The 72,089-nt window shown below is 36.6% G+C and overlaps 1 protein-coding gene and 2 pseudogenes across 3 annotated transcripts; 2 read left to right on the top strand and 1 right to left on the bottom strand.

The window, feature by feature from the left end:
- Positions 1-17,254: 17,254 nt before the first annotated feature.
- Positions 17,255-19,859, bottom strand: LOC129059177 (transcription factor NF-E4-like; annotated as a pseudogene).
- Positions 19,860-20,981: 1,122 nt separating this feature from the next.
- UGT2B15 (UDP glucuronosyltransferase family 2 member B15) lies at positions 20,982-45,042 on the top strand. Of its 3 annotated transcripts, XM_024246069.2 has the most exons (7): positions 21,016-21,310; positions 21,665-21,739; positions 23,430-23,578; positions 28,490-28,621; positions 36,454-36,541; positions 37,376-37,595; positions 44,247-44,526. In XM_024246069.2, the coding sequence occupies exons 1-7, from the start codon at positions 21,016-21,018 to the stop codon at positions 44,524-44,526; spliced, it is 1,239 nt and encodes a 412-aa protein (XP_024101837.2). The 3 variants fall into 3 exon arrangements, with proteins under 3 accessions (XP_024101835.2, XP_024101837.2, XP_054409584.1); XM_024246067.2 differs by having other exon boundaries at positions 20,982-21,739; positions 44,247-45,042; XM_054553609.1 differs by lacking the exon at positions 21,665-21,739 and having other exon boundaries at positions 21,016-21,487.
- Positions 45,043-67,044: 22,002 nt separating this feature from the next.
- On the top strand, positions 67,045-70,301 carry LOC112132996 (UDP-glucuronosyltransferase 2B15-like; annotated as a pseudogene).
- Positions 70,302-72,089: the final 1,788 nt, after the last annotated feature.

Genomic DNA, 72,089 nt, shown 5'->3' with positions numbered 1-72,089 from the left:
CAATAGCAAAGACTTGGAACCAACCCAGACGTCCAACAATGATAGACTGGATTAAGAAAATGTGGCACATATACACCATGGAATGCAGCTATAAAAAATGATGAGTTCATGTCCTTTGTAGGGACATGGATGAAATTGGAAATCATCATTCTCAGTAAACTATCATAAGGACACAAAACCAAACACCGCATTTTCTCACTCATAGATGGGAATTGAACAATGAGAACACATGGACACAGGAAGGGGAACATCACACTCTGGGGACTGTTGTGGGGTGGGGGAAGGGGGGAGGGATAGCTTTAGGAGATACAGGGAAGCAATTGGAAATAAGCATATTATGGAGAATGGAGTATCTATCCCCTCAAGCATTTTTGTTTTGTGTTATGCACAACATAATTACGCTATTTTAGTTATTTAAAATTGTACAATGAAGTTATTATTGACTATAGTCACCCTGTTGTGTGATCAAATATGTCTTATTCATTCCTTTTTATGTACCTGTTAAAAATCCCTGCTTACCCCCATACCCCCAGTAACCTTCCCAGACTCAGGTAATCAGCCTTCTATTGTCTATGTTCATTAGTTTAATTAAATTTTAGATCCCACAAATAAGTGATAACATACCGTGTTTGTCTTTCTGTGCCTGGCTTATTTCACTTAGCACAATGAGCTCTAGTTTCATTCATGTTGTTGAAAATGAATGGATCTCATTATTTTTCATGGCTGAATGGTACTCCACTGTGTCTATGCAACACATGTTCTTTATTCATTCATTTGTTGATGGACATTCAGGCTAATTCCAAATCTTAGCTATTGTAAATAGTGCAACAAACATAGGAGTGCAGGTATCTCTTTGACATACTGATTTATTTCTTTTGGGTATATATCTAGCAATGAGATTGCTGGATCATATGGAAGCTCTATTTTTCATTTTTTTGAGGAACCATCAACTGTTCTCCATAGTGGTCATACTAATTTTCACTCCCACCAAAAGTGTATATGGTTCCTTTTTCTCCACATCCCCATCAGCATTTATTTTTGTCTGTCTTTTGGTTATAAACTATTTTAAATGGGGTGAGAAGATGTCTCATTGTAGTTGTGATTTGACTTTCTCTGATGATCAGTGATATGGAGCATCTTTTCACATGTCTGTTTGACATTTTTCTGTTTACTTTTGAGAAACAACTCTATTCAAATTCTTTATCCATTTTTATATCTTTTCCTATAGAGGGTTTGAGCCCCTTATATATTCTGGTTATTAATTCCTTGTCAGACGGATAGTTTGTAAATATTTTTCCCATTCTGTGGACTGTCTCTTCACTTGTTGATTGTTTCGTTGGCTGTACAGAAGCTGTTTAACTTGATGTGATCTAATTTGTCCATTTTTACTTTGATTGCTTGTGATTATGGAGTATAACCCAAGAAATTTTGGCCCAGAAAAACATCCTGGAGATTCTCCTTAATGTTTTCTTGTAGTAGTTCATAATTTGAGGTCTCAGATATAAGTCTTTAAACCTTTTAAAGATTTTTGTATATGGCTAGAGCTAGGGATCTAGTTTCATTCTTTTGCATATAGATATTCTGTTTTCCCAACACCATTTATTAAAGAGACTGTCTTTTTTCTGTATATGTTAATGGCAACTTTGATGAAAATGAGTTCACTGCAGGTGTGTACATTGTTTTCTGGGTTCTCTATTCTGTTTCATTGATCTCTGTGTCTACTTTTATGCCAGTACCATGCTGGTTTGGTTACTATAGCTGCATAGTGTAATATGAAGTCAGGTAATGTGACTCCTCCAAGTTGGTTTTTTTGCTTAGGATACCTTTGACTATTCTGGGTCTTTTCTGGTTTCATATACATTTTGAGATTTTTTTTTCTATTTCTGTGAAGAATGTAATTGGTATTTTCATGATTTTATTGCATCAGTAGATTGTTTTGCTTAATATAGAAATGTTAACAATATGTATTCATCTAATCGATGAACATGGAATATTTTTTCATTTCTTGGTATCCTCTTTAATTTCTTACATCAGTGTTTTGTAGTTTTCATTATAGAGATCTTTCAGTTCTTTGATTAATTCATAGATGTTCAATTTTATTTGTGACTATTGTAAATGGGAATACTTTTTTGATTTCTTTTTCGGCTGCTTATTGTAGGCAAATAGAAATGTTATTGATTTTGTGTGTTAATTTTATATTCTGCAACTTTATTGAATTTGTTAGTTGTAAAAATTTTTCACTAGAACATGCTTGGATCAAAATACTTCATGTACCCCATAAATGTATACACCAACTATGTACCCACAAAAATATAAAATACTTTAATGCAATGAACAATTTTTTAAAAAAATATACCATTGAGAGCTTCAAGAACATAAGAGAGAAAGCAGAGGAAATAATTTCCAACTATTACCATGTTTTTGAAATGACTCACACAGAAAAGAAAGAAGAAAAATAATAAAATAATCCTACAGAATTTATGCAACATCACTAAGTAAAAAAGAAAAAATTAACATTATGAGAATTCTAGAATGAGAAGATAAACAGCATAGAAATTATATTCAATGAAATAATGGCAGAAAACTTCTTAAGTTATTGACAAAAGATGAACATCTAGATCCAAGAAGCTGAAAATTCCACCAAGTTACTTCAATCCAAGAAGGTCATCACTGATGCACATATAGTCAAATTATCAAGTCAAATGCAAAGCAGGTATTCTAAAAATGGCAGAAGAAAGTTGACACGTCATCTATAAGGGAATCTCCATTCAGTTAATAGTGGATTTCTCAGCATTAACTTATAGGCCAGGAAAGAATAGGACGATATATGCTAAGTGATAAAATTTGTTTCATAATCATGTCAATGAAGAATATTATATAAAGCAAACTTTGATCCTACAAAAAAGACAGAGACAGAGGAATAAAGTATTTCTCAAACAAGCAAAAACTTAAACAATTTATTATCATTAAACCAGCTTTAAAAGGAATATTTGAGGAAGTCTAACATCTGAAGGTGAAAAGATGATAATCCACTTCATAAAAACACACAAAATTATATAACTCACTCATAGAGCCAATAGACAAAGGAGAAAGAAAAAATAATCAAACTTTATCAGTATAGAAAACTATCAAACTGTCAAAGTAAGTAATAAGAGAGAAATTAAGGAATAAGGGATATACAAAATAAACAGAAAAAAATAAAAGCATAAACCTTTACCTATAAATAAATACCTTGAAAATAAGTGGATGAAATTACACAACTGAAAACATAGACTAATGAATTAAAAAACAGGACTCAACTATATTCAACCTAAAAGATACTCATCTCACCTATAAAGTTATACATAGACTGCAACTGAAAAGATGAAATAGACATGCTATGCAAACAGAAACCCAAATCAAGCAGAAATAGCTACACTTACATCAGCAAAACACAAACTTTAAGCCAAAACTTTAAGGAGAGGAAAAGAGAAACTTAATATGATAATAAATGAATCAAATGTTCAAAAAGACAAAAATGTAAATATATATGCAAACAACCATGAACAATTGAGATATATGAAGCAAATATTATTAAACATGAAAGGAGAGATAGACCTAGGTCCAATAATAGTTGAGGATGTCATCACCAACTTTTCAGCATTGTACAGATATTTAGACAAAAAATCAACATGAGATTTAAACTGTACCATAGACCAAATTCAAGTAGTTGACATTTACAGAACATTTTAACCAACAGCTGCAGAATGTAAGATTCTTTTTATAGCACATATAACATCCCCAGAATTAACCATACATGAGGATATTAAGCAAGTCTCAACAAATTTTAAAAAATAAAAATTTTACTAATTATTTTACCTGAACACAATGAAATAAATTATAAAGTCAATGACAAGACAAAACTAGAAAAATTCATGAAAATTTAACAACATATTCCTTATAACCAATAGGTGAAAAAGAAACAATTGTGAAATTGCTTAAAACAAAGAAAAATCACATCATGTAATAGTAAAATCTATGAGATTCAACAGAAGCACTATTAAGAGAAAAGTTTAGAGCAAGAAATGCCTACACAAAAAAAGGAGAAAGGTTTCAAATAAAAAATGTAATGATCTATCTCAAAGAACTAGAAAAACAAGAACAAACCAAAACCAAAATTAGTATAAGAAAAGAAATATTAATAATTAGATGGGAGGTGGATCCCAGATGGCTGAATAGGAACAGCTCCAGGCTACAGCTCCCAGCATGAGTGATACAGAAGACGGGTGATTTCTGCATTTCCAGCTGAGGTACTGGGTTCATCTCATTAGGGAGTGTTGGACAGTGGGTGCAGGACAGTGGGTGCAGTGCACTGAGCATGAGCCAAAGCAGGGCGAGGCATCACCTCACCCAAGAAGTGCAAGGGGTCAGGGAATTCCCTTTCCTAATCAAAGAAAGGGGTGACAGATGGCACCTGGAAAATCAGGTCACTCTCACCATAATACAGCACTTTTCCAACAGTCTTAGCAAACGGCACACCAGGAGATTATATCCCGAGCCTGGCTCGGAGGGTCCTAGGCCACAGAGCCTCGCTTATACCTAGCACAGCAGTCTAAGATCAAACTGCAGGGTGGCAGCAAGGCTGGGAGAAGGGTGCCCGCCATTCCTGAGGCTTGAGTAGGTAAACAAAGCAGCTGGGAAGATCGAACTTGGTGGAGCCCACCACAGCTCAAGGATGCCTGCTTGCCTCTGTAGACTCCACCTCTGGGAACAGAACATAGCCAAACAAAAGGAAGCAGAAACCTCTGCAGACTTAAATGTCTCTGTCTGACAGCCTTGAAGAGAGTAGAGGTACTCCCAGCAAGCAGCTGCAGATGTGAGAAAGGACAGACTGCCTCCTCAAGCAGGCCTCTGACAACTGATTAGCCTAAGTGGGAGGCACCCCCTAGTAGGGGCAGACTGACACCTCACATGGCCGGGTACTCCTCTGAGACAAAACTTCCAGAGAAACAATCAGACAGCAACATTTGCTGTTCACCAATATCTGCTGTTCTGCAGCATCCACTGCGGATACCCAGGCAAACAGGATCTGGAGTGGACCTCCAGCAAACTCCAACATACATGAAGCTGAGGGTCCTGATTGTTAAAAGGAAAACTAACAAACAAAAAGGACATCCACACCAAAAACCCATCTGTTCATCACCATCATCAAAGACCAAAGGTAGATAAAACCACAAAGATGGGGGAAAAAAAGAGCAGAAAAACTGGAAATTCTAAAAATTAGAGCACCTCTCCTCCTCCAAAGGAACACAGTTCCTTACCAGAAATGAAACAAAGCTGGATGGAGAATGACTTTCATGAGTGGAGAGAAGAAGGCTTCAGATGATCAAACTACTCCAAGCTAAAGGAGGAAATTCAAACCCATGGCAAAGAAGTTAAAAACATTGAAAACAAATTAGACAAATGGCTAACTAGAGCAATCAGTCAAGAGAAGTCCTTAAAGGACCTGATGGAGCTGAAAACCACAACATGAGACTACGCGATGAATGCACAAGCCTCAGTAGCCAATTCAATCAACTGGAAGAAAGGGTATCAGTGATGGAAGATCAAATGAATAAAATGAAGTGAGAAGAGAAGTTTAGAGAAAAAAGAATAAAAAGAAATGAACAAAGCCTTCATGAAATATGGGACTCTGTGAAAAGACCAAATCTACATCTGATTGGTGAACCTGAAAGTGATGGGGACAATGGAACTAACTTGGAAAACACTCTGCAGGATATCCAGGAGAACTTCCCCAATGTAGCAAGGTAAGCCAATATTCAAATTCAGGAAACACAGAGAACGCCACAAAGATATTCCTTGAGAAGAGCAACTCGAAGACACATAATTGTCAGATTCACCAAAGTTGAAATGAAGGAAAAAATGTTAAAGGCAGCCAGAGAGAAAGGTCGGGTTACCCACAAAGGGAAGCCCGTCAGACTAACAGCAGATCTATCAGCAGAAACTCTACAAGCCAGAAGAGTGGGGGCCAATATTCAACATTCTTAAAGAAAAGAATTTTCAACCCAGAATTTCATATCCAGCCAAACTAAGCTTCATAAGTGAAGGAGAAATAAAATACTTCACAGACAAGCAAATGCTGAGAGATTTCATCACCACCAGGCCTGCCCTAAAAGAGCTCCTGAAGGAAGCATTAAACATGGAAAGGAAAAACAAGTACCAGTCACTGCAAAAGCATGACAAATTGTAAAGACCATCATGGCTAGGAAGAAACTGCAACAACTAATGAGCAAAATAACCAGCTGACATCATAATGACAGGATCAAATTCACACATAACAATATTAACTTTAAATGTAAATGGGCTAAATGCTCCAATTAAAACACATAGACTGGCAAATTGGATAAAAAGTCAAGACCCATCAGTGTGCTGTATTCAGGAAATCCATCTCACGTGCAGGGAAGCACATAGGCTCAAAATAAAGAGATGGAGGAAGATCTACCAAGCAAATGGAAAACAAAAAAAGGCAGGGATTGCAATCCTAGTCTCTGATAAAACAGACTTTAAACCAACAAAGATCAAAAGAGACAAAGAAGGGTGTTACATAATGGTAAACGGATCAATTAAACAAGAAGAGCTAACTATCCTAAATATATATGCACCCAATACAGGAGCACCCAGATTCATAAAGCAAGTACTTAGAGACCTACAAAGAGACTTAGACTCCCACACAATAATAATGGGAGACCTTAACACCCTACTGTCAACATTAGACAGATCAGCGAGACAGAAAGTTAACAAAGACATCCAGGAACTGAACTCAGCTCTGCACCAAGGTGACCTGATAGACATCTACAGAACTCTCCACCCCAAATCAACAGAATACACATTCTTTTCAGCACCACACCACACCTATTCCAAAATTGACCACATATTTGGAAGTAAAGCACTCCTCAGCAAATGTAAAAGAACAGAAATTATAACAAACTATCTCTCAGATCACAGTGCAATCAAGCTAGAACTCAGGATTAAGAATCTCACTCAAAACTGTTCAACTACATGGAAACTGAACAACCTGCTCCTGAATGAGTACTGGGTATATACCGAAATGAAGGTAGAAATAAAGATGTTCTTTGAAACCAATGAGAACAAAGACAAAACATACCAGAATCTCTGGGACACATTCAAAACAGTGTGTAGAGCGAAATTTGTAGTACTAAATGCCCACAAAAGGAAGCAGGAAAGATCTAAAATTGACACCCTAACATTACAATTAAAAGAGCTAGAGAAGCAAGAGCAAACACATTCAAAAGCTAGCAGATGACAAGAAATAACTAAAATCAGAGCAGAACTGAAGGAAATAGAGACACAAAAAAACCCTTCAAAAAATCAATAAATCCAGGAACTGCTTTTTTGAAAAGATCAACAAAATTGATAGACTGCTAGCAAGACTAATAAAGAAGAAAAGAGAGAAGAATCAAATAGATGAAATAAAAAATGATAGCGGGGATATCACCACCAATTCCACAGAAATACAAACTACCATCAGATAATACTATAAACATCTCTATGCAAATAAACTAGAAAATCTGGAAGAAATGGATAAATTCCTTGACACATACACCCTCACACGTCTAAATCAGCAAGAAGTTGAATCTCTGAATAGACCGATAACAGGCTCTGAAACTGAAGCAATAATTAATAGCTTACCCACCAAAGAAAGTCCAGGACAAGATGGATTCACAGCCGAATTCTACCAGAGGCACAAGGAGGAGCTGGTACCATTCTTTCTGAAACTATTCCAATCAATAGAAAAAGAGGAAATCCTCCCTAGCTCATTTCAAGAGGCCAGCATCATCCTGATACAAAAGCCTGGCACAGACACAACAAAAAAGGAGAATTTAGACCAATATCCCTGATGAACATCAATGCAAATATCCTCAATAAAATACTGGCAAACCAAATCCAGCAGCACATTAAAAAGCTTTTCCATCATGATCAAGTGGGCTTCATCCCTGGGATGCAAGGATGGTTCTACATATGCAAATCAATAAACTTAATCCAGCATATAAACAGAACCAATGACAAAAACCACATGATTATCTAAATAGATGCAGAAAAGTCCTCTGATAAAATTCAACAACACGATAGGGAGCCAAGATGGCCGAATAGGAACAGCTCCAGTCTACAGCTCCCAGCGTGAGCGACGCAGAAGACAGGTGATTTCTGCATTTCCATCTGAGGTACCGTGTTCATCTCACTAGGGAGTGCCAGAGAGTGGGTGCAGGTCAGTGGGTGAGCGCACCATGCACCAGCTGAAGCAGGGGCAAGGCATTGCCTCACTCAGGAAGCGCAAGGGGTCAGGGAGTTCCCTTTCCAGGGGTGACAGACGGCACCTGGAAAATTGGGCCACTCCCACCCAAATACTGTGCTTTTCCGACAGGCTTAGGAAACGGTGCACCAGGAGATTATAGCCTGCAACTGGCTCAGAGGGTCCTACACCCATGGAGTCTCGCTGATTGCTAGCACAGCAGTCTGAGATCAAACAGCAAGGTGGCAGCAAGGCTGGGGGAGGGGCGCCTACAATTGCCCAGGCTCGCTTAGGTAAACAAAGCAGCCAGGAAGCTTGAACTGGGTGGAGCCCACCACAGCTCAAGGAGGCCTGCCTGCCTCTGTAGGCTCCACCTCTGGGGGCAGGGCACAGACAAACAAAAAGACAGCAGTAACCTCTACAGACTTAAATGTCCCTGTCTGACAGCTTTGAGGAGAGCAGTGGTTCTCCCAGCACGCAGCTGGAGATCTGAGAAAGAGCAGACAGCCTCCACAAGTGGGTCCCTGACCCCTGACCCCAAGCAGCCTAACTGTGAGGCACCCCCCAGCAGGGGCAGACTGACACTTCACATGGCAAGCCGGGTACTCCAACAGACCTGCAGCTGAGGGTCCTGTTTGTTAGAAGGAAAACTAACAGAAAGGACATCCACACCAAAAACCCATCTGTACATCACCATCATCAAAGACCAAAAGTAGATAAAACCACAAAGAGGGGAAAAAACAGAGCAGAAAAACTGGAAACTCTAAAAAGCAGAGTGCCTCTCCTCCTCCAAAGGAAGGCAGTTCCTCACCAGCAACGGAACAAAGCTGGACGGAGAATGACTTTGACGAGCTGAGACAAGAAGGCTTCAGACGATCAAATTACTCTGAGCTACGGGAGGATATTCAAACCAAAGGCAAAGAAGTTGAAAACTTTGAAAAAAATTTAGAAGAATGTATAACTAGAATAAACAATAAAGAGAAGTGCTTAAAGGAGCTGATGGAGATGAAAACCAAGGCTCAAGAACTACGTGAAGAATGCAGAAGCCTCAGGAGCTGATGCGATCAAATGGAAGAAAGGGTATCATCCATGGAAGATGAAAAGAATGAAATGAAGCGAGAAGGGAGGCTTAGAGAAAAAAGAATAAAAAGAAATGAGCAAAGCCTCCAAGAAATGTGGGACTATGTGAAAAGACCAAATCTACGTCTGATTGGTGTACCTGAAAGTGAGAGGGAGAATGGAACCAAGTTGGAAAACACTCTGCAGGATATTATCCAGGAGAACTTCCCCAATCTAGCAAGGTAGGCCAACATTCAGATTCAGGAAATACAGAGAATCCCACAAAGATACTCCTCGAGAAGAGCAACTCCAAGGCACATAAATGTCAGATTCTCCAAAGTTGAAATGAAGGAAAAAATGTAAAGGGCAGCCAGAGAGAAAGATCTGGTTACCCTCAAAGGGAAGCCCATCAGACTAACAGCGATCTCTCGGCAGAAACCCTACAAGCCAGAAGAGAGTGGGGGCCAATATTCAACATTCTTCAAAAAAATAATTTTCAACCCAGAATTTCATATCCAGCCAAACTAAGCTTCATAAGTGAAGGAGAAATAAAATACTTTACAGACAAGCAAATTCTGAGAGATTTTGTCACCACCAAGCCTGCTCTAAAAGAGCTCCTGAAGGAAGTACTAAACATGGAAAGGCACAACCGGTACCAGCCACTGAAAATCATGCCAAAATGTAAAGACCATCTAGACTAGGAGTAGACTGCATCAACTAACGAGCAAAATAACCAGCTAACATCATAATGACAGGATCAAATTCACACATAACAATATTAACTTTAAATGCAAATGGACTAAATGCTCCAATTAAAAGACACAGACTGGCAAATTGGATAAAGACTCAAGACCCATCAGTGTGCTGTATTCAGGAAACCCATCTCACGTGCAGAGACACACATAGGCTCAAAATAAAAGGATGGAGGAAGATCTACCAAGCAAATGGAAAACAAAAAAAGGCACGGGTTGCAATCCCAGTCTCTGATAAAACAGACTTTAAAACAACAAAGATCAAAAGAGACAAAGAAGACCATTACATAATGGTAAAGGGATTAATTCAACAAGAAGAGCTAACTATCCTAAATATATATGCACCCAATACAGGAGCACCCAGATTCATAAAGCAAGTCCTGAGTGACCTACAAACAGACTTAGAATCCCACACAATAATAATGGGAGAATTTAACACCCCACTGTCAACATTAGACAGATCAACAAGACAGAAAGTCAACAAGGATATCCAGGATTGAACTCAGCTCTGCACCAAGTGGACCTAATAGACATCTACAGAACTCTCCACCCCAAATCAAGAGAATATACATTTTTTTTCAGCACCACACCACACCTATTCCAAAATTGACCATATAGTTGGAAGTAAAGCTCTCCTCAGTAAATGTAAAAGAACAGAAATTATAACAAACTATCTCTCAGATCACAGTGCAATCAAGCTAGAACTCAGGATTAAGAATCTCACTCAAAACTGTTCAACTACATGGAAACTGAACAACCTGCTCCTGAATGACTACTGGGTACATAACGAAATGAAGGCAGAAATAAAGATGTTCTTTGAGACCAACGAGAACCAAGACACAACATACCAGAATCTCTGGGATGCATTCAAAGCAGTGTGTAGAGCGAAATTTATAGCACTAAATGCCCATAAGAGAAAGCAGGAAAGATCCAAAATTGACAACCTAACATCACAATTAAAAGAACTAGAAAAGCAAGAGCAATCCCTTTCAAAAGCCAGCAGAAGGCAAGAAATAACTAAACTCAGAGCAGAACTGAAGGAAATAGAGACACAAAAAACTCTTCAAAAAATTAATGAATCCAGGAGCTGGTTTTTTGAAAGGATCAACAAAATTGATAGACTGCTAGCAAGATTAATAAAGAAAATAAGAGAGAAGAATCAAATAGATGCAATAAAAAATGATAAAGGGGATATCACCACCGATCCCACAGAAATACAAACTACCATCAGAGAATACTACAAACACCTCTATGCAAATAAACTAGAAAATTTAGAAGAAATGGATAAATTCCTAAACACATACACCTTCCCAAGACTAAACCAGGAAGAAGTTGAATCTCTGAATAGACCAACAACAGGAGCTGAAATTGTGGCAATAATCAATAGCTTACCAACCAAAAAGAGTCCAGGACCAGATGGATTCACAGCCAAATTCTACCAGAGGTACAAGGAGGAACTGGTATCATTCCTTCTGAAACTATTCCAATCAACAGAAAAAGAGGGAATCCACCCTAACTCATTTTATGAGGCCAGCATCATCCCGATACCAAAGCTGGGCAGAGACACAACCAAAAAAGAGAATTTTAGACCAATATCCTTGATGAATATTGATGCAAAAATCCTCAATAAAATACTGGCAAATAGAATCCAGCAGCACATCAAAAAGCTTATCCACCATGATCAAGTGGGCTTCATCCCTCAGATGCAAGGCTGGTTCAATATATGCAAATCAATAAATGTAATCCAGCATATAAACAGAACCAAAGACAAAAACCACATGATTATCTCAATAGATGCAGAAAAGGCCTTTGACAAAATTCAACAACTCTTCATGCTAAAAACTCTCAATAAATTAGGTATTGATGGGACGTATCTCAAAATAATAAGAGCTATCTATGACAAACCCAGAGTCAATATCATACACAATGGACAAAAACTGGAAGCATTCCCTTTGAAAACTGGCACAAGACAGGGATGCCCTCTCTCATCACTTCTATTCAACATAGTGTTGGAACTTCTGGCCAGGGCAATAAGGCAGGAGAAAGAAATAAAGGGTATTCAATTAGGAAAAGAGGAAGTCAAATTGTCCCTGTTTGCAGATGACATGATTGTATATCTAGAAAACCCCATTGTCTCAGCCCAAAATCTCCTTAAGCTGATAAGCAACTTCAGCAAAGTCTCAGGATACAAAATCAATGTACAAAAATCACAAGCATTCTTATACACTGATAACAGACAAACAGAGAGCCAAATCATGAGTGAACTCCCATTCACAATTGCTTCAAAGAGAATCAAATACCTAGGAATCCAACTTACAAGGGATGTGAAGGACCTCTTCAAGGAGAACTACAAATGACTGCTCAATGAAATAAAAGAGGATACAAACAAAAGGAAGAACATTCCATGCTCATGGGTAGGAAGAATCAATATCGTGAAAATGGCCATACTGCCCAAGGTAATTTATAGATTCAATGCCATCCCCATCAAGCTACCAATGACTTTCTTCACAGAATCGGAAAGAACTACTTTAAAATTCATATGGAACCAAAAAAGAGCCCGCATCACCAAGTCAATCCTAAGCCAAAAGTACAAAGCTGGAGGCATCACACTACCTGACTTCAAACTATACTACAAGGCTACAGTAACCAAAACATCATGGTACTGGTACCAAAACAGAGATATAGATCAATGGAACAGAACAGAGCCCTCAGAAATAATGCTGCATATCTACAACTACCTGATCTTTGACAAACCTGAGAAAAACAAGAAATGGGGAAAGGATTCCCTATTTAATAAATGGTGCTGGGAAAACTGGCTAGCCATATGTAGAAAGCTGTAACTGGATCCCTTCCTTACCCCTTATACAAAAATCAATTCAAGATGGATGAAAGACTTAAATGTTAGACCTAAAACCATAAAAACCCTAGAAGAAAACCTAGGCATTACCATTCAGGACATAGGCATGGGCAAGGACTTTATGTCTAAAACACCAAAAGCAATGGCAACAAAAGCCAAAATTGACAAATGGGATCTCATTAAACTAAAGAGATTCTGCACAGCAAAAGAAACTGCCATCAGAGTCAACACGCAACCTACAAAATGGGAGAAAATTTTTGCAACCTACTCATCTGACAAAGGGCTAATATCCAGAATCTACAATGAACTCCAACAAATTTAGAAGAAAAAAACAAACAACCCCATCAAAAAGTGGGTGAAGGACATGAACAGACACTTCTCAAAAGAAGACATTTATGCAGCCAAAAAACACATGAGAAAATGCTCATCATCACTGGCCATTAGAGAAATGCAAATCAAAACCACAATGAGATACCATCTCACACCAGTTAGAACGGCAATCATTAAAAAGTCAGGAAACAGCAGGGGCTGGAGAGGATGTGGAGAAATAGGAACACTTTTACACTGTTGGTGGGACTGTAAACTAACTAGTTCAACCCCTGTGGAAGTCAGTGTAGTGATTCCTCAGGGATCTAGAACTAGAAATACCATTTGACCCAGCCATCCCATTACTGGGTATATACCCAAAGGATTATAAATCATGTTGCTATAAAGACACATGCACACGTATGTTTATTGCTGCACTATTCACAATAGCAAAGACTTGGAGCCAACCCAAATGTCCAACAATGATAGACTGGATTAAGAAAATGTGGCACATATACACCATGGAATACTATGCAGCCATAAAAAATGATGAGTTCATGTCCTTTGTAGGGACATGGATGAAGCTGGAAACCATCATTCTCAGCAAACTATTGCAAGGACAAAAAACCAAACACCACATGTTCTCACTCATAGGTGGATAGGTGGGAATTGAACAATGAGAACACATGGATACAGGAAGGGGAACATCATACAATGGGGCCTGTTGTGGGGTGGGTGGTGGGGGAGGAATAGCATTGGGAGATATACCTAATGTTAAATGATGAGTTAATGGGTGCAGCACACCATGGCTTATGTATACATATGTAAGTAACCTGCACGTTGTGCACATGTACCCTAAAACTTAAAGTATAATAAAAACAAAACAAAACAAAACAAAAACAAAACAAGAAAAAGAGACTTTTGCTGTGCAAAGTCTCATTAGGGCAAAAAGGAGATTTTTTTGTCCATGACTTGCGGGTTTCTAGAGCTGTCTTACTGAGTTAGGCTTTAAGGACAGAGTTAATTTTTTCAACTTTGTCTTAAGACTGAGGCCTGTAGGGTGTGTGAAGAACTTACTTTATTCTTAAGGATGTAGAGATGTCTTGGATAATTTGGCTGATGAAGGCAGGACTGTTATCGGACTGGATGGATGTTGGGAGTCTGAAACGGGGAATTGTATGCATGATGAGTTTGTGTGATGATATTTGCACCTTCTGAAGTTGTTGGGAACACTTCTACCTACCAGAGAAAATACAGACAAGGACTAGAAGATAGCAGAGCCATTTATCATGCGGCATATGAGTGAATTCTACTTGCCAATCTTCCCCAGGTACCTGGCCCTGGGCTTGGTGGGTAGGAAAAGGCAGAGGCTGGAGGGAGCCCTGGGGTTACACTGAGTGGCAGACAGAGCAGGACTGGATAATTTCTTGAACATGGCTGGAAAGGTGACGACAAGTGAGAATACGGTGGAGAAGTTTCAAGAGGTTGGTAACCAACATGGAAAGAGTTGTGGAGGCTTTGGAGGTGAGGAATGCTTTGAGAGTGAGGAAGAACTAAGCACCCTTCCTTGACTTAACATCGTCCTTGCTTTTGAAGGTTTTGGGCTTGGAAGTCTTTTTCTTCTTAGAAGTAAAGAGGAGAGAACAAGGACAAGGACAGCAACTGGACTTGAAAGGGTAGTAGGGCTACTTGTTTGGCTACCTGATCTGCTAGCGCATTTCCAGCCAATTTAGGATTGTGTGGGGTTTGGTGGCCACTGCAATGAATGATGTCAACTTTCTGTGGGAGCCTGGCAGCTTGAAGGAGCTTGCTGATGAGACAGTCACTTATGACAGGAGTATTGTTTGCAGTTAGGAAACCCCATTCTTTCCAAATGGATGAGTGTGAGTGCACTACGTGGAACGCATAATGAGAATTTTAATATATTGATCTGTTTTCCGGATGTGAGAGTGAGAGCTTGAGTGAGGGCAATGAGTTCAGCCTTTTGGGAGGTGGTGCCTAGGAGGAGCAGATTGGCTTCAATAGTGTTGGGGGGTGACACTATAGCATAGGCAGCATGTCAGTGTCCTTGATGTAGGAAGGAGCTGCCATCTAAAAACCAAGTAAAGGACGCATCTGGAAGGGATTTTTCTGTTAGGTTTGGAAAAGTATAAGAAAGGTTTGAACAGTATTCACACAGAAGAGTGTGAAGAAGAGTCTTGGGCAGTTGTAGCTTCAGGTAAGAGCATGGCTGGGTTTAGATGGGAGCTGGTTAGCGTGGTGATGTGGGGAGTTTCTATGAATAGAGCATACAGTTGGAGGAGCAATGGGGCAGAGAAAAGACTTAGTACACTGTGGTGAGCTAACATGTTTTTGAAGTTATGGGTTGAATAAACTGTTAGGTTGGCATGAAGAGATAGTTTTAGGCTTTTAAGAGTGAGGACAGCAGCTGCCACCAATGCTCAGAGGCAGGCAGGCCATCCGAGAACTGTGGCTTCAAGCTGTTTAGGGAGGTAGACAGCAACCTGTGGGGGATGGGTCCCTTAGACTGGTTTAGAACACCTATTGCAACTCCACGCCGTTCATCGGTATAGAGGGAGAAAGGTTTGGAGAAGTCTGGGAGAATGAGGACGGGGGCTGAGGTGAGAGACTTTTGGAGTAGATGGAAATGTTGGGTAATAGGCTGTGCATGTTTTAAATGCTTATGGAGAGGGCCTTTAACAGCTTGGTACAATGGTTTGGTAAGTAGAGTGAAGGAGGAAACCCAGAGCCTAAAACATCCCGCTAATCCTGGAAAAGAGAGAATTTCTTGCTTAGTTTGCGGAGGCGGGAGGGACTGGAGGAGGGAATATGTGGTCTGTTGTAAGCCCTTGGGTTCAGGGGGTAAGAGCTAGGCCTAGATAGGCGATTGGCTGGTGCATATTTGTGCTTTCTTAGGAGATACCTCATACCCCTGTTCTGCCAATAAGTTTAAAAGAGAGATAGTATGTATGGGTGTTGCAGTCTCTTTGAGAGGGGCTACACAGGAGCAGATTATTAATGTATTAAAGAAGAGAGGATGATTTTAGGGATAGAGTACAGAAGTTACTAGCAAGGGCCTGTCCAAAAAGGTGGGGGCTGTCTCTAAAACCTCGAAGTAGTACGCACCAGGTGAGCTGGCGTGAAAGGTGGGTGTCAGGGTTTTCCCACGTAAAGGCAAAGAGGTTTTGGGAATCAGGGTGTAAAGGAATTGTGAAAAATCATCATTTAGGTTTAGAACAGAAAAATGGGTGGTATTGGAGGAAAGTGAGGAAAGTAAAGTATATGGGTTAGAAACTACTGGACATACTGGGAGTCCAGCTTGGTTAATGAGCCTGAGGTCCTGGACTAAGTGATAAGTTCCATCTGGCTTTTTAACAGGTAGAACTGATGTGTTAAAAGGAGAGTTTGTTGGGCAGAGTAGATGACTGGTGAGGAGGAGAGAAATGATAGGCTTTAGGCCTGTGAGAGCTGCTTGTGGGATGGGATACTGCTTCTGTGATAGGAACTGGGTGGGCTCTTTAAAGGTGATGTGGATGGGGGTGTGGTGCTCTGTGACTGAGGTGTGGAAGTGTTCCAAACAGTGGGGTTAACTACAGATGGGGGATAAGGAAAAGTTGCATGTTTTTGAGTGGGAGGTCGGAGGAGCAGAAGAAAGTTAGAAGCCTGTTAGAAGCCTTGGAGGGGTCTGGGTGGATGTGTTGGGTACTATGGGGAATGTGGAAGTGGAGAGTAGTGTGGAGTTTTGAAGGGTATCTCTGCCTAGGAGCAGAGTTGGGCATGAAGGCAGGACTAAGAAAGAGTGACTGAAGGAAAAGGTGTGCAGGGAGCAGAAAAGTGAAGGGTGGTCTTGGGGTTTGGAGACTTGTCCATTGATTCCCACAACAGAGGTTTGGGAGGACTGGGTGGGTCCTGTAAAATTAGATAAAGCAGAGTAGGTTGTTCCAATATTAATTTTTAAAAAACATGCATGCCTACCTGCCACCATCAGGGTTACCCTTGGCTCAGATGAAGCAATGGTAGTTGCTGGGACAACTGTTCCAGGGCACTGTCAGTCTTCAGTGTCAAAGCCAATGAGATCCGAGTAGGAGGTTTTGGCCAGCTCGGAAAGGGATGCAGGCGGTCCTTGCTGGAGCCACTCACAGTCTCACTTTCACTAGGTCCTCCACAGAGAGGGCACAGCCTGGTGGGCACAGCTGGGTTTGGGCATTGCCTGGACCAGTGGCCTTCATTGCCACACTTGAAACAGGCGCCAGGTGGAGGTGTTTTGCTAGGAGGCTTCTGTATGGAGCTGCAGCCCCGTGAGCCTGCTGGGTAAAGGCAAGCATTTGAAACTGTTTTATCTTTTACTTTCCTCATCACAACAGTTAAAGACTTTGAAGGCTAAATTAAGAAGGTCCCACTGTGGGGTTTGAGGGCCATCATCAACCTTCTGAAGCTTGTGTCAAATATCATGGTAGATTGGGTGAGGAACTGAAGGTTTGAAATAGTGGTTCCTTCTGGGCTGGCTGGGTCCAGGTTGGTAATTTTCTCATGGCTTCAGTTAAACAAGAGAGAAAAAGGGCTGGGTTTTTGTCAGGACCTTCGGTGATTTCTGAAAGTTTTTCATAGTTTACCACTTTATGGGCAGCCTTTTTGAGTCCTGCAAGGAGACACATAATCATGTGGTCTTGATGGCTGTGTCCAGAGGCCCTGTCTTGATAATCCCAGGGTGGGTACTGGTTGGGAACTGCCTTTGTGCCAGTAGGCTAGGCAGGAGCTTGGTGATGAATTGTATTAGCATGCACATGAGCTAGGGTCCAAGTACAGTCCTGGTCTTCTGGGGTGAGGGTGGAAGAGAAGATAAGTAGAGATCATGCCAGGTTAGTTCATAAGACTGGGTAAGGTACTGAATCTCCCTAATATAAGAGGTAGGGTCTTCTGGAAATGAGCTGAGTCTTTTGTTAGTTTGAGAGAGATCAGTAAGGGAGAAGGGAACATGAACTCTAACAATACCTTCAGTTCCTGCTACTTCCCGAAGGGGGCATTCTAGCACTGGCGCTGAAGTATGGGTGGGGCATGGGCCAAAGATGGTGCCCGAGCTAGTATGGGCAGGAGAGATGGAAGAAACCAGAAGGGGTTCCTGCTGAGGGTTTGAAGAGGGAACGGGGGTTGAGTTGATAGGCAGTGGAGGATAGATATGGGTGTAAGGTGGCGGGATGGGGTAACAGGCTCCATGAAAGGGCTGTAAGGAAGGAGAATGAGTACAGGCAATGCTAGAGTTTTCCTGAGGAGAGGATGGTGTAGGAAAAGAAGTGGGTACTTTTGGAGGTGATGCTGGCTGGGAAGATGGTGGCTAAGAAGACAATGAGGAAGCTTGGGGAGTTAATGAAGTTGGTTGAGATGGAGGGGTAGGGTCTGGGAGGGGTGGACAGCAGTCTGCTCGATCCAATGAGGAAAAAGGTAGGGTTGGGAGGAGAAAGGCAATGAGGGTGGCAAGAATGAAGAAGGATTTGAACAGGTAAGCAAGAATTGCAGAGTTCGGGTTGTGATCTGATTGCAAAAAGACCTGGACACAAGGAATTTCTCCCCATTTTCCCAGTCATCTGCAATAATTGCTTAAGTCAGTTAAAACTGTAAAGCTGAGTGTTCCATTTGTGGGCCATTTGGACCCGTTATCTAATTCATACTGTGGCCGGGCTTTATTGTATAAAAAAGACAAGGCACTTACAGCAGATATCTTGCGTGAGGCCTAAGGTTTGCAGATTTTTTATGAGGCAGCCTGGAGGGCTGTTTTTTGGAATTGAGGACTGGGAGTTTCCTATAATGAAGGGTAGCTCAAGAGAACAGGGAAAAAGGAGACCATCCTGGACAGCTGGAGGGAGACGATAAAAGGAGTTATGGTCTCTGCTGCCTTTTTGGTTCCTGGAACGGGATGAAATGGCTTAGAGGCATCCCCCTAAGACCAGATGATCAGTGAGTGCCTGGCGCATGCTGGAACCTTCTTGGATCAGTGTTGGATTTTTGGACTGGAGAAACCAAGAAAGGCCATGTAGATTTTGCCCTGTTAACTGGGCTCCCAGGGAAACTTACCAGTAGGCGAGATCAGTGGCTGATGCGCATGCACAGAGAGGCGACTGGAGGCTGAGGAGCTTCCTTTGTCTAGTTGCTGTGGCCTGCTCTCTGGGGTGGAGGGGTAGGTCCACAAGCGACACAGACCTGAGCCCCTCCTAGGATTTGGCACCAGATGTAAGGTTCTTGAATCAGTTTGAACCCCAAGAGCATGCCAACAGACAACACGAGGTGGTGTGGAGCAACATGCTGTTTTAATGAGCACCTGATTGCAGGAGGGCTGAGGCCTAAAATGGCATCAGCCCCAAGTGAGGATGGGACAGGGGTTTTGTAGTGTAGTGTAAACACTAAGTGTCCCAGTCTGATGTGACTGCTATGTAGTACCTGGACGGCCTCTTTCTTGATCTTTAGGAGTACTTGTCTTCCAGCCAGGGTAGGTGTCTTCTAGCCGGCTCTCTTCCTACTTCTACTATCTTGCTGACACACGCTGCTGATGCAAGTGGCCTTGCATCTTGGGACTGGGCCTGAGAAGGGAGGAGTTACTCATCCTTTCAAGCTTTCAGGCCCTGAGGAGAATCTTTGAACCCCCTGCATCACTGGCCACCCTCCTGATAAATCCCTGTGATACCAGGCAGGAATGAGCTGCTTGGGTATCCAGAGAGCTCCCAGTGCCTTTCTGCTACTTCATCTACCCCTGTATTTTGCTTGGCTTGGTTCTCTAGTTTGACTCAGCTCCACGTAAAGTCAGGAACTTCTCCTGCAAACAGACCTTCAGCTTCTCCGGTGGGGATATGTATTCGGGAGAGGGGGATCTCCCTTTGCCACTTCCATTGTTGGGGCACTCACAGTATTTGGGATGTCTCCCAGGTCCTGCAGGAGCAGTACACTTCCTGCAGAGGGTCTGTGGGTCCTCTCAGAATTGCTGGTCTGTTCTTGCAGTTGATCTGCAGCTAAAATTCACAATGCAGGCCTCCGCATGCTGCTCTGTCTGGAGCTGAAATCTAGTCCTGCATCCCATCTGCCATGATCACTGGAAAGTCCTCATTTATTTTTTAAAGAGTCCAGAAAATGCTAATCTATAGAGATAGAAATTAGATTAGTGGTTGCCTAGGGCAGGATGGATGCAAAATTTCAGATTAGGGGGTTAAAGGCTATTGTATAGAATTTTTTGGAGATAATACTGATTGTTGTAGTGGATATAAAATTCTATGAATACACTAGGAAACATTGAACTGTACACACTAATTGGTGAATCATATGATATATGAATTATGTGTCAACAAAGTTTTAGAAGACATTCCTTGCACCATGATATTAAAAAATGCTGTTTGAGTTGTATAATTACTTCTTCTCTCTATGTCAAGGGCACTGAACAGGCAGGAGCCTCTCCGTTGCCACTATTCTTAACAGTATTAAAAAATAATTACATAAGACAGGTTACTTACATATTCTAGGTCATAAAAATTATTGCTTGACTAGAGTAATTGTAAACATAAAAGAACACCAAACACACAAAAATAAATATGAGGTCATCAATCTTTTGTTTGTCTCCTTGGCATGCACCTATTCAGACTGTTAGTATTATGTATTTACTTCGAATTTTAGCAGTTATATTTTAACTTGATTGATTTTTCCTCAGATATAAGTATGAGAAATGACAGAAAGAAACAACAACTGGAAAAGAAGCATTGCATAAGACCAGGATGTCTCTGAAATGGACGTCAGTCTTTCTGCTGATACAGCTCAGTTTTTACTTTAGCTCTGGAAGCTGTGGAAAGGTGCTGGTGTGGCCCACAGAATACAGCCATTGGATAAATATGAAGACAATCCTGGAAGAGACTGTTCAGAGGGGTCATGAGGTGACTGTGTTGACATCTTCGGCTTCTATTCTTGTCAATGCCAGTAAATCATCTGCTATTAAATTTGAAGTTTATCCTACGTCTTTAACTAAAAATGATTTGGAAGATTCTCTTCTGAAAATGCTCGATAGATGGATATATGGTATTTCAAAAACTACATTTTGGTCATATTTTTCACAATTACAAGAATTGTGTTGGGAATATTATGACTATAGTTACAAGCTCTGTAAAGATGCAGTTTTGAATAAGGAACTTATGACAAAACTACAAAAGTCAAAGTTTGATGTCGTTCTGGCAGATGCCCTTAATCCCTGTGGTGAGCTACTGGCTGAACTATTTAACATACCCTTTCTGTACAGTCTCCGATTCTCTGTTGGCTACACATTTGAGAAGAATGGTGGAGGATTTCTGTTCCCTCCTTCCTATGTACCTGTTGTTATGTCAGAATTAAGTGATCAAATGATTTTCACGGAGAGGATAAAAAATATGATACATATGCTTTATTTTGACTTTTGGTTTCAAATTTATGATCTGAAGAAGTGGGACCAGTTTTATAGTGAAGTTCTAGGTAAGTCATGTGTCTAATTGGTGCTTATTAAGTTCTAACTTTTCTGTGCCTTTGAAGGTGAGCTTATATAAATATAATCTCAGAAGATAGTGTTTTTAAGGGAAATTATGAACTGCAAATGTAAGATGATCTATCAATCTCAAAAATATTATAGAATGTTGAACTTATAGAATCAGTTAGAACTCTGGAGCCATCACTACTACAGGACACCCAGAGAGTCATAAACCTTCAATGTAAAGCACTAATGATTTCTTTAAACCATCACATATCATTTTGCTATACATTTTTTCATCTTTAAAAAAAGTCAATAGATACTTCAAGAAACATCTTCATGAAGGCAGACACATAAATTTAGTATTTACACATATTTCTAGAAAAATTATCAATACAGGATTGAGTAATTTGTTTCTCTTTGAGTACCTCAGATTCCTCATTTAGAAATTAAATTTTGTTTTTCAGATAAGAAGAAGGATTCCTTCAAAGTTGAGAAATATAGTGGCTCTACTCCAGAAACAGAAGCCTAAAACTTGAGATTTCTAATGTTTATACATTCCTTCAATAACAGCTTGACAATTATTTCTTTCAAAAACTGAAATCTTGTTGAAAGTGAACATCTAAGTTTTAATCTATATTTTATTAAACTGCATCTCTCCATCAAAGAAAATAGGGGCCAAATTAAAGGAGAGCACATATCTCTATGTCAATAAATTCTGAAAATTTTTTAATTCTCATTTGTAAATATATTTATTTTAAAAATCTAATTATATTAAGATTTTAAGATGAACCAAGACAGTAGTAGGTATAAAGATTTCAGTGTTAAGCTCAAAAAATTCATGGTTTACTTTGAAAACTAAGGATCAAGGGACTAGCTTAATAAATTGTAGACACTAGAGTACTTCCTGGAAAGCTGTTTTCATGGGTAAGGTAAGATGAATTAATTGTGGAACTGAAAGAGTTGTTTAAGGTATATTTGTTACTATTGCAGCTTCAGAGAGAAGACAAATGTGTATTTAAGTTCATAGTGGCTACATTAGTCCATTCTCACACTGCTGTAAAGAAATACCTGAGACTGGGTAATTTATAAAGAAAAGAAGTTTAATAGACTCATGGTTCCACATGGCTGGGATGCCTCAAGAAACTTAGAATCATGGTGAAAGGCTAAGGGGAAGCAAGCTTGGATCTTCTCACTTAGCAGCAGGAGAGAGAAGTGCAAGCAGGAGAAATGCCAAACACTTATAAAACTATCAGATCTCATGAGAACAGCATGGAGGAATCCACACCATGATCCAATCACCTGCCACTGGATCCCTGCCTTGACACATGGGGATTATGGGAATTATAATTCAAGATGAGAGGAGATTTGGGTGGGAACAGTCAAACCATATTGGTGACTTATTTTAATAATTATTTATGATTGTGAATATACTGATGTTACATTAAAGACGTAATTTCTTCTTACAGATCTCTGAATACTTTGCCTTCCATATATATACATATGAGCAACTTATGCAATACATAAAATTTAAATTATGACTATATATAAATGTATTTATATATATTTTATCAATGCAAAGACATTTTATATATCTTTGGATATGTTATTCCAAGTCGTTTCAGGAAAATAACTGCATATTCAAATAACAATTCTCATGTTAGCTACCTTTTGTTTTGTTTTGGTTTTTTCCATCAGGAAGACCCACTACATTATTTGAGACAATGAGGAAAGCTGAAATGTGGCTCATTCGAACCTATTGGGATTTTGAATTTCCTCGCCCATTCTTACCAAATGTTGATTTTGTTGGAGGACTTCACTGTAAACCAGCCAAACCCCTGCCTAAGGTAAATGTATTCTTGTTTGATTTGTTTGCTTGACATTTTCAGAAGGAATGGCTGGATATGTTTCTTTCAGAGTGTTTAACTCAGAGTGAGGGAAATATGGGAGGTCAAAAAAAAGGACTTGCCATTGGAAAATCATATATTTCTATACTATCACAAGTAGGTGAATGTTATTATCATTAAAGACCAAAGAGGATTACTAGGGAGATTTTGAAAACAGGGTTGGTTAAAGTAAGACCTTCATTGTGCAACCTAAAAGATAGTATGATTCATTTCTTCAAACAATATTTGTAGAGTGATTAATGCAAACCACAGGTAAGTGCTGGATTTCCAGAGAATAAAGGTAGCACAGTTTCTGCTCCCTCATGCCTTACATTGTACTTTGAAAGATAGAATAAAAACAAGTGAAAAAGAAAAGTCTAAAAATGTTATAAGGAAAGACCACAATGATAAAGAAATATGCAGAAGAGATCCCAAACTCATTGACAATTAAACTGAATACTCAATAATGTGCAGAGATAGGTGAAGCGATGAGGGGGTGAGAAAGACACAAAAAGAAAAATAGAGGCCAAGCAAGGTGACTCACACCTATAATCCCTGCACTTTGGGAGGCAGAGAAGGGATGATTTCTTGGGCTCAGGAGTTTGAGACCAGCCTGGGAAACATGATAAAACCTCATCTCTAACAAAAATAAAAAATAAAATAATAGCCAGGCATGGTGGTGTGAGCCTGTAGTCTCATAGTCCCAGCTACTTAAGAGGCTGAGGCAGGAGGCTTGCTTGAGTCTGGGGGCAGAGGCTGCAATGAGCTGAGACCACACCATTGAACTCTAGCCTGTGCAATGGAGTGAGACTCTGTTTCAAAAACAAACAAATAAACAAACAAAAAAGTAAAGGCTTGCATTAAGGCAGAAAAGTAGAAAAGCAGTAAGGGCAGTTCCCAGGAGTCCAAATATAGTTTACAGGAAAAGGTTGAGTAAAAGTCAATGATGGGCCAGGCACGGGGGCCTCTGCCTGTAATCCCAGCACTTTGGGAGGCAGAGGCAGGCAGATCACCTGAGGTCAGGAGTTGGAGACCAGACTGGCCAGCATGGTGAAACCCCGGCTCTACTAAAAATACAAAAGTTAGCCAGGCATGTTGGCAGGTGACTGTAATAGCAGCTACTTGGGAAGCTGAGGCAGGAGAATCACTTGAACCCGGGAGGTGGAGGTTGCAGTGAGCTGAGATCATGCTATTACACTCCAGCCTGGGCAACACAGTGAGACTCTTTCTCAAAAAACAAACAAACAACAACAACAACAACAACAAAATATATGTATATATGAAATTTGATATACCCATTAAGGACAATGGAGAGCTACTGAAAAGAGTTAAGAAATGAAGAGATATGATCAGATTTCCTTTAAAAAAATCCCAATATTCCCAATGTATAATATTACAAAAAGGCAAGTTTGTAAAATATAAAGATCATTTAGGAACTTTTACATGAGTTTAGGCAATCATGACTACTTTTACAATAATAATCACAACTTCATATTGTGCTGTGTGGAAAAAAAGTAGTTACCACAGATAAAACACTTAAGTTGTCTCTGACACATAGCCAGTGATCCAAAAATATTGTTGATATTATGATTATTTCAGTCATTATTTCTAATACTTTAAATTAGCTAACATGTGCCAGCCATTTAAGATATCAGTCTTCATTTAATACTGATTGATTTTCCAACACATCAAGATTATATTCTCTAGCAAAGTCCTAGAGAACAGATACTCTGTGTACTTGTTTAAATGTAAATGTTTAAGTTTGGGCAGTCAGTTGAACAAGCTGGAAAGCCAAATTTGTATTGTAAAGGTGGAGGCTCTTCATTAATATTCTAGCTTAAAAGGTAATTCTGTGTATTCTTATCTTATTCTCAAAAAAAAATTCCTCACTCACATTAAAACAAAGTGATAGTGCCAGTAGCAGGGGGAAGAGAGTAGGAGAATAAGGAGGACAAGGGATAAATGACTAGTAGTACAATAGTGATTATTACTGATACTAGCATGATCTCGGCTCATTGAAACCTCCACCCCCCAGGTTCAAGTGATCTGATTCTCCTGCCTCAGCCTCCCAAGTAGCTGGGATTACAGGCACCTGCCAACACACTTGACTAATTTTTGTATTTTTAGTAGAAACAGAGTTTCGCCATGTTGGCCAGGCTGGTCTCGAACTCCTGACCTCAGGTGATCCACTTGCCTCAACCTCCCAAAGTGCTGGGATTACAAGTGTGAGCCTCCGTTGTTGTTAACTTGCAGAAGGTAAACTTGAATCCAAGTAAATAATTGTGAAAGTGATGCTGTAATTCTTTTGTACACAAAATAATTGTTGCCACAAATTTGCTTGCTTTTCCATTATGTATTAGATTCTCAGATAATGTTTGTATATTTCAAAAGAATAAGACTCTTGCCAAAAAGTATCAAGTGTTTGAGAAATGCATATAGGAATTGCCTTTATAATGTACTCACATGAAACTGTACAGAGAATAAATCATGATGGTAAGATTCAATATTGGTAGCAAATATTCATTAAAAAAACTCTGGAAATAATTCAAATATCTTACATTAAGAAATGGTTAAAAACTTATATAATGTGCATACCAAGCCATTACAATCCTTTTTTCAAAAAAATGTTTAATTACACTGTCAGCCATGGTACAGGTATAGTTGGAAACTAAGGAACAAAATAAGTAGAACAATATCACAATTTTTTGTAGAATAAAAAGGCATATACAATGAGAATAAAATTTTCTAAATAAACATCACATATGTACATTGAGTTATATAAATAGAGTTAAACCCATAATGAAATGGTACACATTTTAAATTGAGATAGAGATGTGGGTAAATGATTTTCTTTTTCTAAATTTTCATACTTTTATAAGACTACTTACATTGATCTTCTATTACCGTTACTTTCATAAAGACATCACAGAATGAGATCAGTGCTGATCTTTCTATAAATAGATGTTTTATTACTTCAATACTGGGTGGATGAAGAAGACTTTTGGCAGTGAATGAGACAAAACATTGAACTCAAGTTACATTAAATGTGGCTACAGGCAACTGCAATTACACTGAGTTCCTGGATGCCTCATGAATTATCTCTAATAGCTATACACTGAATCTCCAATTAAAACTGATGTCAGGCCAGACATAGTGGCTCATGCTTGTAATCCCAGCACACTGGGAGGCTGAGGTGGGTGGATCACGAGGTCAGGTGGTCAAGATCAGTCTGGCCAAGATGGTGAAACCTGACTCTACTAAAAACAGAAAAATTAGCCAGGCATGGTGGCAGGTGCCTGTAATCCCAGCTACTCAGGAGGCTGAGGCAGGAGAATTGCTTGAACCTGGGAGGCAGAGGTTGCAATGAGCCAAGATTGCATCATTGCATTCCAGCCTGGGTGACAGAGCAAGACTCCATCTCAAAAAAAAAAAAGATGTCATAAAGTTAAATTATATTTTTGAAAAATACTTACCAATATATGGTCTGAATTGACATATTTTAGAATTTCTTTTTTTATTTGTAAACAGTTTTATAAAGAAATTTCCCCCAATGATTAGGACCAGAAAGTATATTTGTTATGATAGAAGGGGTTGGTCATTATTTTACTGAGAAAAAAAGAATTTAGAACAAAAGGGACAACAGCAACAAAAAATGAGTATACAATTTTGATATGATATCCAGGAAATGTATGGGTCTACATTTCTTTTCCTCTTTCTCTCTTTTTTTTTTTTTTTTTTTTGGTATGAGAATACGTGGAGCAATATGGCATTAGAGAATGGATTTAAGTTTAAAAACAGAAACACATCAGGAAACACAAGTCAGAATAATTCTCATTCATTTTGAAGCAAACACGTATTCACCAGGAGCTTCATATAGTGTGAGGGAGCTACTCTAGAGGGTGAGCAGATCTCCACTGGAGAAAGTCCTGGTGACCTCTCCCATTGTGGTTCAAGTGCTCCCTGTGAGACACAGCAAAGTGATGATGAGGGTCCCTCACATTCAGTTATACATAGCACATCAATTTCACAGTGTGATTTCAGGACAAAAGGTGTCATAGTCATACCTAAGCAATGACCTGAGAAATAAGATCACTTAGTTATGTAACTATATAGTATATAATACTGTATTATAAATGGAATTCTCAGAACTATTTCCCACAAATTCCAAACCACAATACCAGACTGCTGAATGCCAGTGATTCTTATATGTCAGCTTTTAAGCTGAAGGGGGGTGGGGGTGGGGGTGTTGGGGCAGTGAGGGGTAGTGGGGTAAGACTAGGAAACTCTAACTTTAAGTGAAATATAAAGGGTTAGAGAGCTAGAAGCTAAATAATGTAGATATAAAATCATTCCAATTGTAACTAACTTTTCCTCATTGCTCATAGTCATGTAATGGTTCCAATGACTCCTAACTAAAAGAACTGAACAGAAAAAAATAAAATAAAATAAAACTGCCCCAAATAAACACAAGAGATTTAGTAGAACTACAAAAAAAAAAAACTAGAATTGAAGCCAAGTAAAGCTACCTTTCAATAACCTATGTTGGTAATTATAATATTATAAATAAAATGTCTGAGTGTAATATTTTCTAGCATTATCTCTTCCTACTGCAGTGTCATAGCTTTGTTTCAGTTCTTCCTTACACACACATACATACATGCATATGCACACATATTTACACAAATTTGCATGAAAGATCCCACATATATTATATTACACATCTCCTTTCAAAGAAACTGAATGATTATGTCAGTTTAAAAAAATTACTCCAATAGCTTTTGACTTTCTCATCTTAGATGTTTGTAACAATCCTGTCAATAGTGTTTTCTGTGCTGTTGCTCTTTTCTGATAGAACAAATTCTTTCTTCACAGGAAATGGAAGAGTTTGTGCAGAGCTCTGGAGAAAATGGTATTGTGGTGTTTTCTCTGGGGTCGATGATCAGTAACATGTCAGAAGAAAGTGCCAACATGATTGCATCAGCCCTTGCCCAGATCCCACAAAAGGTTAGATAAAGTGCCTTAATTGTGGATGGCTACTAAATGAATGTGTTAAACTCTTCAAGAGTCCATTACAGAAATGTTCTGCCTGAAACTTTAACTGCTATGATACTTCTAATTATCTCAGACATCTGTTCAAAACAACAAATATATACGGAAGATCTTAAAATCACAAGAGAGGAATTTTGGTTGATAATAACATTGGCATTAATATTGTGATCAGAAGGAAATATATTTAAGAGGTGCTAGTGAAGTTCGGTATTATCATGGTATCATAGCATGTACATAGAAATTACTAAATTCTGCCCTGTCATTTGCTCCTTTTGGTTTACAGGATTTTAGAAGGTACTGTATACACTATAGATATTATCAAAAAGCAGTTAAATTTTAATAAGTTGCTGTACTATCACAATAACAATAAGCAGGTATTGAAAAAACTTTGAAATGCATCATGCAGCTTCATCTTACCGAGCAACCTGGCTGTTTTTATTTCCCATGCATTGGAATAGGTCTATTTAGTGTTCTGTTTAGGGTGCCATTCAGAGAAAGAATGTCCTAGTCTGACAAACCACTACTCTGGAGGTACCCACCTAGCCAAGTAGATTTAGAGGAAAAAAAACTTGTCTGCTCTGCTGGCTTGGGTGCCACTAATGTCTTAAGCAGAAAAACGTAATGGAAAGGATGGAGATAGAATCCTGCTTTTAGGGTAGACTGTGTGTATTATTAAATGTGGCCCAACAAAGACTATGCTCTAAGAATCAGATTAGTGCCTTCTCTAGATTGAAGAAGGAGCAGAAAATTTAAATAAACATGGTAGGAACTTATTTTCTAATCTATACAATCTTTGTGTATTTTCAATTTTCGTTTTAGTTTCTTATCTGACATAGCCCTCTCCGAATGATCTATGCAAGTTTTTGCTGAAAACACAGAGTTACTTTAACACTCCCATATCAAATACAAGGTCAACACTTGTAAATTCTACTCTAGTTTATAAAGATTGCTTGGGAATTCTAAAATCAGTACCTTAGTTTGGTTCTAGACACGGTAAAGACTGGCTATAGTTGACCATATATCAATGCTGTCAATGCTATGTAGTGCATCATCTAAGTGTGAAAGATAAGTTAAGCAAAATGTAGCAAAATACAATTTTATACATTTTCAGCATCTGTATTGTTAATCATGAATTGCCAATGGACTCCTTTTTCCTACATTGTTAGCATTTACAAAAGTAGCAATACTGATAATAGTCTGAATTTGGGTCAAACAGTGCCAATTGAAATTTTTCCTGAAAGTAGCACTTGATAGTTAGCATATTAAAAGAAATTACACATACTACATATGTAGCATTATTTCTCACCATATGCACAGTTTAAACATTTGGTCTTTTGTAATCAATGATGTCAAATTCATAAAATAACTTCTGACTAGTAGACAAGTGGATATAAGTTAACTCTTCTCATGTCACTCAAAAATTAATAAATTTATATTAAATTTGGAAGGTTACAGCTAGTATAAACTATGTAAAATGAGTTTATAGGTTATTACTAATTTGCTACTTTTTTTGTACTAGATTTAAGACTGCCTAACAATTCTTAAATATTTGAATATTTCATTGATAATCTCGTGAACCCCAAATATCTGAGACAGGTCTTAGTACATTTAGAAAGTTTATTTTTGTGAACTTGAAGCAGGGAGGAGGCATTCCTTTGAGTTTCTGATTACCCTCTCCAAGGAGGCAATCAGATATGCATTTATCTCACTGAGCAGAGGGGTGACTTTGAATAGAATGGGAGGCAGTGATTTGCTTAGTGACTTTGGGGTCCCAAGGCTTATTTTCCTTTTACATTTAAAAAAAATCTTTTGGAGAAAGCATTTTAGAAGAAAATGAGTCTCTGGTCTCAGGTTTTCATCTGATCTCTAATGGCAAGGATAGTTTATTCCTAAGCAGGTCCTGAGTTATTAGGAAAGTTCATTTTTAGTAGGTTGTGAAGTCTTATGTCCTATGAAGACAAAATAAAGGAAGGAAGGGAGAAAAACAAAACCAAACAAAAGAACAATCCTGTAAAATTAATATAAGCCACATTACTCTGAAGTCCATAAATCAGTAGGCAGGTATGAAAGTGGATTATGTATGTAAATTGGTTGCTGTTATTTTCTTCTGAAGTTTAAGTTGTCTAGCTTAATTTGTAGGGCTTTATGAAAGCACGGCTTAGTTTGCAGTGACTCCAAATTAGGAAAAATGGTGGGGCGGGGGAGGAAAAAATATCTGAAGACACTATTTTGAAGATATGTAACCATGAAAAATTAGAATTCAGTCCAAAATGCAGACTGTAATAAAAATTGAAAATCATTAGGCAAGACTGGAATCTAAAAACAGATGCACAGTAATTTTTGAAACATAATTTTTCTCTCTTCAGTTTCCCAATTTTACTAAAGTCAAACCAGGGTAGAACTGATTTGCTTTATTATACTTGGCCTGATTATTTGTATACAGAGGAGGAAGAATAATTTTTTCTTTACATAGGCTTTTAAAGTGGTTTTGATGGAACTTTGTCTGTAGAAAGAATCTCAGATAAGACCTTTTTAAAGCTGAGGCAAGTCATAGATTTGTACCATCAAATACCTATGAGTTGGGTGAATTCCTCCTCTTGGGGTTCAAAAATAAACTTGGCACTTCTGGGCCTGTCAGAAAGTTACATTCTTTGCTTAACACAGTTCAGGAACCCTGTACAGGGACCTTATAGATGAAGGTATGAGGCCAGTTTTCTCAAGGGGCTTTTATTGGCTCCATAAGTCAAGTTTGATTCCCTAAAGGAAAGCACACAATTCCAGTGAAAGCCTTGGTAAAATAACCAGTTTCTCCAATTGTGTTTTGTTATAAATGAAAATAGATTCTTATTGCATTTATGCAAATAACTGTATTGACAAAAGAACAAAAATACTCACAAATAGTTTCCAAATTCTGAAGAAATCAGGTAGAGGGAAACAAATATGTTCTAAATTTTGTTCATAAGAGTACACTAAATTGTTAAAAGCTGTTAATAGCTCAAAAAAAAAGATTCCTTGACCCTAAAAAATACAAAACAAAGGATCAGCAATGTTTTAAGCAAAGTCAAAAAGATTACTTTAGTTTTCTAGTAGTTCAGTCCATGTAATTAATTCCTGTTCTGCTTGATATTCATGAACATTTTAGTTCTCCATGAGTCCTGAAAGTTTTTCTTCTATTCTAATGTCACAATCTCCAAAATTATCAAAAACTTTTTTTGAAGAGCACCTGTTAGAATTTTATTGCTGATTATAAAACCACCTTCTAAAGAGGACCAAAGTCATACAACAATTGTCTGTGGATGACAAAAAGTTTTAGTGCAGCCTCAGTCAAAGACACAATGGACAAGGAAATTTGTTACCTCTGTGGTACACAATAACTTAACAAATATAGTTGCTACTGATAACGTACACACTAAGTCATATCAGAATTATAGGAGTTTCCCATAATTTTTGAAAACATACCAATAACATATTTATATAAACACAGCTCAAAAAGACCAAACATAATTTCATATTTGATAATGTTTCCTGTATAATTTTTATACAAAATAAGCCAAATTATGTCATTTTTGGACTTTACGGAAACTAATAAATTAAAGGATTACTTAGGTCAGAAAAAAATGTAATTTATAATTTGTTTGGAAAATTTCTCAAATATCAAAGGTTTAAAACACTTAATATCACAGGTAAGATAAATCATTCATTTGACTAAAGTGGTAACTCAAGGATTTCAAAAAAAGGCAAAAATCTTCATTCTTTCAGAGAGGAGACTCAATTTTCCAAACAATAAGCCCTAATAAAACAGCACAAAGCCAAATAAGTTAGTTTTTCAAAATTGTATGAACAATCTATAAAATTCTAATCTTGACCATAAGATATAACTTTCCTGAGCCTTTCATAATGTTTATAATCTTTATTAAGAAGTCAGTTTATGCTTCCAGAAAACCTTGTTAATCTGACACAGGGGCCCATATGTTGGTCTTGCATTAATGTGTCTTTGACATTAATGATTAATTTATAAATAAATTATCTCTCAGTATCAGTTCTTATAATCTCACACACCCACCTCTTCTGTGATAGTCCCTGGACCTTGAGGAGCTGAATAGCTTTAGAAAACACTGTTAGCATTATGCCAAAACAAACAGAACTTGAGGAAAAAAACATATGATTTGAAAATGAGTTGAAGGATAGTGTTGCTATTTCACACCCTTTATAGTTTAGCTTTGAAATAAAAATGATAACAGTTTTTTCCCAAAAAAAAACCTTACTGCCTGTGGACTAGATTGCTTAATGCCACAGGATTAGAAGTTATGATAGCCTTACTTAATTCAAGATGTGGCTATTTTCATTAAACCAATATCAATGTCTTATTTATTAAAAAATTACACAAGCAAAGATCATTCTGTTTTGGGCTTGGTTTACAGTTTTGTAACCCGTATGTCAAATTTTGACACCTTAAAGTATTTGGCAAGAATAAGTATGAAAGTGCTTGATTAATAAATGCAAACAAAAATGTATTCTGGAAATTCTTAAGACATTTCTAATATTATCATACTTTAGCAATAATTGTAAAGTTATCTTATTTATAAAAGATTTTATTTAAGTTACATAAACTTGAAAAAGCATTTGACTAGTCTTTTTTTTCTGGCAAAGTATTTAATTCAAGCACTTTTATTTTCTTAAGCCAATTAATTAGAACTCTTCTATATATTTGCAGTAGTAAAACATTGTGTACAAAACACATAAATACACACACATATTAAGCATGCCAATAGAAGTACACCTTATAGATTTATGAAAACTACTTTTTGCCATGTTAGACTTCCAAATTCTTGATAACCTGTTTCAATAGGTAATCTGTATGAATACTTGATCACCATAGGCAGTTGTAAGCTAAATAGTCTTACATTTGCATATTAAAAGAAACCAAGTGAAAATTAAATAGCAAAATTTACATCATAAGGTACAGAGAGAAAAAGTTTGGTGTGCTGGAAGGAAAATAAAATGGATTTAATTGCCTATTAGACATAAAATTATAGAAATTATAGTGACTTTTTAAATATATGCAAACACATGTACACACACACAAAAGATTCTATGGCTTTTACTTCAGAACTTTAGCCATGAGATAAAAAAAATTGACCAGCTTGCAGACAAAAATCTGTTGAATCCATACTGTGGTTTTTATCTTAATAGAAAAATAAAAGCAAATTTAAAGCAAGAAGAAAAGAAATTTTTTTAAAAAGAGAGAACTTAGGGACTCTATAGTTTGCAGGACAACCTTAGGGATCTTAATGTATATGTGCACAAAGACCATATTACCTTCATTTTACATAAACTCTGCCAAGTAGAGGTGTCATAAAACCTACCGAGTGATATCAGGGGGTCATTCTTCTTGTTTTCTCCACATTCTTAGATTATTTGTTTCCCACTTTTTTTCCTAAAAGGAGGAACTGAGCTATGGCCTATGGTTTATGTGTGGTGAATCAAGGTGTGCTGCTTGTGGGCAGCACTCCACAGTGTGTCACCACTGAGTTTTTTACATCCTCTTACATGTCTCAATTTCTCTCTCCAGAGGTCTATGACCTCTGAGAGGGCTCAAAATTCTGGGTGATCTGCCCTTATATGTGTTTCCTTGACTAGCCTTGTTTTAAAAGTTAATTTTTGTTGGGGATTTCCCTGCAGAGTCACTGCATGTCATAAGGGGTCAAACCCAAGACACTCTCACAAGGCCCCCAGTCACTTAGGGGAGCCTTTTGGCTGAGAGGAGCAAATGCCCTTTCTCTTTAGAGATGACAAAACTCAGTCTCTCATTTACCTATGTAAACCATAGTTCAGTTTCTCATGCAAATCCACACAGACAAGCAAAATTGAGATTAATTTGGGGAATAAAAACAATAGAGGAGACCCTTTACAATGCATCTCCAAACTAGAATTAGGATCCTTAAACAACAACTTCCTAGGAGGAAAAAAATTACAACAGTCAATACTACTTCCTGTAATCTGTACTCAGCCACCCCCTGCTTTGTAACTCTCATCTGCCATTACACATGTCAAGGTAGAATCCTCGCACAGTACAAGGTAATCTGTGGTAATCTGAAAGCCAAAGAGATCATGTCATTCAACATAGGAAAACAGAGCTTTGGACGAAGAAAAAATCTGCCCACAACTCTTGGAACTACACAAAGAAAACAGAACACCCCCAAAGGGGTGAGTGGTGCCTTTGTTCTGAATTCTTTAAAAGAGTTCAAGTCATTAGATGCCTTCTCTAGATTTTTCGTACTGCAAATGGCAAAAGGCAAAAGGAGGTATAGGGTGGAAGAAAAGTAAACAAAAGAACATTTGTTTTTTTAAAGACAGGAAGCAAACATAGAAACTAAGGGCATGGTTTTTAGGTTTTGTTTTGTTTTGTTTTGTTTTGTTTTGTTTTGTTTTGTTTTGTTTTCTCTTTTGCGTCTGCAAAGAATTTTAGCCAAATTAGACAGGCTTTGTTACCCACAATTTGGAATTCTTACTCAGATTTGATCAAGTCAGGTAAAGTTCATCAAATCTGATGGGAGAAATACTGGAATGTACAAAAAAAAACTCCCAAAAATGTGATCACTAAGCACTGTAATGGTAAGGAGAAATTAAGTCCAGCTAGTTGTTAAACATTAACCAAGACAAAACCCCAATTCAGCTATTTACCTAAGGATGAGTTTCAGGCCAAAACTGCCCTCTGCCATCCTAGAATCAGGAAAGAAACCTCAAATTTATCCTCCCTTCTGGGAGAGAGCTCAAACTCCATAGAGTTACCTGCCTTCCATTGTCATGGAAACAGGAAATATTGCCTCTCTTGTAGGAAGCAAGTAAAACTCCAAAAAAAAAAGGAGTTGTACAGCAAAATAAACTTTAGATCTTGACTGAATTTTGGGGTATCAGGGATTCTCTGGAGGGTTTGCTCCCAGACCTCAGCCAATTGTCTTATTTGTTTGAGCCATAAAGTTAGCTCATGCTGGTACCAATCGCTGATTGGACATTTATCAAAGGTTAGGGAACCTCCACTCAGAATCTCTTCATGGTTACCAAAATATGAACCTGAATATCTGAGACAGTTCTTAGTTAATTTAGAAAGTTTATTTTGCCAAGGTTGAAAATGTGCACCCATGACACAGCCTCAGGGGGTCCTGATGACATGTGTCCAAGGTGGTGGGGGGACAGTTTGGTTTTATACATTTTAGGGATACATGAGACATCAATCAACATATATAAGATGAACATTTGTTCGGTCCAGAAATAGGGGACAACTAGAAACAAAGGCAGAGCAACTTGAAGCATGGAAGTGGCTTCCAGGTCATAGGTAGATAAGAGACAAATGGCTGAATTCCTTTGAGTTTCTGATTAGCCTCTGCAAATGGGGCAGTTAGATAGGCATTTATCTCAGTGAGCCCAGGGCTGACTTTGAATAGAATGGGAAGTAGGTTTTCCCTGAGCATCTTAACTTTTTCCTTTAGCATAGAGTTTGGGGCACCAAGATTTATTTTCCTTTCACAATCTCATGTGTCTAGCTATTATGTTGGAAATGCCATTATTTCTTTATATACCAAATTGACTATAAAAGTAAAGACATTAAATGTGGGTATTCAACTTACCTCAGACTTTTAGTAGTTCTCATTACTTGACATCACTTTTTCTTATTTCTTCATCTTTTATATGGATTAGCTAACTGATTATTAATCTCTTCAGAATTCTACCATGCTATGTTTTTACAGTTCTATTCATTGAACAAGATATTTTCCTTGCCCTAACAGGTTCTATGGAGATTTGATGGCAAGAAGCCAAATACTTTAGGTTCCAATACTCGACTGTACCAGTGGTTACCCCAGAATGACCTTCTTGGTAAGACTCTGGAGAACAAATACTGAATATATTAGTAACAGCCAATTAGAGTGATAATAGTTCAACATAAAACAAACATATTTAACATTTATTATTGGAAACTAAAAAAAAATCAAATTTAACAACTTTATATTTATTTTCCAGTCTTAGTGTAAAAAGAATACACTATGGTAGTTGGCATTTTGTTACATACAGTCACATTCTTTATGGTCAGAATAAAAATCTCTTGTTCGGGTGTAATTTCCTCTCACAGGTTTTAAATAACATCCTGGATTTTCTGTCTGTCTCCTATTTATACGACTTTACCTCTGTTCTTTCCCCTACTGCAGGTTTATTTCAACAGGCACTGAAAAATAGCAGACACTCTTCTATTACCAGTGACTCTACTTTCTATGAGAATAAATCACCAATCTTTATCATGATAAAATGATAACACATTTCGTGATGATGCATACCCGGTCCTTCCTCAGCCCCACCTGCACCCTACTCCCTGCTGCCTTTAAAAAAATAAAATATTTTAAATATTTTAAGTATTTAAATATTTTTTAAATATGTAAATGTGACTTCATTATTTATAATACCTAAGAGACCATGTTCTTGTATACCCAATCTTATTCTCTTTTTTTGCACATTTTAATTTTTTAATTAAGAATATGCTTTTTCATTTTGTTCACCTGGCAATTCCTCTGAAATTTGAAGACAATTTCAATGCAGTTTTGTGGGTATAATGTTACCTAAGGAGCAGTTTTGTTTTAAGTTCCTTATATTGTGCATTTCTTATTCAATTCCTGTGTCTTATAATTAATAATTTTGTTAAAATTCATTCACTTTTAGGTCATCCCAAAACCAAAGCTTTTATAACTCATGGTGGAACCAATGGCATCTATGAGGCGATCTACCATGGGATCCCTATGGTGGGCATTCCCTTGTTTGCGGATCAACATGATAACATTTTTCACATGAAAGCCAAGGGAGCAGCCCTCAGTGTGGACATCAGGACCATGTCAAGTAAAGATTTGCTCAAGGCACTGAAGTCAGTCATTAATGACCCTATGTGAGTATTACAATTTTGTGACCAGGTGGTATTCATAAATTGTTTTGTCAACAGTGAATATGAATTTTAACCCGTTTTTAAGAGATTAATTTTGAAGGGATTGAAGTGATTTAACCAATGTAAAATCTGTTCTTACTTTCCACCAGACAGTTATTTCAAAGTTACATTGCAACCCCACAGATTTAATGGGTAACCAATGACTGCAATGAATTATAAAATCAAAAAATTTAAAGATATGTAGATAATTATTTTAAATATTTTAATGATAGAATACACAATGAAAAGAAATAACATAACTAGAGAAATATGATAAAATAGTTCAATACCTAAAATTTCTGCAAGTATGAATCTATTCTTTCTCAAAAATTTATTTTTATTATAATTATTTTTAAAAATGTGATAATGAATTATAATTTGCATAGCATAACATTCACTAAAATTTAAAATCTAAATATACTTAGTATGTTTACATAGTTACAAAGCCACAACCCTAAAGAACACTTTTATGAACTCAAATTAAACTCGTAATGTATGAAGTCACTCCCAATAAACCTCTAGTCCTAGAAAAATACCAACTTACTTTGTTTCTCAATAGATTATTCTCTTCATATATTTTATATAAATGAAATCATACAATTTATGGTGTTTTGTAAATGACTTCTTTCACTTAGCATAATTATTTTTAGTTTTATTTATGTTGTAGGATGTAACAGAACTCATTCATTTTTATTTCTATATCATATTATTTGATATGTTTATACCAAAATTACCCATTTATCAGTCATGGACATTTTAGGTCTTTCCAATTTTGGCATTTATGAACATCGTTATACATATTTTCTGTGTAAAAATATGATTTTACTTCCTTTGAGGAGATATTAGGAGTGGAATTGCTGAGGCATATGGGAAATTGTTGTTTATGAAGAACTGCTAAACTGTTTTTCAAAGTATTTGCATCATTTTTCATTACCACCAGCTAGGTAGGAGGGCTCTAATTTCTTCACTCTCTTCCCAACACTTGTTATCACCTGTCTTTCTATTACAGCCATTTTAGTGTGTGTAAAGTGGTCTCTCATTATGGTTTTCATTTGCATTTCCTTATGGCTGAAGATGTTAACCCTCTCTTCATGTGCTTACTGGTCATTCACACATCTTCCTTAGATAAATTTCTATTTTAATCTTGTGAATATTTTGTCTTTTTCTATTTATATTTATCTTATTATGGATTCATAAGAATTATTTATATATTATAGATACAATCCCTTATCAAATATATGATTTTCAAATATTTTATTCCACTATGGACAGATAGATTTTTTTTTACTTTTTGGAAGATGCCTTTTGAAATGCAAAGGTTTTAATATTGATAAAATAAATATGTAATTCTTAACTTTTCCATAATCCAAAGGAAATACTATGGAAAATGCTGTGCCTAGACCACCTACCATCAATTCAGAGTCTATTACTCCTACCAATATTATTATGAGGTAAAGTGGTACCACCTAAGGGAATACATTAAAAACACTTTACCAAAACATTAGTAAGGCAAGAAATGTTTAAAATACTTCAAAAAAAGTAAGAAAGCAAAGAAACATAAAACAGGTTAGAAAATAAAATATATATATATATATAGAATAAAATGGTGGATTTAAATGTGAACTAGAGAAAGACATAAAGGATATTCAAATAGTAAGAGAAGAAGTTAAATTATCTCTGTTTGCAGATGACATAATTCTATAGTTAGAAAACCCCTTTGTCACAGTTCCAAAATTCCTTAAGCTGATAAACAACTTCAGCAAAGCCTCTGGATACAAAAATCAATATGCAAAAATCACAAGCATTCCTATACACTGACAACCCACAAGCAGAGAGCCAAATCATGAATAAATTCCCATTCACAATTGCAACAAAGAGAATAAAATACCTAGGAATATGCCTAACAAGGGATGTGAAGGACCTCTTCAAGGAGAACTATAAACCACTGCTGATGGAATTAATACAGGACACAAACAAATGGAAAAACATTCCATCTTCATGGATAAAAAGAATCAATATTGTAAAAATGGCCATGCTGCCCAAAGTAATTTATATATTCAAAGCTATTCCCATCAAACTACCATTGACATTGCTCACAGAATTAGAAAAAAACTACTTTAAATTTCACATGGAACCAAAAAAGAGCCCATATAGCCAAGACAATCCTAAGCAAAAAGAACAAAGCTGGAGGCATCACGCTACCTGACTTCAAACTATACTATAAGGCTACATAACCAAAACAGAATGGTACTGGTACCAAACAGATATGTAGACCAATGGAACAGAACATAGGCCTCAGAAATAACACTACACATCTACAACCATCTGATCATTAACAAACCTGATAAAAACAAGCAACTGGGGAAAGGATTCCCTATTTAATAAATGTTTTGGGAAAACTGGCTAGCCATATGGAGAAAACTGCAACTGGATCCCTTCCTTACACCTTACGGTAACCAAACCAGCATAGTACTGGAACAAAGACAGACATATAGACCAATGGAACAGAACAGAGGCCTCAGAAATAACACCACACATCTACAACCATCTGATTTTTGACAAACCTGACAAAAACAAGCAATGGGGAAAGGATTCCCTATTAAATACATGGTGGTGGAGAAACCGGCTAGCCATACGCAGAAAATGGAAACTAGTCCCCTGCCTTACACCTTATGAAAAATTAACTCAAGATGGATTAAAGACTTAAATGTAAAATCCAAAACCATAAAAACCCTAGAAGAAAACCTAGGCATTACCATTCAGGACATAGGCATGGGCAAAAATTTCATGACAGAAACACCAAAAGCAATTGCAACAAAAGCCAAAATTGACAAATGGGATCAAATTAAACTAAAGAGCTTCTTCATAGCAAAATAAACTATCATCAGAGGGAACAGGCAACCTACAGAATGAGGGAATATTTTTGCAATCTATCCCTCTGACAAAGGTCTAATATCCGGAATCTACAAGAAACTTAAACAAATTTATAAGAGAAAAAATAACACCATCAAAAAGTGGGCAAAAGATATAAACAGACACTTCTCAAAAAAAGACATTTATGCAGCCAAGACACTTATGAAAAAAGCTCAACATCACTGATCATTAGAGAAATGCAAATCAAAACCACAATGAGATACAATCTCATGCCAGTCAGAATGGCGATGATTAAAAAGTCAAAAAACAGATACTAGTGAAGCTGGGGAGAAATAGGAAAGCTTTTACATTTTTGATGGGAATGTAAGTTAGTTCAACCATCATGGAAAACAGTGTGGTGATTCCTCAAAGATCTAGAACTAGAAACACCATTTGACTTAGCAATCTCATTACTTGGTATATACCCAAAGGCATATAAATCATTCTACTATAAAGACACATGCACATGTGTGTCTACTGCAGCACTATCTACAATATCAAAGATATGGAACCAACCCAAATGCTCATCAGTGATAGACTGGATAAAGAAAATATGATACATATGCACTATGGAATACTATGCACCATAAAAAGGAATGAGATCATGTCTGTTGCAGGGACATGGATGAAATACAAAGCCATTATCCTCAGCAAACTAACACAGGAACAGAAAACCAAACACCACATGTTCTCACTTGTAAGAGGGAGTTGAACAATGAGAATACCTAGACTCAGGTAGGGGAACAACATACACCGGGGCAATTTGGGGGCTGGAAGGGGAGTGAGAGTGTCAGGACAAATAGCTAATACATGAGGGGCTTAAAATCTAGATGACAGGTTGATTGGTGCTGCAAACCACCATGGCACACATATACCTATGTAACAAACCCGCACATTCTGCACATGTATCCTGGAACTTAAAGTAAAAATAAAACTGTTTTTAAAAAAAATGTGAACCGACCAGGTGCAGTGGCTCATGCCTGTAATCCCAGCACTTTGGGAGGCTGAGGAGGGCAGATCATGAGGTCAAGAGATCAAGACCGTACTCCTGGCCAACATAGTGAAACACTGTCTCTACTAAAAATACAAAAATTATTTGGGCATGGTGGTGTGCACCTGTAGTCCCAGCTACTTGGGAGGTTGAGGTAGGAGAATCACTTGAACCCAGGAGACAGAGGTTGCAGTGAGCCGAGATAGTGCCACTGTACTCCAGCCTGGTGACAGAGTGAGACTCCATCTCGAAAAAACCAAAAAAACAAAAAAACAAAAAAGTGAACCTACCAGTAATCACATTAAATTTAAACAGACCAAAAAGAAAAGACAAAATAATGATTTTTGAAATCTTTTATTTAAGGAGATAAAACATTTGAAGTACACAATTAAATGTAACCTATGTGCTATATATGTGTGTGTATATATATATATTGCACATATATCTGTATATATGTATCCATACATATATCTCTGGTTGTGTGTGTGTAGACAGAAAATAAACATTTTTAAGAGAGTTTATGGAGACCAGGTGCGGTGACTCACACCTGTAATCCCAACACTTTGGGAGGCCAAGGTGGGAGGATCCCATGAGGTCAGGAGTTCGAGACCAGCCTGGCCAACATGGTGAAATCCTGTGTCCACTAATAATACAAAACTTAGCCAGATGTGGGGGATGAGCACCTGTAGTCCCAGATACTTGGGAGGTTGAGGCATGAGGATCACTTGAACCCAGGAGATGCAAATTGCAGTCAGCCAAGATCACTCCATTGCACTCAAGCCTGGGTGACAGAGAGAGACTCTGTCTCAAAAAAAAAAAAAAAAAGATTATATGAAATAGTTACCTGAATTGACCATATGCTGGACCATAAATAAACACTAAGTAAATTGTATAAGATTCAAACTCATAAAAATTATATGTTCTAGTCATACTAGAAATAAATTATAAATTATCCAAAAATGATAACTAAAAACAATCTGATTCTTTAAAATAAAAAATATTTTTTAAAAAACTCAGTCAACAAAAAATTCTAATTATAAATGTGCCTTTCTCTCATCAACTATTCTTCCAAGTATACATCCAAAAAAAATGAATAAATATTTAAACCTAATAAAATATACAAATATCTTAATACCATAATTATTAGTAAGGTCAAAAAATGGTAACACAAATAACCATTAATCATAAAATGAAGAGATCATCTGTGGTCTTTGTCAATCAACTGAATACTCTACACCAGTGCAATTAAACAACTGCTAAACAAAAACAGAAATGAATATGTATTATTTAATTCAATTATATAAACAATACTAATCTATGATATTAGAAATCAGGTTAATACTTACTTTGAGGATAAAAGTAGTGACTAAAATGGCCCAGGAGGAGAGAGTTCTTCTATGCAAGTTTGTGATAAATTGGTGTCTTCACTTTGGGATAATGTTTAAGATAATCTTAAAATTTTGAGGTAGTCACATAGTGTATATACATTTATCCTATGTATTTCATATTTAAAGTTTTATTGTAGAAGATATATAACATATTTTTAAGTTCCAGAAATCAAATAGCAAAATAAGCAGGAAGCACTAGAGAAATCCTACGGGTGCCTATAGTGTGGCCAGGAAAGGACTCTCTAAGAGGTATCATTTAAGGGGAAGCCTCAAAAAGAAATAGAAGCAAACCTCAAGTAGTTGCAAGAAAGAATGCTCAATGAGAGAGACACAGGGGACAAAAGAACTAAAGGGGCAAAGGTGAAAACACCTTCAGAAGTTTAAAGAAAAACAGAAGGCCATTGTCTCTAGAAGAAAGTGTACAGGGGGAAAGGGTTAGGACAAGTAGGTGCCTGTGTAGAGTTCTCTAGACCAAAGACAGGTTTGGAATTTATTCTTAATGTAACAAGAAACCAGATGGAAATCTTAATAGGTGAGTGTCATAATTTGATATTAATTTAGAAAATATTCTGGCTACTAGAAGGAAAATATGATAGAAGACAAAAGATTAGAGTAGAAGCTGAGAAACTAGTTAGGAGGCATTTCACCAGTTGTGACACAGTTCTTCTTTAAATATGTCAAAATGGGCTGGGCACAGTGGTTCATGCCCTTAGGGCCAACACTTTGGGAGGCAGAGGCAGGAGAATGACTTGACCACAGGAGTTCCAGACCAGTATGGGCACTACAGCAAGACCTCATATCTAAAAAAGTAAAAACTTAAAAAAAATAGTCAGGCATGGTGGTGCGCAGCTGTAGTCCCAGCTTCTCATGAGGCTGAGGTGGAGGATTACTTGAGACCAAAACGGAAAAGCTGAACTGAGCCATGATCAAGTGACTGCACTCAGCCTGTGTAATGGAGCAAAAGCCTGTCTCAAAAAATATAAAAAATTAAAAATATCAAAAAGATCATTCCCAGATTCCATTTCCACTATCTTACTTATAGCACTTAGAATGGCTCACAATATTTTCTGCTCTAGAAAAACATTAACTTTCCCACCTAGAATTCTATTTTTCATATTTAAAGGTATTTGTCAATTATAAAACTCCAAATTAAAAACCAAACTTTCTGTAATGACATGAATTAAAACATTCAAATTTCATGTCAGTTCAGTGACACTTACTTTCAATCATTTGTGTGACACTTTTCAAAGACCATCCATAGACTTGATATGCTTAAGCAATAAATTTACTTTTAATGTTGATATCTTTATGTTGATCCTTCAGCTATAAAGAGAATGTCATGAAATTATCAAGAATTCATCATGATCAACCAATGAAGCCCCTGGATCGAGCAGTCTTCTGGATTGAGTTTGTCATGCGCCACAAAGGAGCCAAGCACCTTCGGGTCGCAGCCCACGACCTCACCTGGATCCAGTACCACTCTTTGGATGTGATAGCATTCCTGCTGGCCTGCATGGCAACTGTGATATTTATCATCACAAAATGTTGCCTGTTTTGTTTCCAAAAGCTTGCCAAAACAGGAAAGAAGAAGAAAAGGGATTAGTTATATCAAAAGCCTGAAGTGGAATGACTGAAAGAATGGGACTCCTCCTTTATTCCAGCATGGAGGGTTTTAAATGGAGGATTTCCTTTTTCCGGTGACAAAACATCTTTTCACAACTTACCCTGTTAAGTCAAAATTTATTTTCCAGGGATTTAATATGTACTTTAGTTGGAATTCTTCTATGTCAATGATTTTTAAGCTATGAAAAATAACAATAGGGGGGAGGCATAGCATTTGGAGATATACCTAATGTTAAATGATGAGTTACTGGGTGCAGCACACCAACATGGCACATGAATACGTATGTAACTAACCTGCACGTTGTGCAAATGTACCCTAAAACTTAAAGTATAATAAAAAAAATGAAAGCAAAAAAAAAAAAAAAAATACAACTCTTTTTTTTTAAACTAGGAAGGAAAATGTGAAAATGGAAACACCTTTTACTATTTGATTTGAAAATAAAGTGTCATCCAAGCCATAAGAAAAAAAAAAAAACAACAATAATATAAAACCTTATGGGCTTATATTGATATTTATTATTCTATCCAAAAGTTACACACAAAATTTACTGAGCTTCATTATATTTCACACATTTTATTTGAACACAACAACATTAAGAACTCCACTCATAGTATCATCATTGTTTTGCAAATACTCAGAATATTTTGGTTTCATTTTGAGCAGAATTTTTGTTTTTAATTTTGCCAATGAAATCTTCAAGAATTAAATTATGTAAAAAGTCTCACTTTTCCTTTTGAGATTCTAAGACCAATAGTGTTGCTTGGCTTTTACTGTGTATTAAGACTTAGCATCACTTCTTTCCTAAAAGACATGGCAAATTTATTCCTAGAATGAAAGATAGTTTAACATACAAAAATTAACATGTATGTTATACCACATTAGTAGAAACAGATCTACACAACAAACTAGAAAGCCTAGAAATAAATCCATGAATATATACAGCTAACTGATCTTCAACAAGAGTCCCAAATATACTCAATGAAGAAAGATGAGTTGCTTCAAAAAATGGTGCTGAGAAAACCGGATGTCCACCAGCAAAAGAAAAAAATTGAACCCTTCTTTTTTATCATACACAAAAATCCACTCAAAATGGATGAAAGATGGCAACATAAGACCAGAAACAGTAAAACTTCCAGAAGATGGAGATCTGGCAAGATGGTTGAATATGAACAGCTCCTTTCTACAGCTCTCAGTGAGACCAGTGCAGAAGGCAGGGTGCTTCTGCATTGCCAGGGATCTTCCTCCCACAGCCAAGGGAAGCCATAAGGGACTGTGCTATCCAGCCCAAATATTATGCTTTCTCCATGGTTTTTGCAATCCACAGAGCAGGATATTCCCTTCTGTGCCAACACCACCAGAGCCCTGGGTTGCAAGCACCAAACTGGGGAGCTGTTTGGGCAGACACCGAGCTAGCTACAGGAGATTTTTGTTGTTGTTGTTGTTGTTTCATTTATTTTGTACCCCACTGGTGCCTGGAACCCAAGTGAGACAGAATCGTTCACTCCCCTGGAAAGGGGGCTGAAGCCAGGGAGCCAAGTGGTCTCGCTTAGTTGGTCCCACTCCCATGGAGCCCAGCAAGCTAGGAACCACTAGCTTGAAATTCTCACTGCCAGCACAACAATCTGAAGTCAACCTGGGACAATCCAGCTTGGTGGGGGGAGGAGCCGTTACTGAGGCTTGTGTCATCTGTTTTCCCCTGACAGTGGTAAGGAGGCCAGGAAATTCTTTTTTTTTTTCTTTTTTTTTTTTAATTTTGTTATTATTATACTTTAAGTTTTAGGGTACATGTGCACAATGTGCAGGTTAGTTACATACGTATACATGTGCCATGCTGGTGTGCTGCACCCATTAACTCACCATTTAGCATCAGGTATACCTCTTAATGCCACTCCACAACAGTCCCCAGAGTGTGATGTTTCCCTTCCTGTGTCCATGTGTTCTCATTGTTCAATTCCCACCTATGAGTGAGAACATGCGGTGTTTGATTTTTTGTCCTTGTGACAGTTTACTGAGGATGATGATTTCCAGTTTCACCCATGTCCCTAAAAGAACATGAACTCATCATTTTTTATGGCTGCATAGTATTCCATGGTGTGTATGTGCCACATTTTCTTAATCCAATCTATCATTGTTGGACATTTGGGTTGGTTCCAAGTCTTTGCTATTGTGAATAGTGTGAATAGTGTGGCAATAAACATACGTGTGCATGTGTCTTTATAGCAGCATGATTTATAATCCTTTGGGTGTATACCCAGTAATGAGATGGCTGGGTCAAATGGTATTTCTAGTTCTAGATCCCTAAGGAATCGCCACACTGACTTCCACAATGGTTGAACTAGTTTACAGTCCCACCAACAGTGTAAAAGTGTTCTTATTTCTCCACATCCTCTCCAGCACCTGTTGTTTCCTGACTTTTTAATGATTGCCATTCTAACTGGTGTGAGATGGTATCTCATTGTGGTTTTGATTTGCATTTCTCTGATGGCCAGTGATGGTGAGCATTTTTTCATGTGTTTTTTGGCTGCATAAATGTCTTCTTTTGAGAAGTGTCTGTTCATGTCCTTCACCCACTTTTTGATGGGGTTGTTTTTTTCTTGTAAATTTGTTTGAATTCATTGTAGATTCTGAATATTAGCCTTTTTTTCAGATGAGTAGGTTGCGAAAATTTTCTCCCATTCTGTAGGTTGCCTGTTCACTCTGATGGTAGTTTCTTTTGTTGTGCAGAAGCTCTTTAGTTTAATTATATCCCATTTGTCAATTTTGGCTTTTGTTGCCATTGCTCTTGGTGTCTTAGACATGAAGTCCTTGCCCATGCCTATGTCCTGAATGGTAATGCCTAGGTTTTCTTCTAAGGTTTTTATGCTTTTAGGTCTAATGTTTAAGTCTTTAATCCATCTTGAATTAATTTTTGTAAAAGGTGTAAGGAAGGGATCCAGTTTCAGCTTTCTACATATGGCTAGCCAGTTTTCCCAGCACCATTTATTAGATAGGGAATCCTTTCCCCATTGCTTGTTTTTCTCAGGTTTGTCAAAGATCAGATAGTTGTAGATATGCGGTGTTATTTCTGAGGGCTCTGTTCTGTTCCATTGATCTATATCTCTGTTTTGGTACCAGTACCATGCTGTTTTGGTTACTGTAGCCTTGTAGTATAGTTTGAAGTCAGGTAGTGTGATGCCTCCAGCTTTGTTCTTTTGGCTTAGGATTGACTTGGTGATGTGGGCTCTTTTTTGGTTCCATATGAACTTTAAAGGAAATTCTTACAGGATGGAATTCACCACAGCACGGCAAAGCATCTGTGGCCAGACTACCTCTCTAAATAACTCCCCACTGGGCAGGGCATCTCTGAAAGAAAGACAGCAGCACCAGTCAGTGTCTTATAGAAAAAACTCCCATCTCCCTGGGACAGAGCACCTGGGGGAAGGAGCAGCTGTGGGCAAAGCTTCAGTGGATTTAAACCTTCCTGCTTGCCAGCTTTGAACAGAACAGTGGATACTGACAAGGAGGATTCTCCAAGCAGAGTGCTTGAGCTCTGCTAAGGGACAGACTGCCTCCTCAAGTGGGTCCCTGAATCCCGTGCCTCTTGACTGGGAGAGAACTCCCAGCAAGGGTTGACAGACACCTCATACAGGAGAGCTCCAGTTGGCATCAGGCCAGTGCCCCTCTGGGACAAGGCTTCCAGAGGAAGGAGCAGGCAGCAATCTTTGCTGTTCTGCAGCCTCTGCTGGTGATACCTAGGCAAACAGGGTCTGGAATGGACCTCCAGCAAACTGTAGGAGACCTGCAGAAGAGGGACCTGACTATTAGAAGAAAAAGTAAAACAGAAAGTAAGAACATCAACATCAACATAAAAGACCCCCACACTAAAACCCCATCCAATGGTCATCAGCCTCAAAGATCAAAAGTAGATAAATCTAGGAATATGAGGAAAATCTAGTGTAAATATGCAAAAAATTCCAAAAACCAGAATGCCTCTTCTCCAAATGATTGCAACTCTTCTCCAGCAAGGGCACAAAACTGCATGAAGAAGGAGTTTGACAAGTTAACAGAAGTAGGCTTCAGAAGGTGGATAATAGCAAACTCTTCTGAGCTAGAGGGGAACTCATGTTCTAACCCAATGCAAGGAAGCTAAGAAACTTGATAAAAGGTTACAGGAACTGCTAACTAGAATAACCAGTTTAGAGAAGAACATTAATGACCTGATGGAGATAAAAAACACAGCCAAGAACTTTGTGAAGCATACAGAAGTATCATAGCTGAATTGATGAAACAGAAGAAAGGATATCAGAGATTGAAGTTCAACTTAATGAAATAAGGAGTGATTGGTTTACCTGAAAGTGACAGGAAAAATGGAACCAAGTTGGAAAACACTCTTCAGGATATTATCCAGGAGAACTTCCCCAACCTAGCAAGGCAGGCCAACATTCAAATCCAGGAAATACAGAAAACAACACTAACATACTCCTTGAGAAGAGGAACCCCAAGACACATAATCATCAGATTCTCCAAGGTTAAAACAAAGGAAAAAATGTGTAGGGCAGACAGAGAATGGTCAGGTTATCTACAAACAGAAGCCCATCAGACTAACAGTGGATCTCTCTGCAGAAACCCTACAAACCAGAAGAGAGTGGGGGCCAATATTCAACATTCTTAAAGAAAAGAATTTTTAACCTGGAATTTCATATCCAGCCAAACTAAGCTTCATAAGAGAAGGAGAAATAAACTCTTTACAGACAAGCAAATGCTGATGATTTTGTCACCACCCAGCCTGCCTTACAAGAGCTCCTGAAGGAAGTCTTAAATATGGAAAGGAAAACCAGTACCAGCCAATGCAAAAACATACCAAAATATAAAGCTTAACGACAGAATGAAGAAACTGCATCAACTAATGTGAAAAATAAACAGCTAGCATCATGATGACAGGATCAAATTCACACATAACAATATAAACCTTAAATGTAAATGGGCTAAATGCCCCAATTAAAAAACGCAGACTGGAAAATTGGACAATGAGTCAGGATCCATCAGTGTGCTATGTTAAGGAGACCCATGTCACATGCAAAGACACACATAGGCTCAAAATAAATAAAGGGATGGAGGAATATTTACCAAGCAAATGGAAAGCAAAAAGCAGCAGGGGTTGCAATCCCAGTCTCTGATAAAACAGACTTTAAACCAACAAAGATCAAAAGAGACAAAGAAGGCAACTATATAATGGTAAAGGGACCAAAGCAACAAGAAGAGCTAACTATCCTAATATATATGCACCCAATACAGGAGCACCCAGATTCATAAAAGAAGTCCTTAGAGACCTACCAAGAGACTTAGATCACACAAAATAATAGTGGGAGACTTTAACTTTCCCTGTCAATATTAGACAGATCAATGAGACAGAAATTTAACAAGCCTATTCAGGACTTGAACACATTTCTAGACCGTGCAGACATAATAGACATCTACAGAACTTTCCAACCCAAATCAACAGAATATACATTCTTCTCAAAGCACATAGCACTTACTCTAAAATCAACCACATAATTGGAAGTAAAAGACTCCTCAGCAAATGCAAAAGAATGCAAATCATAACAGTCTCTCAGACCACAGTACAATCAAATTAGAACTCAGGATTAAGAAATTCACTCAAAACCATTCAACTACATGGAAACTGAATAACCTGCTCCTGAAAGACTACTGGGTTAAATAACAAAATTAAGGCAGAAATAACAAAGTCTGTTGAAACCAATGAGAACAAAGAGACAACATACTAGAATCTCTGGGACACAACTAAAGCAGTGTTTAGAGGGAAATTTATAGCACTAAATGCCCACAAGAGAAAGAAGCAAAGATCTAAAATTGACACCCTAACATCCCAACTAAAAGAACTATAGAAGCAAGAGAAAACAAATTAAAAAGCTAGCAGAAGACAAGAAATAATTAAGATCAGAGCTGAACTAAAAGAGATGGAGACATAAAACAGCCTTCAAAAAAAGTCAATGAATGCAGGAGCTGGTTTTTTGAAAAGATTAACAAAATAGAACACTAGCCAAGCTAATAAAAAGGAAAAGAGAGAATAATCAAATAGACTCAATAAAAAAAGATAAATAGGATATCACCACTGATCTCACAGAAATACAAACTACCATCAGAAAATACTATAAAAACACCTCAACGCAAATAAACTACAAAATCTAGAAGTGGATAAATTCCTGTATACATAGAGCCTCATAAGACTAAACAAGGAAGAAGTCAAATCCCTGAGTAGAGCAATGACAAGTTCTGAAATTGAGGCAGTAATTAATAGCCTACCAACCAAAACAAGCCCAGGACCAGACAGATTTGCAGCCAAATTCTACCAGAGGTACAAAGAGGAGCTGGTACCATTCCTTCTGAAACTGTTCCAAACAACAGAAAGGGAATTCTCCCTAACTCATTTTATGAGGCCAGCATCATGCTGATACCAAAGCCTGGCAGAGAAACAACAAAAAAGAAAATTTCAGGCCAATATCCCTGATGAACATCCATGCAAAAATCTTCAATAAAATACTGGCAAACTGAATCTAACAACACATCAAAAAGCTTATCCACCACAATCAAGTCAGCTTCATCCCCATGATGCAAGGATAGCTTAACATACAGAACTCAATGAACATAATCCATCACATAAACAGAACGAATCACAAATACCACATGATTATCTCAATAGATGCAGAAAAGGCCTTCGATAAAATTCAATATGCCTTCATGCTAAAAGCTCTCAATTCACTAGGTATTGATGGAACATATCTCAAAATAATAAGAGCAATTTATGACAAATCCATAGCCCATATCATACTGAATGGGAAAAAGCTGGAAGCATTCCCTTTGAAAACTGGCACAAGACAAGTATGCCGTTTCTCACGACTCCTTTTCAACATAGTGTTGGAAGTTCTGGCCAGGGCAATCAGGCAAGAGAAAGAAATAAAGGGTATGGAAATAGAAAGAGAGGACGTCAAGTTGTCTCTGTTTACAGAAGACAAGATTCTATATTTGGAAAACCCCATCATCTAAGCCCAAACTTCTTAATCTGATAAGCAACTTCAGCAAAGTCTCCGAATACAAAATCAATGGGGAAAATCACAAGCATTCCTATACACTGATAATATACAAACTGAGAGCCAAATCATGATTGAACTTCCATTCACAAGCACTACAAAGAGAATAAAGTACCTAGGAATACACCTAAAAAGAGACATGAAGAATTTCTTCAAGGAGAACTACAAACCACTGCTTAAGGAAATAAGAGAGGACACAAACAAATGAAAAAAACATTCTATACTCACGGCAAGGAAGAATCAATATCATGAAAATGGCCACAGTGCTTAAAGAAATTTATAGATTCACTGCTATTCAAATCAAGCTACCATTGACTTTTTTCTCAGAACCAGAAAAACTACTTTACATTTTATATGGAACCAAAAATAAAGCTTGTATAGCCAAGACAACACTAAGCAAAAAAAAACAAAATAAAACAAAACAAAAACAGCTGGAAGCATCATTCTACCTGACTTGAAACTATACTACAAAGTTACAGTAACCAAAACAGAATGGTACTGGTACCAAGACAGATATATAAACCAATGGAACAGAACAGAGGCTTCAGAAATAATACCACACATCTACAACAATCTGATCTTTGACAAAACTGACAAAAACAAGCAATGGGAAAAGGATTCCCTATTTAATAAATAGTACTGGGAAAACTTGCTAGCCATATGCAGAAAACAGAAACTGGTGCCCTTTCTTATACCTTATACAAAAATTAACTCAAGATTGATTAAAGACTTAGATGTAAAACCCAAAACCATAAGAACCCTAGAAAAACCTAGGCAATACCATTCAAGACATAGGCATGGGCAAAGACTTCATGACTCAAACACCAAAAGCAATTGCAGCAAAAGCCAAAATTAACAAATGAGATCTAATTAAACTAAAGAGCTTCTGCACAGCAAAATAAAATATCATCAGAGGGAACAGGCAACCTACAGAATGGGTGAACATTTTTGCAATCTATCCCTCTGACAAAGGTCTAATATCTAGAATCTACAAGGAACTTAAACAAATTTACAAGACAAAACAACACCATCAAAAAGTGGGCAAAGGCTATAAACAGACACTTCTCAAAAGAAGACATTGATGTGGCCAACAAACATATGAAAAAAAGCTCATCATCACTGGTCATTAGAGAAATGCAAATTAAATCCACAATGAGATAACTTTTCACACCAATTAGAAAGACAATCATTTAAAAGTCAAGAAACAACAGATGCTGGAGAGGATTTGGAGAAATAGGAACACTTTTACACTGTTGATGGCAGTGCAAATTAGTTCAACCAACGTGGAAGACATTGTGGCAATTGCTCAAGGATCTAGAACCAGAAATACTATTTGACCCAGCAATCCCATTACTGGGTATATACCCAAAGGATTACAAATCATTCTATTATAAAGACACATGCACACATATGTTTATTGCAGCACTCTTTACAATAGCAAAGACTTGGAAACAACCCAAATGCCTATCAATGATAGGCCAAATAAAGATAATGTGTACATGTACACCATGGAATACTATGCAGCCATAAAAAAGAATGAGTTCATGTCCTTTGCAGGGATATGGATAGAAATCATCGTTCTCAGCAAACTAACATAAGAATAGAAAACCAAACTCTACGTGTTGTCACTCATTAGTGAGAGCTGAACAATGAGAACACATAGACACAGAGAGGGGAACATCACATACCAGGGACTGTCAGGGGGTCTGGGACAAAAGCACAGAGAGCATTAGGACAAATACCTAATGCATGCAGGGTTTAAAACCTAGATGATAGGTTGATGGGTGCAGCAAACCACAATGGCACATGTATACCTATGCAACAAACCTGCACGTTCTGTACATGTATCACAGAACTTAAAGTAAAATAAATAAAAATTTTAAAAATAAGAATAAATAAAAGTAACAGGTTAAGCAGCATCATTGTCGGGGTAAATACCCAAGACTCATCATCTCACTCCAGGGAAACTGAAAACACAGACACACGAGAAGTGAGTTTAAGAATGGAGGTTTAATAGGGGAAAGAAAGAGAAAAGAGAATAGCTCTCTTTCCTGCAGAAAGGAGCTCCCGAATGGATCTTCTAGTCCCATGGTGAAATGCACAGAGGTTTATAGATGAGCTTGAGGAAGCAGTGTCTGATTTATATAGGGCACAAAGGATTGGTGGAACCAGGTGTGCCATTTACATAGTGTAAGAAGAAGCTAGCTGCCCCACCTTAATTTTCAATACACAAATGGTTTCACCACCAGGCCAGTGCCATGTTACATGCTTCTTTACTGCACATGTGGTTGACAAAGAAAAGGAAAGAGGGAACCTCCATGTTGAATATCCATGTTGAATATACCTAGCTTCAAGGAATCCCATCCCTTTTCTTTCTTTTTTTTTTTTAATTATACTTTAAGTTCTGGGGTACACGTGCAGAATGTGCAGTTTTGTTACATAGGTATACATGTGCCACAGTGGTTTGCTGCACCCATCAACCCGTCACCTCCATTAGATATTTCTCCTAATGCAATCCCTCCCCTAGTCCCCCACACCTCAACAGGCCCCAGTGTGTGATGTTCCCCTCCCTGTGTCCATGTGATCTCACTGTTCAACTCCCAATTATAAGTGAGAACAAGTGGTGTTTGGTTTTCTGTTCTTGTGTTAGTTTGCTGAAAATGATGGTTTCCAGCTTCATCCACGTCCCTGCAAAGGACATGAACTCATATTTTTTATGGCTGCATAGTATTCCATGGTGTATATGTGCCATATTTTCTTTATCCAGTCTATCACTGATGGACATTTGGGTTGGTTCCAAGTTTTTACTATTGTAAATAGTGCTGCAATAAACATACGTGTGCATGTGTCTTTACAATAGAATGATTTAGAATCCTTTGGGTATGTACCCAGTAACGGGATTGCTGGGTCAAATGGTATTTCTAGTTCTAGATCTTTGAGGAATTATTGGCACAGTTGCCAGCATTTACCTATGCAAGCTTTTAGCTTGTTTATCTATGTTTGAAGCTTAATTTTTCAGGCTGCTTTTTGTTAGCAAGGAAATGATTTGGGGGGCTGCTTTTTATTAAACAAAACCTTACCAAGGACTCTCACCCTCACTATCTGCCTGAATAATTTCTTTCTAGCTCCTGTATCATGGGCATAACTTTATGAGAAACCTGGGAAATTTACAGTATTTAATCATATGAAAGTAATATACTGTGAAAATGAAACAAAAAAAAGAAAGCTCTAATACATTTGATCAAATTAGGTTGCACCTCATATTTTTTTAGCTAATTTTTTTTTTCTCTAGCCTTTGCTGTGTCAAGGAGCTTTGTAAAGTCATCTTCTGATAGGACAGGTCACGCATTTTCTGCACCAGTCTTCTTTAACATCTCTTCATGGAACCGTCGAAGAAACTCAGCTAGCCCTTACTCACATATGCATAACCTGGCAGAGTGAGCAACAGAAAGTGATGGTTTTTGCCCATTCAGTAAGATATTGGCTGTGGGTTTGTCACAGATAGCTCTTATTATTTTGAGATGCATTCCCTTTGAAAACTGGCACAAGACAGGGATGCCCTCTCTCACCACTCCTATTCAACATAGTGTTGGAACTTCTGGCCAGGGCAATTAGGCAGGAGAAGGAAATAAAGGGGATTCAATTAGGAAAAGAGGAAGTCAAATTGTCCCTTTTAGCAGATGACATGATTGTATATCTAGAAAACCCCATTGTCTCAGCCCAAAATCTCCTTAAGCTGATAAGCAAATTCAGCAAAGTCTCAGGATACAAAATCAATTTACAAAAATCACAAGCATTCTTATACACCAATAACAGACAAACAGAGAGCCAAATCATGAGTGAATTCCCATTCACAATTGCTTCAAAGAGAATAAAATACTTAGGAATACAACTTATAAGGGATGTGAAGGACCTTTTCAAGGAGAACTACAAAAACAAGCAATGGGGAAAGGATTCCCTACTTAATAAATTGTGCTGGGGAAACTGGCTAGCCATATGTAGAAAGCTGAAACTGGATCCCTTCCTTACACCTTATACAAAAATTAATTCAAGATGGATGAAAGACTTAAATGTTAGACCTAAAACCATAAAAACCCTAGAAGAAAACCTATGCATTACCATTCAGGACACAGGCATGGGCAAGGATTTCATGTCTAAAACACCAAAAGCAATGGCAACAAAAGCCAAAATTGACAAATGGGATCTAATTAAACTAAAGAGCTTCTGCACAGCAAAAGAAACTACCAACAGAGTGAACAGGCAACCTACAAAATGGGAGAAAATTTTCACAACATACTCATCTGAAAAAGGACTAATATCCAGAATCTACAATGAACTCAAACAAATTTACAAGAAAAAAACAAACAACCCCATCAAAAAGTTGGTGAAGGATATGAACAGACCATTCTCAAAAGAAGACATTTATGCAGCCAAAAGACACATGAAAAAATGCTCACCATCACTGGCCATCAGAGAAATGCAAATCAAAACCACAATGAGATACCATCTCACACCATTTAGAACAGCAATCATTAAAAAGTCAGGAAACAACAGGTGCTGGAGAGGATGTGGAGAAATAGGAACACTTTTACACTGTCGGTGGGACTGTAAACTAGTTCAACCATTGTGGAAGTCAGTGTGGCCATTCCTCAGGGATCTAGAACTAGAAATACCATTTGACCCAGCCATCCCATTACTGGGTATATACCCGAAGGACTATAAATCATGCTGCTATAAAGACACATGCACACGTATGTTTATTGCGGCACTATTCACAATAGCAAAGACTTGGAACCAACCCAAATGTCCAACAATGATAGACTGGATTAAGAAAATGTGGCATATATACACCATGGAATACTATGCAGCCATAAAAAATGATGAGTTCATGTCCTTTGTAGGGACATGGATGAAATTGGAAATCATCATTCTCAGTAAACTATCACAAGATCAAAAAACCAAACACCGCATATACTCGCTCATAGGTGGGAATTGAACAATGAGAACACATGGACACAGGAAGGGGAACATCACACTCTGGGGACTGTTGTGGGGTGGGGGGAGGGGGGAGGGATAGCATTAGGAGATATACCTAATGCTAAATGAAGAGTTAATGGGTGCAACACACCAGCATGGCACATGTATACATATGTAATTAACCTGCACATTGTGCACATGTACCCTAAAACTTAAAGTATAATAATAAAAAAAAGAAAGAAAGAAAAACAAGCAAAGTAAGAAATAAACCTTAAAAAAAAAAATAGAAAGTGATGGTTAATGATCATGCTTTACATCCACACAGCTTCCTACTGGGTCCACATGAGCTTAAGTCCCAACAGTCACGGTGATGATTAGTTTGGTAACACATTCTTGTACTGATTTTTCTCCCTTCTTTTTTCACCCTTTCCTGTCCCCTACTCCTGTACCCTAAGAACATTTCTCAAATTAAGTTATTGCACACTAATTCTTATCTCAGGCTTTCCTTTCTGAGAGAAATAGACTATGGCAACTCGGGCAAGTGGCATTAAAAAGCAGACCCTCAACATGGGACTTTGGAATTTAATAACTCACTGATAACTGGCAAAAACAATCACATTGCCAATAACACTTGAGAGGTGATAACTCCTGGTATTCAGTAAAATCACTTTGATCAAAATTGATACGATTCATACAGGGGAAAAAAGAACTGAGGTGGAAGACACGGGGAAAGTGAACCATTGCTTTATCAACAGTATAAAGATCATGGTAACTACATAGTTTATAAAGTGAAGACTTTTATCAGTTTTAGAGAGCTTGTAAAAAGAAACTAAGCAGGCTCAGTTTGAATAAATATCAAATCAAAATATGCTATGTAAGTCAGATGTTCTTGGTAGTGTTTAAAGAAAATCGACTTCTGCAGCAGCAGCAGCTGACCACATTGAGAATTTCATCGCAAAACAACAGCGAGGCACAGGAGACAACACTGTCTGCCTGTACTACACTTTATGCCAAATTCAGGGCCTGAAGGGCAAAATAATGGGACTCAGAGATTTGGAGTTGGGGAACAAAACTGAAAATCTGGGAGCACTGTATTCCTCTGTGGTTTGGGAGACAAGTAATGCTGCTAGTCCTTAATGTGCATCCGGCTACGACATCGCCTCTTATCTTAAAAAAAATGGCAGTACATTTGGCTTCTGCCAACTTAAATCTTTTTGCATCAAAGTTTACCCTTGAACAGCAGTGGACCTAGGGGCAAATCTCTCCTATCACACCATCAAAAATCCATTTATAACTTTTGATTCCACAAAATTTAACTACAGATAGCTTACTGTTGACCAGAAGCCTTACCAATAACATAAACAGTAAATTAACACATACTGTGCATGCCATATGTATTGTATACTGTAGTTTTGCAATAAAGTAAGGTGAACAAAAGAAAATGTTATTAAGAAAATCACAAGGAAGGTTAAATATGTTTACTATTTATTAAGTGGGAGTGGATCATCATAAAGGTTTTCTTCTTCATGTATTCATGTTAAGTATGAAAAGGAGGAAGAGAAAAAGAAGTTGGCCTTGTTATCTCTGGATGGCAGAGGCAAAAGAAAATCTGCATATAATCAGAGGTTCAGTTCAAACCTCCGTGTTGTTCAAGGATCAAAAGCATAATATATGACAAATTAGAGATAGAATGACTCCTACCTGACAAATACTACAAAATTTAACTATTTGGGAAAACCTTTGTTCACAAGCTAATTCTCTTTTCCCCACGAACTTTTCTAAACCATCAACTGGTTGCTTTCATGGTCATTTTTAAACTTTAATACTGGATAAAATGTCTGAATTGTAGGTTGTGATAATATAGAACCAGCATTTTAAGGGGACTTACCGATTTTAATTATCACAAATGTACATGTACATGTGTGTTCACTTCTTCCAAAACAAGGTACAGAATTATTGAGCTGCCTTACAGATGTTTGTGAAATTGAATGTGTTTGTAGAAGACAGTTAAAAATGATAATTATTCTATATAGCCCTATTTTATATAAGGATGTCCCATGTTTCTCTCTTTCCTCAGAAGCCTGTAACTCTATTCATCCCATAACACTAATATGAAAACATAAGTCATTTAGCATGACCAAAAACAGGATAATGATTTTTTAAAATGTAAGCATATTGCAACTAATCATAATCAGTAACAATAAAAAGAACACAAAAATTACCAAAAATTGGCAAATAATAAAATTGCAGGAATTCTCAAGGCCCTTTTAAAAGCTACACATCAAGGAAACACCTTATGATCAAAGTAGTATGGGTTAACACAAACCTATGTGTCTTTATTGGTAAGAAGACCATCATCCAAGTCTCACAACAACTACTCTATGACCTATGGTATGAATGTATTCTAAAAATAAATTAAAATTTTGATGCTAAGGGAATTATTGGAAGAGATTGCAGCAGAATTTTTATAAAATGTATCTAGATAAATGAAACATTTTTAAGAAAAATTGAATGAATGTAGTGTCATAGTAGATAATATTGTTAAATCATGCATACAAACCTAAAGTAATTTACATCAAGCTTATCCTGCAACACATAGATAAAGGACTGGTATCCCTTGTATAGTGAGAGCTATTATATATCACCAACCAAAAAGACAAACTGACCAATATGAAAATAGATGAAGGATATGAATTGACAATTCACAGAAGTAAAAATGGCCAATCAAATAAAAAAGATGGCTACTTGTACTAGAAAGTTGGACATTATAATTTATTAAGCCAATAATCTTAAGTCAATGAATTTTTTTAACTTTTATTTTAAACTCAGGGGTACATGTGCAAGTTTGTTACATGGGTAAATATGTGTCAACACCCAGGTATTAAGCCCAGTACACACTACTTATTTTTCCTGATCCTCTCCCGCCTCCCACCTTCTACCCTCCAAGAGGCCCCAATGTGTGTTGTTCATGTGTTCCATGTGTTCTCATCACTTAGCTTCCTGTGTGGCCATGTGTTCTCATCATTTAGCTTCCACTTGTAAGTGAGAATGTGCAGCATGTGGTTGTCTGTTCCAAGACCTAATGACAGAAATACCATTTGACCCAGCAATCCCATTGCTGGGTATATACCCAAAGGAATATAATCATTCTATTATAAAGACATATGCACGTATATGTTGATTGCAACACTATTCACAATAGCAAACACATGAAATCATCCTAAATGTCCATCAATGATAGACTGAATAAGGAAAGTGCAGTATGTGTACATCATGGATTACTATGTAGCCATAAAAAGTCGACGAATTATTTTCCTATGGGAGATTGATCAAACATAAGAATCTGAGAAAAGAGTTTGTGAGAGAGTATAAAGTGAAACAACTCTCACAAAAAAAATTAAACATACAATTTGACTCTGCAATTCTACATCTAGTCATCTGCCATCCAGATATACTTGCACCTGAGTGCATGTATGTACAGGATGTTCCCTCCATCACTTACATGACTATCAGTCAATGAACATACATACCTCCCACAAAAAGTAGAAGGTATGCAGCAATTACAGAGAACAGGCATATTACACACAATATCATGAAATGCTCTCCACATCACATTGCTAAATGAAAAACAAGTTCCAGAAAAAAAGTATGATATTCTTCTTTGAAATAAAATTAAGAATCTGTAAATCTGTATAAACATAGATGATTCTACTTTGAATTTTGATTCTATATACTTCATTCACTAACCTTTCACAAATTTTTTATATATTAATTATATAGTTTTAAAAATTATTTAGTGAAATAAACATTGATTTGAGATAACATGTTCTTGGGTTTTAATATAATATTATCAATACATTAGTGCCATCTAGAAAACTTAACTTGACCAGCAATCTGGTACTCTCTATCTGATAAATTTACAGCCTGTTTTGGGACACCTACTTGATATTTTAAATATTTATGAATAAATATATTAGAATGTTAATTAAAATTTTTAATTATGGCTAAAATTTTACCAAACAAACTTTTAAAATTTTAATGTCTTATGTCAACATTTTATGAATTCTACAGTAGTTTAGTGATTTCTTCCAATTTTTCAGGTTATATTTGCAGTAATTTTGAGATGTGATTACAAATGCATTGACAATCCTCTCATCAAGTCATATACCCTTCCTATGAAATTTAGCAAACTTTGTGGCTGTCTCAAAAAAGAGAACATAGTGGAAGTGAGGAGCTTAACTTCCAAAGCTCAAAAAAATTGTTAATACATTTTCTCTGTCTGTCCTTCTGTCCTTTTCTCTGTGTTTCTGTCATTCTTTTTTCCTTTTTCTCTGTCTCTCCACTCGCTTTGGAGCCCTGTGCTATATCCACAGTCCCCAGGAGAAATATACCATTTGGTGTAGAAATACATATGTATGCCCAAGAAGTCACAATTTGTCCAGCACTCCAGTAGCTTGAGACTTTTAATACTAATCACCAGATATGTGAGTGATTAACCTTCAGATGATTAGCCCAAGCTACTGTAGGACAGTAACCAACTGAGAAATGCTGTGCTATAAACACCTAATTGAGCCTGGCCAACAACCTAGAATTAAAACAGATGATGATAAAATGTTGCTGTTCTAAGCACCTTCATTTGAGAGCAGTTGGTTAAGCAGTGATAGACAACTAGAAAAATATTTTTACATATTTGAGATATACTCCTGTAATAATATTAAAATTAATATATACCTACAAAAAATGTGAATATATATTACATTTCGTAACTACCTCTAACCCAGAAAGAGTAGTCAGCATAGGATGATGGGTAAGAGCTTGCACTCTGAATCCAGATAACCTAATTCATCTTTGCAAAACCATTACAGAATCATGTATAGTTAAGCAAATTACTTGTCAGGTCTATGCCTCACATTCTCCTTCAGTGAAATGTAGATGAAGTAATGTCACTACCTAATTAATAGCATTGCTGAGGCTAAAAGAGTTGCTGTATGTAATTGCTGTATATAGCAAAATTCAATTTGCTATAACTATTATTATTATTAAATGGATAAGTACATTTCTGCAATGAATTTGGACTTAATACATTTTTTAAATTTATGTTTCAAATATAAATGATTAAAATAATAGCACTTTCTATTTCAATAATGTACTAATTGAGCACTTAGGCAAGAGAAAGCTATAAAAGACATCCAAATAGGAAAAGAATTGAAGGTATCGCTCTTTGGTGATGATATGATTCTATACCTAGAAAATCCTAAAGACTGCCTAAAGCCTGCTAGAACTGAAAAATGACTTCAGTAATGTTTCAAGATACAAAATCAATATACAAAAATCAATACCATTTCTATACATCAATAAGAATTCAGGCTGAGAGTCAAATCAAGAACACAATCACATCTATACCAGTCACACAAACAAAATATACTTAAAAAGACATCGAACCAAGGAGGCAAAAGATTTCTACAAGAACTACAAAGCACTGCTGAAATAAATCATAGATGACTCAAACAAATGGTAGAACATTTTATGCTCAGGGTTGGAAGAATCAATATCATTAAAATAACCATCCTAACCAAAGCCATCTACACATTAAATGCTATTCCTACTAAAATGCCAATGTCATTATTCACAGAATTAGAAAAAAATATTCAAAAATTTCCATAAAACCAAAAGTTAGTCCAAATAGCTGAAGAATGCCTGAGCAAAGAGAACAAAGCCAGAGGCATCACATTACCCAACTTCAAACTATGTTATAAGGCTGCAGACACCAAAACAGCATGTTTCTGTTACAAAAACAGACACATAAATCAATGAAACAGAATACAGAGCCCAGAAATACAGCAACAGACCTATAGTCATCTATCACTGAGTCAACAAAAATAAGCAATGGAGAAAAGGACTCCCTATTCAATAAATGATGGTGGGATAGCTTACTAACCATAAGAAAAAGAATGAAACTGGACCTCTACTTTTCACCATGCAAAAATTAACCCAAGATGAATTAAATGTTTAAATATAAGACCTAAAGCTATAAGAATTATTGAAGAAAATCTAGGAAATACCATTCTAGACATCAGCCTTGGGAAAGAATTTATAACTAAGTCCTTAATAGCAATTGCAACAAAACTCAAAATTCACAAGAAAGATGTAAACTGAAGAGCTTCTGCACAGCAGATTATCAAGAGAATAAACAACCTATTGAATGGAAGAAAATATTAGCAAACTACACATCTATTAAAGGTCTAATATCTAGAATATATAAAAAACTTGAATAATTCAACAAGCAAAAATCAAGTAACCCCATGAAAAACTGGGCAAAAGATGTGAACAGGTACTTCTCAAAAGAAGACATACAAGGAACCAACAAACATATGACAAAAATGCTCAACATCACTAATCATTATAGAAATGCAAATCAAAACCACAATGAGACCATCTCACACTAGTCATAATGGCTATTACTAAAAAATAAAAATTAATAATAATACCATATGCTGGTGAGGATCCATAGAAAAGGAAATGCTTATATACTGTTGGTGGAATGCAAATTAGTTGAATTACTGTGGAAAGCAGTTTAGAGATTTCTCAGAAAAAAAGTAAAACAGAAGCACCATTCCACATAACAAACAAATTCACCTATTCTAAATAAAATGGAAATACAAATAGATTAATTAATTAACTCATTATTAACATAATTAAACATAAACCATCTGACTCACTAAAAATCTATACTATTTTATTAAAATTGCATTGAATATATAGAAAGGTTAAAGGAAAAAATGAACCTGCTTACTATAGAGCAGAGATCAGAATAGGTTCTGTAAAGCCTCAGATGGTAAATATTTTTGGACTTTGCAAATCCTTTAGACTCTTGTTCATACACAACTCTTCCATTGTAGTACAAAAGCAGCCATAGACAATAAGGTAAACTCTGTAAAAGTAAGCAAAATCAACAAACTCTTAGCTAGAATAAGTTAGAAAAAGTGAGAACAGACCCATTAAATAAAATCAGAAGTGAAAGAGGAGACATAAAAACTGAAATTACAGAAACACAAATTATTATAACAGAATATTATGAACAATTATATACCAACAAATTGGAAAACCTAGATGATATTAATAAATTCCTGGACACATACAACCGACCAAGATAGACCCATGAAGAAATAAAAAACCTGAACAAACTAATAACAAGTAACAAGATTGAAGCTGTAAGAAAAAGTCTCCCATAAAAGAAAAGCTAGTTTCTGATGGCTTCCAGTGAAATATTGTTTAGGAAAAAATAGTGGGGTAATAACTGGAAATGATAGAGTAGAAACTATCAAAGCTCTATATTTCTATCAATTATTTAAAATAATTGATCCTCCAAAAAATAAAAGAGGAGAAAACATAACCACCATTCAGTAAGACCTTATGCTAAAAACCACACAATGGCTTCAAGTCCTGTCTTTTATATACCTGCGAATATAAAATGTTAATTTACACTCTCAGGGTAAAATTCAAGAGAACTCTGTTTTAGGGCCTTGTGAATTTCCTCATGAATAAATTGGGAAGGAGGCCCTCTGGGGAGGTATGTGGCCTTCTATCTTTGCATTTATCTATTTAGGAACAAAATGGGAGCCAGTTTTACACGGTTTGCTCCCCAAGATTAACTTTTCTCTTTGACATAGTGAGTTTAATGTCTCAAGATTTTTATTTTCCTTTCACACTAGCAAGGAAAATTCAGGAACATATGAAAAGCTTAAATGCCATAAAAAAAGGAATTTTATTCCAGGAATGCAAAGTTATATTAACTTCTGAAAAAGTCAACTAATATATCATATCATTAGAATAAAGGAAAAAACTGCATAATCACTTCAATAACTGCAGAAAAACTTATTTAATGAAATTCAATACTCTTCATCATAAGAACACTTAAACTAGAAGTAAAGGGGAACATCCTAAAACTGATCAATAGTATCTATAAAAAAATACACAGCTAACATCACACTAAATTGGCTCTTCTCACTTCCACTCAATATTGCAGTAGAACTTTCAGTCAATAAATAAGAAAGAAAATGAAATAAAAGGAATCCACATTAGAAAGAAAGAAGTTAAACTATCTCTATTGGCATATATCATGATCTAGTAATAGGAAATTTTTATAAATCCACTAAAAAATATTCGAGTAAACCAATAAAACAAGATTTTGGGATACAAGATAAGCAAACAAAAAATCTCCACAATTGCATTGGAAATTTAAACTAAAATGAAGATTAAACAATCACCCTTATAATACCATGAAAAAATATAATTCTTAGCAATGTTTAACAAAAAATTGTACAACTCTCAATGTGAAATTATTACCAGTGGTGGTTACTGCAGCAAATGTTTATGGTTCTGCAGCAACCTGCATTCTTGCCTCCTCAGAAGAAAGAATTTGATCGAGGGGCACAAGGCAAAAAAAGAGACCAGGACAAGTTTCAGAACAGAAGTGAAAATTTATTAAAAAGGTTTATAGCAGGAAAGAAAGGAAAGTACACTTGGGGTATATCCAAGTGGCCATTTAGAAGGTAAAGTGCAGTGTTTGACCTTTGACTTAGGGTTTTATATGTTGGCATACTTCCAGGATCCTGATTCCATTTTCCTTAATTCTTTCCTTAGGGTGACCTGCTGATATGTGTGATGGCCTGCTAGCACTTAGGAGATGAGCATGCACAGTATGTTTACTGGAGTCATATGCATGCTCCCCTGAGGCATTCTTCCCTTTTCTGGAGCCCCCGGAATGTCGTACTCCACCATTTGGCCTCTTAATGTGCATGCGTGGGCCCACCCACCCAACTCCTGAGATCTTATCAGGAAGCTGCTGATTACCAGATTTGATTTTTTCTATCTATAGGAAATCTGCCTTTCCCTGGCTGGCTGCAACCATTATTATTTTAGAGAGACAGTGTGACAACTGCCTGACCATTAGCTGATGATCACCTGACTTTCCTGATAGGGTGTGGGAGCCCTCTTCTGCCCTGTTTGTGTCTGACTAGCTAGCCACTGTAACAAAATCTACAAAATACTGTGGAAATAAGAACATCTAAATAAATAGCAAGCCATCACATTTTCATTTATTGAAACACCTAGTATTGTGATAAGGACCATACTCTACTCTGCAAATTCAAATACCAAATCAATGCAATCCCTATTAAAATCCCAGATCACTTCTTTGCATAAACAGACAAGCTGATTCTGAAATTTATATACATATTCAAGAGACATACTAATAGCCAAAAGAAGCTAGGTGTAGTGAAACACATCTATAATTCCAGCTACTCAAGAGGCTGTGTTGGGAGGATTGCTTGAGCCCAGAAATTTGAATCTAGTCTGGGCAATATAGTAACACCTCTACCTCTTAAAGAAAAAAGACAAGAAGAAAAAAATTTTTAAAAAACTGAAACAATTTAAAATAAAAAAAAAGCTGGAAAACTTACATTTCCTGCTTTTAAAGACAAATACAAATATACGATATTCCTGAGAGTGTGATACGGGCTTACAGATACACATGTAGATCAACGGAATGGATTTTAGAATATAGAAATACACCCATTCATTTAAAGTTTTTGACAAAAGTTTCAAAACTATTTAAGGGTGAAAGAATAGATTATTCAACAAATATAAGTGGGAAAAATGATTATCCATATACAAAATAATTAAGTTGGGACCCTCTACCTCAAATCATTTATGAAAGCTAATTCAAAGGTGATCAAAAACTTAAATGTAAGCACTAGAACTATAAAACTCTAATAATAAATAGCAGGTACTAATTTTTGTAACTTGGAAATGGTTTGTGAGATATAAAATCAAAAATAAAAGCAACCAAATTAAAATTGATTAGTTGGACTTCATCAAAATCAATACTTTTGTGCTTCAATGAACACCATTAAGAAAGTAAAAGGATAGCCCAAAGAATAAAAAAAAAACAAGGAAATTATATATGTGGTAAAGTTCTTATATCAAAAACATATTAAAAACACAAGTCCATAAGAAGACAAATAATTCAATCAAAATTAAGCAAAACATGCTCAACATGATTTCATATCAAGGAAAGGTAAGACATAATGAGATATCACTTCATTCACACTGGCTATAATCAAATGAAATATAATCCCAAGTGTTGGCAAGGTTGGGAAGACATTAAAATTCTTATACATTGCTGGTGAGAATGGAAAATGAAGCAACCACTGTGAAAAACAATCTGGAAATTCCTATGGTAATTTAGAAATTATATGGTAACAGACAATTCCTATGGTAATTTAGAAATTATATGGTAACTGCTACTTTGAATTGTAGCAGTTATACTTTCACTTGATTGATTTATCTTCAGATGTAAGTATGAGAAAGACAGAAAGAAACAGCGATTTGAAAAGAAACATTGCATTGCACCAGGAGGACTGTGAAATTGATGTCAAATATTCTCCCGACACAACTCAGTTGTTACTTTAGCTCTGGGAGTTGTGGAAAGGTGCTGGTGTGGCCCACAGAATATAGCCATTGGATGATATAAAGACAATCCTGGATGAACTTGTTTGGAGAGGCCATAAGATGACTGTACTGTCATCTCCGACTTCCGTTATTATTCACCCTAGTAAATCATCTGCTATTAAATTTTAGGTTCATCCAACATCTCTAATTAAAAATAATTTTGAAGGTCTTTTTGTGAAAATGATCAATAGATGGATATATGATCTTCCAAAAGATGCATTTTGGTCATATTTTTCCAAGCACAAGAACTCTTTTGGGAATCTACAGACTGTGCTAATAATCTCTGTAAAGATGTAGTTTTGAACAAGAAAATTATGACAAAACTACAAGAGTCAAAGTTTGATGTTGTTCTTGCAGATGCCTTTTGTCCCTGTGGTGAACTGCTAGCTGAGCATGTTAAAGGCATGTTAAATACATGTCCTTTGTTGACAGTCTCCTGGCTACACACTTGAGAAGTATAGTGGAGGACTTCTATTCCCCACTTCCCACATACCTGTTGTTCTGTCAGAATTAAGTGATAAAATGACATTCGTGGAGAGGATTAAAAATCTAATACATGTGCTTTATTTTGACATTTGGTTTCAAACATTTGATACGAGAAGTGGGAGAAGTTTTACAGTGAAGTTCTATGTAAGTCATGTTTCTAATCAATAGTTAATAAGTCCTAACTTTCCTTTTGCCTTTGAAGGTGAGTGTATATAATGTAAGAGGATAGTGTTTTTTAAATGAAATGATGAATTGCAAATGTAAGATGATCTATCAATCTCACAAATATTATAGAAATGTTGATATTATAGGCTCAGTTAGAACCCTTTGACCATCACTCCTATAGGACAGTACAGGAATTTAAAAAAAAAAAAACTATGAAGTAAAGTGCTTATGATTTCTTTAAGCAACTACATATGTATCTTACTATACTTTTTTCATCTTTAAAAAGGCAATACATATATCAATAAACAACTTGATGAAGGCAGACATTTAGATGAGGAGCCACACATATTTCTAGCATAACTATTAATGCAGCATTGAGAAAGTTCTTTCTCTTTGTGTACCTCAGTTTTCTTATTTAGGTATTAAAATATTTTTCTCTATAAACAGAAGGATTGCTTCACAGTTGAGAGGTGTACTGGCTCTATTTCAGAAACAGAAACCTAAAATTTGAGTTTTCTAGTGTTTGTACATTGTTCACTAACAACTTGGAAATTATTGGCTTTGTGAACTAAAACCTTGTTGAAAGTGAACATTCAAGCTTTTAATCTATATTTTATTATACTACATCTCTTTATTAGGGAAAATATGGGCCAAGTTAAGGGGGAGCACATATCTGTTTCAATAAATTCTGAAAATATACTAGCTATCATTTTTAAATGTATGTATTTTACAACTAATATTGTTAAAATCTTAACATGAACTAGAAGCAGTAGTATGTTCAAGGATTTCAGCCATACTCTCAGAAAACACAGTTCACTTGGAGAACCAAGAATCAAGGGACTGACTTGATAAATTGTGGAAACTAGATTTTGCACTTTGTAGAAAGCTTTTTTTATGAGTATAGTAAGATTAATTAATCGTGGAGCTCAAAGATCTGTTTAAATGTATATTGGTTACCACTGCAGCTTTAGAGAGGAAACAAATGCATATTTAAGTCCATAGTGGCTTATTTCAATAACTATTTGTGATTGTGAATATACTAATGTTACATTAAATATGTAATTTCCTCTTAATTATCTGAACACTTTGCTTTCCTTATGTGTAACTAACACGCAATGTATGAAAATTGTTATGCTTCTATATAAAAAGATATGTATATATTTATTTTATTAATCTACATTATTTCAGATAATGGGGAAAGCTGAAATGTGGCTCATTCAAATGTACTGGGATTTTGAATTTCTTCGCCCACTCTTACCAAATGTCGATTTTGTGGGGGAACTCTACTGTAAACCAGCCAAAATCCTGCCTAAGGTAAATGTATTCCCATTTGATTTATTTGCTATGCATTTCAGAAGGAATAGGCAGATATGTTTTCATTCAGAGTGTTTGACTCACAATAAGAGAAATACGGGAGGTCGAGGACAGCGACCTACCATTAGAATCTCATATGTTTCTATATCATCACAACTGTGTAAACTTTAGTGTCATTAAATATCAAAGAGGGATACTAAAGAGACTCTGAAAACAGGGTTGATTCAATGAAAGTCTTCATTGTGCAATGTAAAAAAAAAGTATAAGTCATTCCTTCAAAGAATGTTTATGAAGTGATCAGCACAAACCACAGATAAGTGCTCGATTTTCAGAGAAGAAATGTCGGCACTTTCTGCTCCCTCATGCCTTACATTGTACTTTGAAAGATAGACTATAAGCAAGTAAAAAGGAAAAGTCTAAAAGTGTTATAAGATCACAATGCTAAGGAAACATCTAGAAGAGATCTCAAAGTCATTGATAAAGTGAGTCCTCAATAATGTGCAGGAATAGGTGAAAAAATGAGAGGGAGAGGAAAACACAAAAAGAACAGCAGGTGGTGAAGTAAAGGCAGTTCCCAAGATTTCTAATTAGTATGCAGGAAAAAGCTGAGTAAAGTAGCAGATGTCACTAGAGAGGTAAATTGAAGCAATATAATTATAAGGAGATCAAAGTGTCTATTAAGGGCAAAGGGGAGCTACTGCACAGCGTTAAGAAATGGAGAGATATGATCAGATTTCCTTTCTTTTAAAAGCTCTCAATGTTGTCAATGGATTACATTGCAAAAAGGCCAGATTGTGAAAAGTGTAGATCATTTAGAAGATTTTGCATGAGTTTATGCAACAGATAATGGAAAAGTGGACTAGAATGTTGATAGAGATAATTATGCCTACTTCTATAATAATGGCAATTAATTCCTATTGTGTTGTGTTGACAATATTCTTAATACAGATAAAACACTTAAAATGTCTCTGGTACATAGTGATTCAAATAGTAGTAATATTGTAATGATTTTTATTTTTGTTATTACTATTAATAGTATCCATTAGTTAACATATGCCAGCCACGTGAGATATAATTTTTATATTAATAGGAACAGTTTTCCAACACATCAAGGTTCTCCAGCAAAGTCCTAGAGAACAGATCCCCTGTGGACTTGTTTAAATATAGATGTTTGGGCAGTCAGATGAACAAGATGAAATGCTAACGGTGTAAGGGTTAAGGCTTTTCAAGGTACACTATTCCTCAATGACATAAATGTGTGCCACCAGAATATTCGCAGCCAAAGCCAATGTTTACTTGCTTTCACTCTAGCATTTAAAACATTAGTCAGTGAGATCCCAGAGGTTTATATCTTAGAGCATAAAAGGGTCAGCTTACCCTTTTAATGTTTTCTGCCTTTTGCCAAGCCTATAGGACACCTCAGTAAAAATCTCTGAGAAACCTGGGAATCATCATCACAGCTGCCTGAACGAGAAGCACCAAAAAAAAATGAACAATGCATATATAATAAGATCTAAATAATGTCTACCACTTGCATCTGAAAACTACACTGAGATTTACAAAAGAGTTCTGTCAGGATATAGGATGATCTTCCTTATGAAGAAACAAAAGAACCTCATATATTTTACTTTAATGTTATTGTTTTGAGACATAGGTAGAAAGCAAGCATTCCTCACTACTTTATTATATAATCTTTAAGAGATCTTTTTGTCTACCTTCTTATTAGCAGCAACAGAAAACTGAAATCTTAGTCGATTTAAATCCCAATGTTTATGCTGAATGAAAATTGCATAGGCTCTATGTGGTAATTTCCCAAAGGACAAAGGCAGAGGTAAGACCAATGAAAATTCTATGCACTCTAACCTTATTCTCAAAAAATTTCCCCATTCACATTAGAGGAAAGTGATGGTGCCATTAGAAGGAGGAAGAAAGTAGGTGGAGAAGGAAGACAAGGGCAAGAATGACTATTAGTACAATAGTGATAAATACTAATACTAGCTGTGGTTATTCATTTGCAGAAGATATTTTCGAATCCAAGTCAATAGTTGTGCAGCCTGTCCTCTGCTTCTTTCTTACATAAAATAATTTTTGTCACAAATTTGCTTGCTTTTCCATTATGTATTAGATTCTCAGATAATGTTTACATATTTTAAAAGAATCAGACACTTGGGGAAAAGTATTAAGTATTATAAAAATGCATATAGACATTGGCTTCGTAATATACTCATATGAAACTATACAGAGAACAACTAAATCATGATGGTCAGATTCAATATTTCTGGCAGACATTCATAAAATAAACACTGGAGATAATTCAAGTATTTTACATTGAGAAATGATTTAAAATCTATACAATGTGTATACCATGCCATTACAATTATTTTATCAAAAAATGTTAAATTACACTGTCAGCCATAGTACAGGTATTGTTGAATACTATGGAACAAAATGATGAACAGAAAAATATCACAATTTTTGTGTCAGAAGAAAAGACATATGCAATGAGATAAAAAAATTTTTATATAAAAATAATATATGTACATTGAGTTGTATAAATACAGTAAACCATAATGAAAGCACACAGATTTTATAAATGAAATTTATTTTTTCCTAAATTTTCATAATTTCACAAAATTTCTTACATTGATTTTATATTATTCTGATAAAGATGTCACAGAATGAGATCAGTGATGAATCTATTAACAGCCATTTCATTACTTCAATATTGGGTGGATGAAGAAGACTCTAAGCAGTAAGCTTGTGAGACAAAACATTGAACATGTCATATTAAGTGTGGCTACAGATAACTTCCATTACACAGAGTACCCAGGTGTCCCATGAATCACCTGGAATAATAGTATAATGACTGCTATTAAAACTGATGTCATAAGGTTAAAATTATGTTGTTGAAAAATACTTGTCAATATCTGATCTGCATGGACAAAGTCAGATTTTTACTTTTGTAAACAATAGTTTTAAAAAGAATGTTTACCCCAGTGA

This window comes from Pongo abelii, chromosome 3 (assembly GCF_028885655.2).
Source record: "Pongo abelii isolate AG06213 chromosome 3, NHGRI_mPonAbe1-v2.0_pri, whole genome shotgun sequence".
NCBI lineage: Eukaryota > Metazoa > Chordata > Mammalia > Primates > Hominidae > Pongo > Pongo abelii.
This window is presented reverse-complemented; position numbering and strand designations above follow the sequence as displayed.

Bases quoted from the DNA above. Each gene is read 5' to 3' on its own strand.
- UGT2B15 (XM_024246067.2), top strand. From the start codon at position 21,016: ATGTCTCTGAAATGGACGTCAGTCTTTCTGCTGATACAGCTCAGTTTT. The intron at 36,542-37,375 runs GTAAGACTCTGG...ATTCACTTTTAG, and splicing joins ACCCCAGAATGACCTTCTTG to GTCATCCCAAAACCAAAGCT. The intron at 37,596-44,246 runs GTGAGTATTACA...TTGATCCTTCAG, and splicing joins TCAGTCATTAATGACCCTAT to CTATAAAGAGAATGTCATGA.